We start from the raw sequence: 72,089 nt of genomic DNA, 5'->3' as shown, positions 1-72,089 counted from the left end.
ACAGCAGCCATTTTAAAATTCTCTTTACTGCAGTCATATGTACACCACTATCAAATCCTTTTGAGGAAAAGCTGCAGTTTTAAATTTTTAACTCCTGGTACATTCTGTATCTCACAGCAGTTTTACCAATGAGAGCTCCCTTCCAATCTGGAATCTGAGCACAGATTAATAATGTTCCTTCTCACCCCATATCAGTGACAGTGTGGACAGCTGTTCTGGAATATTCCAGCCTCCTCCGCCTCTCCCTTCACTGCACCTCTGTTGGGGAGTTCCTTATCTTATGAGAGGAAAAAATGATTAGCATTGCCTCCTACCTCTGTCTCTAGATTTCAACTTTTTCCTTTAATTGCTAGATATTATCTAGGACTTTCCATTTTCTGGACAGTGTACTTCCTCCAATTTATTTTTCCTTGTTTTATTTTAAGAAAAGTCTCAGGGAAATGAACAACCTGATGTGGTCATAGTTGATATGCCCACTAGATGGCACTCTTGGGTCACCTTTGTTTTTAATTTCATCAGTACAGAATTTTTACAGGGAAGCAAAAGCAAGAAAGAGCCAAGATCGATTCACAATAAACCTGATTATAAGTGCTGCAGTGTTTCATGTTGTTTCTAAAATCAAGGTGTGTGCTGTACTGTTGAATCTGGGGTAATAATATTGTGATATATTTAATATTGTGATATATATACTGATTTTAAGGTAGGCGAACAGTAGTGAGTAGTTGAACGCCTCTACTGGGTATCCCAGCTATGTTCTGCTGCAAACAAAAGGTACCATGTTCTCAAAGTTTGGGCCTTACTGTACCTGTCACTGGGACAAGTCTTTGGTCACCAGTAGCCTCTATTCTCTCCCAATTCTCATACAATGATCAGTTCTCCATATTTTCACTAGACCCAGTAGTGACCAGCTCTACTCACACAAACCAATTTGTCATTCCATTTTATAACTATTTAAACAGAAAACAGATATATTTTTCTATGACAAGGGATTTGGGGGAAGGTGATTTTAATTTTAAATGTTCAGTGAAATGACATTTAAAAAGTACCAGAACTCAGAGGGAGAAGAAATGGAAGCAAAAAGAAAAACAAAACCTTACTAATAATTATATTCAACCAAATAGAAGACTAAAGACAACTATAGTGTATTAGTCTTGGACTCTCAGACCCAAAGCCAGTTTCCCATTTGGTATCACGGATTGGCCTTGTTCAGAGCAGATCCTGGTGCAAAACAATGAAACTACTAAGGTCAGTTCCTTCATTCTTAAGCATATTTGTACTTCCTAGGGCTCAAATACTCTACTTTTTAAATAAGTGGTAGTGTTTTTTACTTTTCTAATATTACTAGATTACCTAAATTGAGAATTCCTTAGTTAGAGAATGAAAAGGAGTTTTCGCTAACCCCCAAAATATCAGTTGCCAATAGAAAGGCAGCTTGGTATAGAGATTTGGAGTCAAGACAAACCGTTTTCAAATTTCAACTTTGAAAATTAACTGAATAAATGTTGACTATATTACTTAATTGAAGTTTTCTATATCCTCTTCCTGAGACTGTCGTAAAGATGAAATGAAGCTTAAGGCATGAAACCTAACCCACTTAACTCATTCTGTTATCTTAGCAAACACCAGAGAGAAATAGAGAAAAACCCAAAGAATGTCATGATAGAAAACACAAGAGAGAAGGACAAGTAAATTTTCCTGAACGAGATTTTCAAACTGCCAGAGACATGAAACATTAAGACCTGACTCCATTTTTAGAATTAAGATCTTGTTTTTTTATTTGTCCCAGGTAAGAACTGACCAGAAATATTGTGTCTTATCTGAAAAAAACCAGTGTCATGTTGACTTCACGATTTGTTATATGGATCTGATATGTGCTTTTTATTGATTTGTTCTTAAATAAATAAGATTAAAATGGGTGAAGATTGTTTTAGTCAGCTTTTCTGTTGCTGTGACCAAAAGACCTGACAACAACTTAGAGGAGAAAAATTGGCTCATGATTTTAGAATGGTATTTTATAGGAATAGAAAAATAACAATCTCATAATATTATAAAAATGAATTTTTATATTGACAAACATACTTGCATCCAGAAAAATTGTATGTATCAAGAATTAATTTTGCACTAACAACTGCCCCCAAACTGCAACTTGTGCTTGTTAGAATGGGACTTTCATTGATTAATTAATTAATTAATTTAAAATATTTTTAATTGCCACTTTATTTTTGGCTCTTTGCTAAGTGCTAAGTATCCAGTTATGAATATGGTTGAAATATCTACTCTCAAGGAGGTACCTCAATGCTAAGTGTACTTTGTCTAGAAATTTTTAAAACTGTGTATATTAATGTGTTGTTGACTTCCAGTCATATTTCACCTGATTTTACAGTTTTCTGTTTATGTTATGATACCACTTAAGTGAAGGACAAACATAAAATCTCTTTAGTTAATAAAACACATTAAACGGGAAAAAAAGCAACTCACAAAAATAAAACTAACTTTAGGTGATTTAATATAAAGTTTCTTCCCAGAATTAGAAAGTAACACTGTGGAGTAATTTGTCATGTGCAGTGATCTTCAGATGAATTTGGCACAGTAGTCCACCAATTTCTTATGGATCACAGTACAAAATAACTCCTAATTGAAGATATAAGAAAATTTCCAAGACTGCCCAACATGCTTTATGAAGATCCCTGTTATTAAGTGCTAGAATGTCACACTGTGATGACTTACCACGAATGAACACAGAGATATTTTGGTTGAATATTGCTCTGATGCTTGGAACTAATGACTCACTCCAGTGGTACAGCTAGAAATTTATGACCCTAAAACGAAAATGAAGAGTGATTCTAGCTTTTACATCAGCATTCACAGTAGGCTCCCTCTCATCTTCACTCCCAAACAAGCCCCGAAATTGAGATGTGACATGGTTCCTGAGAGATTCAAAATTTTCAGCTGACTAGTTTTAAATGACAAATTGAATTTTACCCTTCACTTGTATCTGAAAGAATTTCCTATTGAATAACACATGGGGAGCCTAATTGAAAATATATTAGAAATAATAGCTTTGATCTCACTGAACGTTTGAGACTATTTGTTCCATTTTATAATTTCAACAAAAACTAATGGTTCAAAAATATCTAAGAGCTAACTTTTGTGATAGATATAAAAAATGTTGCTTTAGTTAAAAACATTTATTATAGTCTATACAGAGTATAGACATATTTCTAGAAAAGTTGCTATTCATCTGTCCCTGTTTCCTTCCAAAGAGCCTGTATAATGTGGCCTGTTATTACCTGGCTCTAAAATATGTTATCTATAGTTTCTATTTCACATAGTGATTAATTTGAAAATTATTGAAGTTTTACTGTATAAACCAGGATGTAATCCTCAAAATAATGCTGATACATTTTCTATCCTCAATTAGAACACGGTCTGTCTGGATTTAGTAAGAGAAACACATCTGTCCTGAGAGGACTTCCTTTGTAAGTGGACAAATGTGTTTTGTAACTGCAGTTTTTCAGTGTTAATTGTTCTGCAAAAGCAATGTAAAAAGAATATATGAAGTCCTCAGAAGACTAAGTTATTGGCATAAAGAAAAAAGCCTATTATAATTTTCTACTGCTTCTTGATACATGTTATTTTCAAGTTACAACAATCTGTTCTCCTAGACTTTCCTGGGGAACTGCCTTGGCTGCACAGGTTCCCCTCAGTGAGGCCAGAGAGGCAAGGTATCACCCTGCTGCTGTTGCTGTTGCTCCCCAACTCCAAGTGGACATTAAAATCACCAATGCCCAGACCCCGTCCAGACTCAGTAATTAAGAATCTCTGAAGATATACCTCTCGAGAATCACTGTTTTGAAATTCCCCAAAGTGATTTTAATATGCATTGATAAGAAACATGGCTATTTTTGTATTTCTTATCTAGAAATGGGTTTGAATCATTAACGCATTCAGTGAGTTAGCTAGCTGTTGTGTGACATCATGCAGGTAACATGGGAAGCAGGTGCATGCTTTGTTATTTTATAAATTACAAAAATTCAACCCTAAATAACTCGTCTTTCCTTCAGATGCTCATAGTTTACCAATATCACCATGGAGGAAGAGGCAAATCTCTGTCCATAGGATGCACTATTGAAACCTTGAGGTCCACCTTGTCTCAACTTTCACAAAATGCAGATATCACATCCATAATAATTATGGCATCTATGTGTTCCCTAACAGTTCACTGTCTCTCAGAGCAGCCTATGACCGTATGGTACAGGCTCAGTCAGCATAAAACTCTCCTTCCTTATATGAAACTGAAATACTTTTCTCCAACATTTTGCTTACACATTCTCATATCAATTTTCTTGACTATATAGACTACTTCTTAATTTTATTGATGAACTTTCAGAGAATTGAAGATAGCCATCAGAATTCATCTCCTCTACACATGAAACATTCTTAAAATTTTCAACTATTCCCTATGGATTCCTGGTGGCTTGAAAATGTGTTTTCAGATTCTTTGGCATTTTACCCACCAATAGGTGAGGATGTTTAGTTGAGTGGATCTGGGAGGGCAACTCCAGTGATGCTGTATGAATTCAAAGTCAGGTATGTAGAACCATGTGTTGAATTCCTTGTTCATTGGAACTTGGTGGTCATGCAGGTGGAGCCATGTGTAGATGCTCCAGCCAACACTCGCAGCTGATCTTCATCTTCCAACCATCCATGCAAAGGCACCCCCAGACCAGCTGAATCGCACTGAGTTTCCATAGTCACCGCCACATCCAAAAGAAGACAAGTTGCTCAAATCCGCACTCACAAAACCATGAGATGTAATAATATGACTATTACTTGAAACTACTAAATTTTGGGATAATGAATTACTAAGCAAGACATACTAACCCAAAGTGGTATATTTGTTGGTCATATACATTGAGATATATACTTCAATTTGTTATGTCTACCTCTTTTTACACACCCACATGGGCACAAAACATCTAAAACTATTTTTTTAAATTTCTGTTTGCACATGGCAATGTGGGATTCAACCTACAACATATTTTCAGACAAAAATATGCAATATGTGCACACCTGCAATCCTAGAGTCTTGGGAGGCTGAGGCAGAAGGATCACAAATTCAAGGCCAGCCTCAGCAACTTAGTGAGATCCTGTCTCAGAAAAAAACAGAAAGAATTGGGCTGGGGATGTGGCTCAAGCGGTAGCGCGCTCGCCTGGCATGCATGCGGCCCGGGTTCGATCCTCAACACCACATACAAACAAAGATGTTGTGTCCGCCAAAAACTAAAAAAATAAATATTAAAAATAAAACAGAAAGAACTGAGGAATCTAGCTCAGTAGTGGAGCAGCACTGGGTTCAATCCACAGTTCTAGAAAAAAATGTGCAGAGAGAATATATCATTTTATATTTGTTGTAATGAACATTGAGATAATAGCAGATGTTTGTGTTTCTTATATCTCGTAGTCTTATTAATCTGCGTATTTCTGATATTCTGTGTCATGGATTTGAAATTACACTTGTAAGAACAGAAAGGCAGGTCACAGGATTTAGTATATTTTTCTGGACCTAATCTAGAAGGGAATTTTAAAATATTAGTTCAATTGGCCCAATTTAGAAAAAAAAAATGAAGTCTCTGTGGATTGAATAATAATGTTCATCAATTTTGCTCTGTTATCTTTACTGTTGATTTGTATGCTATACAAATGTATAAAAGTGGCCATTTATAAAAAATAATAAATTAAAAATAAGTAAGAGAATAGGAAGTCTGAAATTTAGTAAATAGTGTTTAAATATCATTATATCTCTATTTATAAAAATAGAGAAAAAATATTGTTGTTATGGGGAAATGGAATTTTACTTCCTAAACATGTTTTTCCATCAACACAAATGCACACACATTTAAAATACATAGTACAGGAAAAGAAGTAATTTATAGCAATACTTTTTCTAATGGAAAATTAATCTTTGGTATTTTTCTATTTATACCACTAGATGGCGCTCATTGTTAGAAAGTTATCTGCCTTGACCCAAACAACTGAAAAAGAAAGAAAAAAATTATATATGTATATATAGTTTTCCATGATATACTTCGTGGGAGCAAGAAAAAAATAAACTTAAAATATAAATAGAATGTCTAACAATATTTTCTGAAAGACTAACCCATCTGGGAGTGAGAATACACAGTTTTATTTAAACTCTAATAAATGTCAGAAAATATTTCCATTGCTCTTGAATGAAAAATGTAGATAAATCCTCAGAAATATAGTTTGAAAAGTTTTGATCCTTTAGAACATGCATCTCTTACTAGTGTATATATAATACTTTTATGAATATCCAGAGTCCATGCATTCTATTCTTGCAGGAACATACTCTAAAAAATTATAAGTTAACATGACAGACTAAAAAACTAGACTAGGATGCTTTTGAAGATTTCTATTAGAAGCATGAGCAGACAATCAGTATAATTATGAGCAACAGGGTACCAGGTTTTCAAGGACTAAACAATCTTTGGTAGAGATAAACACTTCAAAGATTGTTCACAGTAATCTGCACATAGTTGTTGCATTCATCATGTGACCAGGAGATATAATCAAAACTGGAACATAATAGAATGAGATAATGAATAAAATGGGATGGTGTGGTCAACATGCCAGTATTGAGGAAGGCTACTCTAATTCACAAAATGCCTATAAGTCAGAGAGCTAACTTCATATGCTCAAAGAATGATCCTGAAACCATGCCAAATGTACAGCCTAGCAGAAAAAAAGAGACTTCTTCATTTAACCATTTATTAATTTATTCATATATATTTATGCAATCATTTAATACATATTTGTCAAGAGCCTACTGAGTGGAAGTTTCTATGTGAGCTCATGTAAACTGAAAGGTACAATTCACTATCAATTACACACTAGAAATACGAATATAGTCTGAAGAAGCACAGAGGAGAAATGGACAAAAGGTGCCTAGACTGGCTGTAAGATGCTTCAAATTGAGGTGATATTTAAATAGGTCCTGGAAGTATAGTTAGGGATACCAGAGAGAAGAACTTGCTAAAGAAGAGGGTTGCATTGAATTGGGCATAGTATAAAAAACAAGTGAGATGTAATAAAGTTAGAATTTAAAATAAAATATAAGGCTTAGTTATGTGTGGTCTCCACTGAAATTCTGTCCTGGGCATAATATGTGAAGACTCAATGATGAAAGTTCTGGATTGGAAATTCTTCTGATTTTCTCTCATTAACTTGGAATATAGTTTTCATGGGGCAAGAGGCTTTTCTTGATTGGGACAAGAAACCTTGGATTATCAACTTAGAAGAGAAAAGATTGATTTTGGCTCATGGTTTCAGTCCATGTGTGGCTTGCACATGTTTCTGGTCCTGCTGTAAGGCAGAACATCATGGTGTAAGGGTGTGGTAGAACAAAGCCATTTACCTTATGGAAGCTTGGGAAGCAGAAAGAAAGAAGGGATCACATACAAGACATAATTCTCATGCACAGGCACATCCCCAAGGACTCACTTCCTTCAACTAGGTTATATCTCTTGCAGTTTCTAACACCTCTCAACAGTCCAGCGTATTAACCTACTGATGAGTTCAGAGCCCTCATGATCTAATCACTCTGCAAAAAATCCCACTTCTGAACATGCACTGGTGATGAAGCCTTTAAAACCTGAGTCTTTGGGGGACATTCCAGATCCAAGCCATAAGAGCTAGCACTTGAGATTGGAACAACAATGATTCAGAACAATATTTGACTCTTTTCCTTCATCTCCTAGATGCCCTTCAAATTTTTGTAAATTGTCCTAAATAGGTTCTAGGGCCCAATCTTTATTCAGTATTATCCATTATTCACAGAGGCACTGTAATACACTTCTGCAGTAATCTAGATTGGTCGTGATTCTGATTATTAGTCATCCAAGTACTCTCCTAGGAGGACAAAATATAAACTCTTCCATGATTTCTTTGCTGTATGTTAATTTCTCAAACACAAATATTCTCAAGTGGAGGTAGCTCATTTCTGGAAACTTGATAGTCATCTACAAAACTGCTTTTAACTATCATCCTATATAATTAAGAAAGTATTCTTGGAATTCATGTTTAAGAAAAGTATATGAAAAAAAATACTTTTAACCACTTTACTTCCAACCATCACATTTTTTTAAAGAGAGAAGAAAAACAAATACATTTTTTAAACGATGGTTGTGGATTCACATGAGTCATAATTTCTCTTTTTAAAACTATCTGCTTGGGCAAAACTATATAAATATGGGCAGTAAAGTGAAAGATTTAGTTCCTAGTCTGTGAGACAGGATGATTAACTTTAATAAGAGACTTTAATTGTCATTCTAGCAAGAACCTGAAGAGTTTAGAGTCTCTAATCTGGAAAGTGAAGAATAACAATGAGGAGAAGATGGGTGAAGAGGGGGTCACCCTATAGATCTCCAGGTCACCTACTAAATCTAAAAATCTTGATTCACTTTCTTGAGGATCTTGGAAATACTTTGCAGAAAGAATGTTAACAAATTAACTTTTATATCACTTCTTGTTTTTTTTTTTCCCCAAAAGAATGAAATTGCTTTTTTGTTCTGTACCCAATTTTTAAATCAGCTTATCTGAATAATGATTAAATACTACATCTTCAGAGATATGAGATAATTTGATATTGACATGCATTTGCTAATAGTGCAAAGTAAAAAAAAAATCTGCCACTAGTAGCAGATAGCAGCTATTTGACAACAGAAAGTGCTTATTAGTAGTCACCCTATTTTGCTAAGGTATCAAATTAGTAGTGAACCACTCAGCCATCCAGCTAACAGGAAACATGAAAATTGCGATGTTATTTTCTTGCCTTTTCAACATAATTTGAAGACTTCAAAATTAAATTGAATCTCTGAATTAAAACACATTACACAAATGTATTTAATCGGGACTAAAATATACAGAGGAAGTGAACAAGAAACAAAGAAGCATTTATAATGCATAGCTATTCTATCTTGGCTCTAGCAGCAGAGAATTACTGCTGCCTAGAAATTGGGAAGTGACATTGTTTAAGGAAATGCCAAATAACTTTCCTTAAAGAAGCCAGGCTAGAAAGAAACCATTTACCATGGAAACCCTGCCCAATTCCAGAGACCACATGTGTTTCCATTTCACTGAGGAAACCTATGAGATTCTAATTCTTTGCAAAATGGAAGAAATGTCACATGCCTATCTTCTTTCCTTGTTTTACTTTTAGTAGAACTTGTTGTGGTTATTGTATACTAGGTGTTAACTAGATGATAGAGATCCCCTTGATTTGCAATATTGTGTTGGACATATATGAATAAGAAAAACAAAACAGAATGTCTATTCCATGTCCTGTCCTTCTAAGGAGGTTTCATCCAATCTAAGACACCATAGTTTTATAATATGCCATTAATTTTTGTACCACTGGGAAAGGAAGGTGCTGCCAGTTAAACTATGACAAGCTATGATTCATAAAGCACATGATGATTTCAGGGCAAGTGTCCCTGTTAAGTGTGAAAAAAATGTGAATTATGATGTCTTTTTTAAAGGGTAAGATGAAGTGTAAACACATAGAATTAGATTCGAAGCACAACATTTTCTATGGAATGTTTCACTGAGTAAGTAGATATTATGCAGAACTCCAATAGGTTTTTCTAAGAAATAGCAACTATAAAGACAACAAAATGTTCTGCGCCCAAAGGAGTTTTGAAATTGATGAGTTAAACAACATTGAGCTCCACTGCAGGAGATTATGGAACCTTTAACATTTGAGGTGCAGGCACTGAGACTGTCCAAGAGGTGAAAGGAGTATCCACTAGTTCCCCAAATTTCTTGACAAAAATACCCCGACTCACCCCATGCTTTGTTTTCATAGAATATATTATGGTCTTAGGTCTCACTGGAAAATATTAATGTATTCATAATTTAATGAAAAGTGGGTAAGTCCAAATTTATATGGATTCTTTCTTTAATTTTTAGGTTTTGAAGGGATTTATCAAAGGTAAAATGTACATTAACAGCACCATCTGTCTCCCTTGGTAGTGAGCCTATGCCAACTTTCATGCATGTTTTCAACATTATTGATATGATCTGGGCAATAAGGAAAACCCAAATTCCTGGAACTTTTCAACTAAATAGCAATAATCTTAATTGACTTTTAGCATAATGGTACTATCTTTTCTGTAGCACAATGAATGTTGAAGCAGAAACCTTTCTGCATTTATATCCTGGCTCTACTGTCTACCAGCTGTGCTTGGGACCTTATTTAAAGGCTCTGTGCCTCTTTTTCTTCATCTGTGAAATAGGAATAGGGATATTCCTACCTCATGGGATACTTTGGAGATTTGAGTGTGTGCATGCATATGTATGTGTATGTGTGTGTGTATGTGTGTGTGTGGGGGTAATAATTATTTTTTAAAATAATTAGCACTATGTATGTCACATATTATTATATTTTCTTCCTCTCCATACCTTACATACAGTGCAAAGAAAAAAAATCTGCCTACCTGCATTTTCTCTGTAGATCTTTACCTCTCCTTGCAGTAGGGTTGCATTCCAAGTTTTGGGTTTAGTGTCTGAGACAGGAGTGCTAATAAGCCCACTGAGCCACATACTTTCACAAACGTACTCAATCAAGTCTAGCTTTTACCTGTAATAGATCTCCAATTTCCATATCTGACTCCTTTCTGTTTCTTTGTTGGTTCCAAATTCTGGCATAGAAGAAAGAGATGTATTAATCCCTTAACTAACCCCCAGAAGTTTGTATTTCTTTAAATGAAAACTGCTCACATGAGTCAAACCTAAACTAACTAAATATGTATCATCTGATCTTATTCTAGCAACCCCCAGCCTCTTAAAATAAGGTACAGCCCATTACTCTGCCAAAAGGAAGAGTAAAATAAGAGAGACTATGGATGGCCCCAGTGTTGAAACCTCTACAGAGATTCTAGGTCAGCAGTTGTGGTTGACACAAACTTTCCTAGTATATTCATTCACTCCTGATGAGAACACAGAGGAATCTGCCCATGCCAGGACCACAAAAACCCGTAGTGTGGATCATCTTCCAGTGATTCTAGGATGCTCTCCCCAGTGCCTGCCCTTGAACAACTTAAGTTAAAATCCCCCTCTCTGGGGAGCCAGAAGTTAAGGAAGAAAAATAGCTCTCCTATCTCCCTGTCTTTCCAAAAGTCTAGCTTGGCATAAATGTTGGACCAGAAGAACTATAAAAGCCCCGAGAAATAAAAATATGTCCCTTATTTAGATCTGAAGAAATTCCTCATGGACAATTACCTTGTATCAATTCTTTTTTTCTCTTAAACTTCTAATTCCGGCTCTTCAAAATCTATGAAGAATAAGCAAGAGTTTGAAAATATTCCAGCTTTTTATAATCTGTACAATAGTCTAATATAACTTCTCTTTCTTTACCTTTCCCTCCTCTGCATCTTTTTTTCCTTTCCTACAAGGTAATGTCTGTGAGATGTTAGGTTGTCTAGAAAATTTGGGGGAAACTTCAGTTATTGTTACAAAACCTAATTATGAATCCTTTATAATGACTTTTAAAATACAACAAAAATAGGAACCTAAATTTCTACAAAATGTTAAATTTTGGCTGACTCTTACAGATGCCGTGCTGTATTTTTTTGGGGAAAAAAAATCTGTAACAGGTTATTGAGGATTTTAGTATTGGAAAATTGGTGAAGAAGAAAAAAAATGTTATAAGCTGTTGACATTTGCTTTTGGGGAGTTTGCCCAGGATTTAAGAAAATGAACGAAGCAAGTGAGAAAAATTAACAGGCATCACTTGCCTGATTGAAATATAACTATCTATGCATTACTTCCTAAGACCATACAACAAAATTTAAAAGATGGGTATTTAAAAAGATAAAAGGCATCCTCTCTCTGCAGAATAAAGGATAGTAAAAACATGTTACAGAACTCCACACTGACTGCAGAACAGGAATGGAGTGAGTAATTCTTCTTTTATGAGGGAAAGTGGGCCATTATTGTCAATCAGCTCTTCGGCTATGTCCCAGTTTGGCCTTCTGCCTCCTCTTCTCTCTCCCCACAGTGGGACCTGGATGGGAATTGGAGTATCAGAACACATATTTCTCTGGTAATATAACAGCCTACATCATTTCCTCTAGGGCCAGATTTTTGTCAAAACTCAGAGCAAAGCATTTTTGCCAGCAATTTCTGAGCCGTTGGTCATGTCCTGACGTCTGGCCCACTTCTGTGTGAGAGCTTTTGAGGATGATGTTACAAGAACATATTGCTGGGCTCTTCATGTCTTCTGGTTGTACTATTCTGTTTTAAGCTAAAAGAAAAAAAAAGGGGGGGTTGTAATAAATTCAAAGCATCTTTATTTTTTCCTGTTGGATCACTAAAAAAGCCTGTGTTCCATATTCGAGAGGTTTAAAAACAAAGTTGATAAATGCAACATTAAAAATGATATAATTTGTGCAAATACGTGCTACATATCCCGATTAATGAAATGAGAGGTTCTGTTAGGGTAATTTCAATCCTCAGAAACTATTCATTTTATCTTTAACATCATTTTGATTAGAAAAAAGACATTCTTTATGTAATATTCTGTGTAAGTTAATTAATTTTTTTTCAGTTTCACGGATTGTTGGTTTTATCATTTTAGAAAGCCTTACTGAAAGTCAAGCTGCCATCATGTACAGAATAATTAAATACAAAACTGTCATTTCTCACTTGTGTGCATCAAAATACCAATGACTAGAAATCTGCCAAAGATCTCTCTACTCACACAGCACAATTTTCAGTAGGGTCATCAGGGGAATGACTGAACAGAAACTGAAAAAAATCCTTAAGCTCAAAGAAATGATATATTTTTTTTTCTACAAAAGCCATGAAAGGAGCGTTAAGGAGACAAATTATTGGACATCAGTCTATTATCATTTGGAGAATCTGAAATAAGATAAACTTCTATTTCTTTAAGAGTTAAAAAAAATTCTCATTTTTTCTGGCTGTCCTTCAGGATACCCTCATGTAAGCATAGAGTGCATTTTTTTTTTTATATACTTTTGGTTTACAGAACAGACCACTTGATGACATGAACTATAAATCACAGCACACAATAGCTTTCCCCTCACCCCAGTCAATAACAGAAAAATAGAGACAATGTTTGCCTTTATTTAATTTTGTTTTGGGCTGGTGAAAATCAATCATGACAACAGAGCTAGCTCTACATGGACAAGATCAGATTTGACCCGGGAGCGGTGGTGCATGCCTATAATCCCAGCAGCTTGGGAGGCTGAGGCAGGAGGATAGTGAGTTCAAAACCAGCTTCAGCAACTTAGGAAGACCCTAAGCAACTCACGAGATCCTGTCTCTAAATAATAGAATATAAAAAAGGACTGGGGATGTGGCTTAGTGGTTGAGGTTTTGGGATCAATCTCCAGTACCCAAACAAACAAACAAGAAAGATACAATTGTATTGGAAAATCAGAGGATAAAATTAATGACAAGAACATTTTGTTACTAGGGGATTCCAATTCCTAAATGCCAGTGTATTTAAAAAAAATAATGAGCTGCATGAATACCTAGATTGCCTATATTATGTTAGAATGTTTTTAAATTATGGTGGCTGAGTGGGAAAGGTGGGACATTTCCTGTGGTAATGATAAACTCCCCAGTTGAGGATGAGCTATATGCAACAGAGGTATGCTGCATCTCTGGACTCTTTGTGGACAGTGACAAAAGGATGAAAACCTAATAGTTTAGGAAATAGACAATGAAATACTCTCTAAATAAATAGAAAGTGGAAGGAACTTTGCTTCTCCCTGACCAACTCCCCTATGTTCATAAGTGAACTTAATGTGCTGGGTGTTGAATTTAGTCTATGGTGATTAGGTCATAGAAAGTAGAAGGACTGTGTAATGATACCTGAAGCATATGACATTTTAGGGGGGAAAAAGCAAATATAGTATAAAATAAGAATCTATGTTTGGAGAGACTATGAGATCATGACTTGATTTATGTATTTTGCTATGATTGAATTTTACTAAATTATAGTTTTCAGTGTTCATATGTTAACAGGGACAACTCATTAGGTAATTTGGTGTGTTTAAAATTATTAGTATGACTAATACTGTTATTGCTTTCAAAATTAAACACAAACACTAGGAGATACTCATCTAAATTGACTTAATCATAATTTAATTACTGTATGCCACGGTATACCCATTACAAAATTCAGAAACATATTGGCTAAATAATAGCTTAAAAATACAGTGTGATCATATGAGACATAAGTCATTTATTAGATGTTTGAGAAAATATTTTAGGGGGGAGTCTTAGGTTAGTTGTGAGGGAGAGAAGAAATCTACTTTGAAACTCAGAATCCTTTCCAGATTCTTAGTCTCTTAGTTTAATGATCAACTAATTCAGAACCAATTCTACTATCAGCTTTTAAAATGCAAAAAGAAGGTTATGAGTATACACTCTGACTCTTAAAGCTTCAACAATTGTATGCTTAATGGTCCTCTTTCATGAAATAAAAATAAACAGAAATAGACAATATATTTTTAACCATTGACACTAAATTAAGGAAGAGTTCTGTTGGGAGGTGATTGTTGACTACAGAAGAAAGTGTGCTCCCATCTTTTCAATATCACATGCCAATCAGTAAAAGGTTTGACAGGCACTTTCCTAGTTAGGAAAAAATCAAGTTGTGGGATTAGAGGCAACTTTTAAGAGAACATAGGTTTGAATATATTCAAGGGACTGTTCTACTCAATATGGTTTTTATTGTAAGGTCAGTAATAAAGAGTTTTGTGCTAAGCCCATGCTTTTAATTTAACTCCATAAATGTTTATAGAGTACATAGTATTTCTTAAGTATACTACCAGAGATTGAAATCAGATCCAAATGTCAGTCTGCATATCCTTGAGCCTGTGACCCTTCAATCAGAAAAACAGAGCTTTACAATAAGAATTACAATCCACAGTGCTTCAGTAAAGGGGGGATTCCAGCATGCAATGCCAAGCACATTGCTTCAATGCTCCTTGATGTTCTCTGTACATAATCTAAACTCCTTGCCTTGGAGCACAAGTTATCCAAAGCCTGGTACCCCAGTCTCCATCATTTTTGCCGTCCACTATATAGCTATCTCTCATCATTATTTGTCTCTCTTGCCTTCTCAAATTTTACCTAAAGAATCTTCCCTGGAACTTTCAGATTGGTCAGATCCTTTCATTACATGGTTTATACCTTTGGTCAGCCTGAAAAAATCCTGACTTCAATTTAAGACTTATATTAAGGTGATACAGCCTTTGAAACAAGTTGCTTCATTTTCTACCTTTCCACAACTTGACTTTATCACTACAATTATATTTACGACCCTGGCTTATAATACAAAAATATACAAATCTGTCTTTCTAGAGCAAGGACCCTGCCTTCCTTCTTCATTCGTTCTTCTTCTCTGTTTCTTCCTCCTCCTCCTCCTCCTCCTCTTCTTTTGCACTTTAGAGGTCATCAGGCATATATTGTCAAAATGTTGAATGTTGATTGAAGATGAGGTTAGTTTTCTGGAGGAACTTATAAGCTAGTGGAAAAAACAAGCACAAAAATCAACAGAGAAGAATTTAACACAGAATAAGAGCTCATTTTTATTAAGTCCTTACTTTATGCCAAGTACTGTAATAAAATCTTTTTGGAAATTATCATATTGAAACTTCATGCCAATCTTTGAAGAAGATATTATCATCATTCACATTTTATATGCACCCCTGCACTTCTCACATGACATTAGCATTTCTTTTTACTTGTCTAAATAACTCTTGACTGTAAGCTCCTTGAAGACATGAACTGTCTGCCACTGTTTCAACTCTAGTGTCTGATATGTGCCTAGCACCTAAAAAATAATTAAAACAGTGGTTAATGTATTTGCAAATACATTCATATATTAATCAAAGGATTCTTTTTGCCCCTGACAGCACACACTATGCAATGCTCATGTCGTGCCAGATCCTGTTCTATGTGCTTTACAGGTATTAGCTCATCAAACCCTCACCACACCCTGAGATCCAGCTTCTCTCATTATAAACTCTGTAATGTTTACAGATGAGGAAACTGAGGCATACACAGGAAAAACCTTTTGGCCAAGACCATATAGCTAATTACCTATCTTGGATACTACACTTAAAGATGAACTGAGATAAAATCTAGAGTATGAAATTAGCCTTATGTAATCTAGAAAAATGGCAAGTTAGAAATATTATAAACAATTTTAGGTTCATTGGTGATCACTTTTCGTCTTTATTTCCTGGTGAAACTCTTAGCCCATTTTGATCATCTTTCTTCATTTTGGTTTATCTTCACCTTGTATTGTTGACTTAGCTCTCATTATGGATCCAAAGTTACTACACTTGTTGCATATTGCTTTCTCTCTGCATAGTGTAAATGTTTTATCCCTGCAATTGCTACTTAAAGAGTGGATTTTGGTTACAACTATGCATATGTTAGGACCTGTTTTTCAATTGCCTTTCCAATATCTATCCTTAATACTATCGCACAAATTTAGGTAGGCTAGAAATTGCAAAGAAATGACCTGCTTTCAAGCGCAAATTTGGCTTTTGTGATTATTGGGCTACTGGGCTTTGCATATCTCTCCCTTTTGAAGCAGATGAAAAAAATTCCATATGAATATTAATCATTTTACAAAACTTCTTTGTTCAGCATAGTTGTTTCCTCATCTTTTCCACAAGTGACCCTCTTCAAAAACACCCAACAAACCTATTTTCCCTTTTGTATTCATTCCAGTTGGTTGTAAAGTGGGATTTTTTCCTGTTGACTGTCACAAATCTACTAGCATTGTATGTGTATCAATACTTTCATATACAAATTATAATATTTATATTTTTTGGTGTGTAATCATCTTTTCATTACTGTGACCAAAATTACTGATAAGAACAACTTAGAGAAGGAAAAGTTTATTTTGGGGCTCATAGTTTCAAAGGTTCAGTCTATGATCAGCCAGCTCCATTGCTCTGAGCCTGAGGTAAGGTAGACATATGGCAGAAGGGTGTGGCAGAGGAAATCTACTCAGCTCATGTGGCCAAAAAGCAGAGAATGAGAGAGAGACAAAGGTCAGGAACAGATATATTCTCCATGGTCCTGACTCTAGTGATCTACTTTCTCCCACCATGCCCCAACTACTGAATACACCTACTAGTCCATTCAGATTATTGATCCATCAAATAGATTAATCCATTGATGGGATTATAGCCCTCATTATCTAATTTCATCTGTGAACACTGCTGTTGTCTAACATATGAGCTTTGCAGGAAAACTCCAAATCCAAGCAATAACAGTGGTCATATATATTTTTATTCATATGTATCCACTTATTAAATAGCAATGACCAAGTTTGTTTACTAACAGGAGTGATTTAGAGAGTGGTTTCTTAGTAAGTTGGTCTTGAACAGTAATCAGTTTTCCTATACCCATAAAATATAATATGATCACATAATAGTTCTCAAAATTATGCTATAATAGAGTAATATAATATTTTAAGGAATATTTAAAAACTATTAACATTAAAAATTAAAAGACACTGGACAGATAAGAACATTCACCATTTTTTAAATCTTGGAATTCATTTTGAATCTGTAGTAGCCCAAATGTACTACTATAGTTTCTTAATAATTTTTGTGTGTTTTTTAAAAATTTATTTAATGAATTGCCACAAAGTTATCAGTTTAAAACAACATTCTTGTATTAGTTCATACTTTTCTATGCCAAAGTTTATATATATATATATATATATTTTTTTTTTTTTCTTTGCTCAGGGCTGAAATCAAGGTATCATCAGGTCTGCGCTCTCATCAGGATGAACTGGGAGAGAATCTACTCACAGTTGATTCAGATAGTTGGCAGAATCCAGTTTCTTATGTAGTACTGAGAATCTCTGCTTTTTTTCTTGTGGAGAGTTCCTCATAACCCCTGTGATGTCCTTTCCACACTTCCCATCTTCCAGCCAGTAAGGATACAGTATATTCTCTTTCTGTTTTATTCCTTTCCAATTCTACAACCAGCCAGAGAAAACTCTGCTTTGAAAGAGCTTATGTGATTAGGTTAGGACCACCTGGATAATTTTATCTTAAGTCAGTTGTTCCACATGACATCATTAAATCATGTGAGAAAAGTCCATCTTGTTTACTGTCTTGAGGATTATGCAGGACTTGTACTTGGTGGTGGTGGTGGTGGTGGGTAGGTGGGTGGGTAGAGATTAGTGAACTCTTAGAATGCTGCTTACTGTAATCCCCAGTGAGAGAAGGTCACTTCTCATGTTAATTTTCTTCCCCATACATAACTGAAAATGTTCTTGTGTATCTTTTGAGATACTGCCATGTAGTCATATTCTGACAATTTTTTGTAGCACTAATATTTTAGGATTGTCTAAAGTTGAATAAGGCTTTTCCCTGTTTGGGTGTGCAGTTGTGATTTTTCTTTAATACATGCACATAAGCATGTGAAGCACTAGTTGCAGTTTTAATAATTAGCAGTTATAATCTGCTGATATCTTGGTCACATAGAATATGAATTCCTAGAAACTCAAGAACAGACTACATATATTTAGGTGACACATATCTTTTCTGAATTGTCACAAGATATATCTTAAGATTTGTGTATTAGTTTGCTAAGGCTGCCATAACCAAGTAACACAGAATGGGTTGTTTAAATATCAGAAATTGATTTTTCTCACAATTCTGGTGGTAGATGTCCAAGATCAAGGTGGCAACAGGGTTGTTTTACTGTAAGACCTTTCTCTTTGGCTACTCTCCTGCTATCTCTGTGCATACAAATGCTTGTTGTCTGTTGTCTTGATATCTTTATAAGCACACCAGTCTTGTGGGATGATGGCCTACCTTAATGGTTTCTATTTAACTGGATTATTTTTTTAAAGACCCTTTCTCCAAATACAGTCGCATTCTGACGTTTAGGGATTAGTGCTTCAACATATAAATTTTAGGTGACAAGTTCAGCTCATAACAGAATCTGAGTAAAACATATTATAGACCTCTTCTTCATTTTTTATCAATATAGTACAGCGAGGTCTACAGTTACCAAAGTAGTAAAATAACCTGTCACTTTATAAATTTTCTTTCTATATGGGGCCCATATATGACTATCAAGATAACAAAGTGACATCTAAAATGTGTTTCCCCCAAAATATTTTATTTGGATTGTGTCATTTATCTCTTTATGCCCTTAGAAAACATTCACTCAGATTTATACTGTTTTAATTTTCAGGAAAGATAGGATATATATCTTCCAAAATATAAATTAAATCTATCATTCTAAGAAAACAATTTTTATAGGTACAAAAGTCTCATGCTGAGATGTACAAAAATACAAAATTAGAAGGAAAAGTAAACACTAAAGAGTAAGGAATAAATTGCAAGAACAGCAAAGGGTAGGCTATTATTTCCTTTTGTTATTATACATAATATGAAGCATTGGCTTTTGGTAATAAATGTATCATAAATTGTGGTTATTGCCTGATGAATAGAACTAGGTTAAAAGTAAGAAAATAATCTAGGAAAAATAATAATATAAATTATATTATATTGTGTTTTAACTAGATAGATTATACTCCTTCATTTCAAGTAAAAGGTGCAGATGATGAAGAATTGACTCTTATATCTAGAGTGGTAGAAGAGTGCTTGCCAAAAGTCTCTACCACTGCCAAAAGTCGAAAGGTCAGTTAAGCAATTATTAAATAACTACTATAAATACTCTGCAGTATTTGTTTGTTCTTGCCATTGTAATGAATTATCACTAATTTGGAGGCTTAAAATAACACAGACTTGTTCTCTTGTTGTTTGGGTGCTTCTCTTGCCAAAATTAGACTTCAGGATTGAGATCAAAGTGTCAGAAAGTCCAGTTTCTTCTGGAAGCTCTGGTGCAAAATCTGTTCCTTTCCTCTTTGTCTTACAAAACCATCCACGATTCTTGTTTCCTAACTATATCACTCCATATTCTGCTACTGTGGCCACATTGCTTTCCCTTCACTGCAATCAATTTACCTATCTCTTTTAAAGACACTTCAGATTATAATTACAGCTCACTCAGAGAAACCTGAATATTCTCTCCATCTCAAAATTCATAACTTAATTACTTGAAAAGCCATTTTTTTTTTCCATCCAAGGTAACATTCACAGTTTCCAGAGAGTAATTCCACCATCTTAGGGCCACTTCAACCTATCATACCAGGTAATATTCTGTGTTACTGTTAGAGATGTAGAAACATAAGGTGTAAATTCTCCATAATTTATAACTTGGGAGCCAATAGGAATCCTGTTTATCAAATAAAGGATAATTTAATAATGTAGGACCAGGTCAATAATAAAGAAATTAAATGTTTAAAGAATAAAGAAATCATTCAGAAAAAAATGGAAAAATCCATGAATGAAGGAAAGTTAAAAGTAGGCACATCATGAACAAAACAGTTTATAGAACTGGATTTATGAGACAGAATGAGCATGGAGGCTGGAGGTGTGTATGAATTTGTCTAGGGTACTCTACCCTGGCAGATACATAGCAAAATGTGAATATGTATATGAAAGACAGTAGACGATTGATTAAAATAGGAATGGATATATAATAGAGTATAAAATAGATTACATAAAAATTAAAATGAGCCCAAAAAATTGAATTTGAAGAAAGTTATTATAGATTTTTTAGCATGAAAGGAATATTGGTATACTAATATTTTAATTGGATAAACTCCATTCATCCAGATTTTCAGAATGCCTTTTTTTTTTCAATAGAAGGTCTAATCATAATACCCCCTTCTCCAGGGGTACCTCTTATAGTTATATTTGGGGAAAAGCAGCAGTCAGCTCAGCAGGTGCCAGGATTTCCTATTGTCTCCTGGCTTCTCTATGGATTTGAAGGTCCTCTTAGTCCTAGAATTTCTGGTCTATAAAGGTTTCCACAAGTCACCTCTAACTCAAGGCAATCTGTCATTTGTAATGATTTTTATTCAATTCAAGGGAGTAAATGATAGAATTATGAAACAAGCAAGAAATAACTTTAAAATCAATATAATACCTACCATTTTGTAGAGATCCATGGGCTATTGCTTACCTTGAGAAGTTTCATGCTGGAGATTTCCCTACATAGGACTTGTCTTGGGACCATCACTATCTCACAAAGTTTCCCCTATCTGTCCCTCTGTTTCAGATCACTCACCTCCTACTATCCCTGGTATCTTACAGAAATGCAAAGTGTTTGCCCCTTGTGTTAAGCAGAGCAAACAAGCAAGCATTCCCTTGTTTCACCATTGTCTATCTGTGGTTCTTTATTTTTTCAAACAAAAAAAAAGTTCATTAACTCAAAAATTAAATTACATTGTTGTTCTAAGGGGAATTATCACAATGGTTAATTTGTTTTTTGTGTTGCTTTTCAGTATTCCCTGTAATATAAGAAAAGTAAGATTTTCTGCAAACTGAAATGATGTTAAAGATACTTTAAAAGGGAAATTGTGCATAGTGTAAAGAACACATATTTACAGTTTGGACTTTTGGTTAAACTCTAATTCCTTCATTTTGTAATTGGAAGAAATTCAGCCACCTTGTTCATCCATAAAAGAGGGATAACAGGCTTGTTATGGGGATTTAATGGGATGTTCCAGATTCTGACACGTGACTTTCAGCAAATAGTAGCTCTTTTTATTTTAGGACTAGGGAGCTCTGCTAGTTAGGTCTTGTGATCATTCAGGTATGAGATGAATGGATCCCTGACAAAGGGAGAAAAAAAATGATAGAAGTTGAAAAAACTGGAAATGCAGTTTTGGGGAAGAAATGAGAGAAATTTGTAATAGAGATGATAGAAAGGAAATGAAAAAGTTTTGCATAAAAAAAATGGTAGCATAACAAATCAGTGTGTGTTTTAAGATAAACCCTCTCTATCCTTTGAATTAAGGAAAGGAAGAGATCAGTGAGGCTGTTGATATAAGGTTGTGAAGATATGATTTTCATACCAAAGGAAGGGGAATAAAAGTAAAATTAGTGGAATAGAGAAATAAGACACCTTTGATGTAAATATGCATTTGGCCTGGGAGTGATCATTGGCAAGGTGTGGAGAGAGAAAATAAGGATTTAAATCCAGCTGGAACGATAGACTCATTATGAGGCATGGATGTTAGGCTGCCAATAGGGCAAGTTGGGTAATCATTCACCATGAGGTTGTCAGCAACAGAACTTTTGTTAGCTTTTAAGCTAGAGTGAGTGAGTAGCCTCTCAGTCTTCAGAACTGATTCTTTTAATGTCAGATTTATCATCTCTTCCCCATTTCTTTGTCCAAAGATCATCACCAACTGCTATGTGCATATGACATACTTTCTTCACACTTGCCTCTATTCTCATCAAGAAATCTCTCCCTTCTTCAGTTCTTGATTGTAAACTACTCTAATTAAACTTCAGAAACTCTTGTTGTGGTGAGTCGCATCCAGGACATAAGTGGTAACAGTGAACCAAAGGCAATAAACCTAGAAAAACCATCCTAATATCTTTAAAAATCATATCCCTGGGTACCCTAAAGACATTAGCTATGTGTGAAGTTTAGTGATGAGAATTTCTTAAATGTACTTTACTTTTAAATGTCCTCATCACTAAAGATGACATCTCTTGAAAATCACCTCTCAGTTCAGTGCCTGCTTACCTTACATTAAAGGACAAGTTTGAGAAACGTGGAGAGCAGAAAAGCACAGAGTAGCAATAAGGAAGAGTCCTTACTTAATATTACTGAGAATAACACCTCATTAAAAACAAAAAAGAATAGTTTTCAAATTGATTAGAAATAGGTGAAGAAATTTATTTCTTGTCACATTTTAGAAGATAATGGTAAGCAAGAGATGAGAAGGGCTTGAAGATTATTTGAAATACATGTGGGGTATGTATTTATATATCTACATATTATATATGTTATAGTTTAGAATAACTCCAAAAATGACTAGAACTATACACATAGAAGTCTAAAGCCTGGTTTGTGTTTCTCTCAATATCATAATTATTTTTACTGTGTATTCACATTTTGGGAAAACAATACATTGTATGACCATGAATTTAGGGTTGTTTATGCATTTTCCTGTGACAAATGACTCAAATAAAAGTAAATTTTTATGTTTTACAAAGAATTTCAAACTGATATGTTTTCCCTGAGAATATACTCCTTGGAATGAGATGATCAGTGCATTGGAATTCAGATCTGGATTGTGAGTTCCAGTGTTCATTGGTTTTGTTGAGTGAAATAGTGTCCCTTATCTATAAATGTTAATCTGTTTCAATATTTAGGGCTTCAAATAAAGTTCAGTTAAGCTTAACAGTTGGTTTTTAAATATGGATTATGATTTATTCGCAGCTGAATTAAGAACACTTTATTACATTATTACAAAACAATTGCTGTCTTGTAATAATATTTGTTCCCCAAAGAACTGGAGTTGAAACTTGACTCAGCTTGGAAATGTTCACTAATGATCTCTTGAATCATCTACTCCCCCGTAATCTTTATTCCTGTACATTAAAAAGTATACAGCATGTTGCCAATTTTTCACTAACGATGTGCAAGTGTAATGAGTTATATGATCTTCCAGACTATTTTATGAATGGCCTTCAGTTTGATATTTCACTGTGTAGTCAAGACTCATACACTATAATTGCATGGAGATCTATTTTTTTTTTAATTTTGTAATCTCTCATCTGAATAGCAGACTAAAAGTTCATTTCATGCTGTTGCAACTTGGCTAGTACATTTTTACCAACATGTAAGCACAACTACTTTTTGTAGCTATATATCACACAAGTATTAGGGAGAAATAAAATTATTTTTTAATTAACATGTACTAATGATTCTGAAAAAAACAAGCACTGCTAATTAAAATAGACTCCCTGAACACAGGTATGCATTTTTGCTCTTTTAATTTATCTCATAGTATGTAGTTTTCTAATTTGCACTTCATTCATGTCTTTTGTAGAACTTATTAAATTCTGAAATTGTCTAGTTTGCTTAATGAGTTACTAGTTGTATTCCTCACTAGAATGTAACCTCCATGTACAAAGTGTGGTGAGCCGTTTCTGTGAACTGTGGCCGCCATTACAAGATGGCGCTGGTTTCCCCTGTAGTCTGTGACAAACAACTCCTTATCAGAATGAGTTGGCACGCTGTGACTTGGCACCCTATGAGAAAAGTCCACGTGGCAGTTGTGCATTGGGGCTTTATCTGCTTTATTAAGGCTGGGGCACACGGGAGTAGGGGTAGTGGCAGTAGCAGTAGAAGTAGTAGTAGGAGTAGCAGTAGAAGCTAAAAGACATGTCAATACAAAGGCCTGAATAAACTGCTGAAAGAAGATTCCTGAGTTGCGTCTTCCTTGCGGGCAAGGGGTCGCGACAAGTGGCGCAGAGACCCGGGAACCAGAACTTTCAGTCAGTCAGGGGTGGTGCACCGGTTAATCCCAGGTAAGTGGGATCTGCTATGAAAGCAGGGATAGTCCCAGTAAGTGGGATCCGCGTCCAAAGCGGGGTCAGCTCCTCTACAAAGAAAGAGAGAGCCTCATATTTATTGCAGCTGCACTGTGTACTTTCACTTTTGTTTTCTGTGTTTCTTTTGTTGTGTCATCTCGTTTTTGTTTTTTGTGGTATCTCTTGTTGTTTTTTGTGCGTCTTTTGTTGTTGTGTCATGGGTGTCGCATCTTCAAGTCCGCTCCTCCTGGCCCTAGATGACCTGTTACGTTCCAAGGGCCTGGAAGTGAAACGTAGTACTTTAGAGAGATTTTTACAGAAGACAGATATTGCTGCGCCGTGGTTTGCATTTTCGGGCAGCCTTACTATACCTAGTTGGGACAAATTAGGGAAAGATCTGGATTTCGCTTACAAACAAGGAACTTTAAGGGGCAGTACCATTCCGCTTTGGAAATTAGTGAGGGGGTGTATAATGGATGGTAAATGCCAGAAAGCTGTGAGCGAGGGCCAGGCTGTTCTTGAGCAATTGCATGAAGAAAAATCAGAGGGGTCACATAGCGAGGTAACAGAAAGTCTTAGGAGTAAGAGTGGTAAACAGATAAGGGAGTCTGAAGTTATACAGAGGAGAAGGCTCTATCCGGACTTGACTGAGTTAAAAACTCCCAAGGACACAAGTAGCTCGGAGAGTTCTGAGGAATTGGATCCACCCTAGCCGCTCTCAACCCCGCCTTCTCATCTTCCCCCTCCCTATCAGGCCCACAGAAAAGTCTTATTTGACCTTCTCCAGAATATTCACCATGGCTTATTTTAGGACTTTCAGCAAAAGAATCTCTACAAAAAGGTTTAATGTAGATAAACTTCCTATTTTCATGTTGCCCTGTTTTATTTGGCTACTGTCTGAAAAAATCAGCACTCCAGGTGCTGGACACTCCCTTACTAGTTTTTCACAAAAATATGTAACAAGGCCTCTGGCCTTGAGCTGGGCTTCACAGTGCTGACTACATTTCTAAGATAAGGGAGTTACTAACTGGGCTCCATGGTAACAGCTGGCAGGAGGAAGAATTGGAAAGGGAGATAGAGGAACTGGAGGGTCGATTGTAAAAGTCAAGATTTAAAGCACCTACGGCCCCGATGCAGTCATGCTCCCTCCTTGTAACCCCGATTGGGACAAGGACAACCCCAGAAGGCTGGGGGGTGTTCAGTTGCAGCCTAAGACGGCCCAAACTTCCCAGTAATTGAAAACTTGGATGCCGATGGACAGCCGGCCAGAGTACATGTTCCTTTAGCCTTTAAGGATATTAAACAACTAAAGGAGGCAGTTACTAATTACGGATCCCATGCCCCCTTTACATTCGAGTCTTTCTCTGCCAATCAGCTGACACCTAGTGACTGGCAACAGCTTTGCATGGCTGTGTTGTCCGGAGGGGATTTTTTGTTGTGGAAAAGTGAAAATCAAGAGAGGTGTCGCGAGCTAGCCCGAGTCAATCAGGACACCGGCTTCCCACGGCGTAACCTTGAAATGTTAACAGGCTTGGGATTATATGCTATCATAAATCAACAAATTAATTATAATCCTGGGGTCTATGCTCAGATAGCTACAGCAGCCATTTGGGCTTGGAAGGCTCTACCTATTTCAAATGCTAAAACAAAAATTTCAAAAATTGCTCAAGGACCCTCTGAGCCTTATTCTGACTTCCTTGCCTGATTGATACAGGTAGCAGAAAAAATATTCCCTAACTTGGAACAAGCCATGCCGGTCATTAAGCAATTGGCTCTTAAATATGCAAATTCCTATTGCCAAAATGCTATTAAATCTACCAGAGCAAAGAGTGTTGATGACATGATTCGAGCTTGTAAGGATATTGATGGAGCTCATATTACTGGACAGGTTCTGGCCGCTGCCCTCAAACCAGGAACAGGGGCCCGCCCCAAGGTCTACTGGGCAATCCAGGGGCGGAATGGTGCCCCGGGGAGTGGGCGACTTCGTCACCTCCCACGGACCAACCCCTTTCTATCTGTAGACTCCCTAGGGAAATGCCAGGAAGTACAGGATGTACAACTGCAACCGCAGGTCACAGAGACAGAACAAACTGCTACCGCAGTAAGATCTTGGCCAGGCGCGAAAAAATGCAGACAAACTCAAACAAAATGCAATCGGCTAGGAAAACTTGGGGAACTTTTGCCCTGAAAATGGGCACCAGACTCCATGTTGTTTACATCACCATGGTAACCATGGGGTGCCTGGCCGGCATAGCTGCTTCCTGGTCCCACCTCCCACACTTTTGCGGGCTTCTGATTGGTTCTTCCACAGTCACTCAGACAGGACTTCTAGTCCCGCTTTCCAGCCACTAACCTGTACTGCTGTGTTTCAGGTTTCTACCGGAGCTGCTCAGAGCCTGTATTTTTTTTTTTTACAACAAAATGCCTACCTGTAAATGCTAATGAAAGATATCTTTTTCAGACAAAATTTAATTCCACAGGTTTCTATGTTACAGTCCTAAATTTAAGCTAGTTCTAAGTTAAATAACCTGACTTTTTCTCTATAGTTGTGTTACTAAATAATGTTCTATTGATGAGAGATATCAAATATACTTCTTTATATTTTACTTTTAATTTTGAAGGTTATGAGGATGCATTTGCTCACCACAGGAACAAGCCGGCAAAGTTCCTGTGATGACCAAAAAATCCTTATTTTCATTGCTAACTATAAAAATAAAAATGTATACTCAAGGATCTTATTTCAGTTACATCAAGTGACGTCACATAGAAGAGTGCACTCCTAGCTAAAAATAAATTTAAATGGATCCAAATATTTTAAGACCACGTGGTTACATAAAGTTAATACAATTATAAGTTATGTTCTTATTCTTTATATATATATTTTAGATATTTAGATAACCTATATTTGTTAATCTATAAATTAATTAGCACATGCCTAATTAATTAGCTAATATATATTTGCCTAATTGTTTTTCTTCAACAGAAAACCTATAATTTAAATTTTATATTTACATTTATCAGATACTCTGTTTTTTCAGTTACAGATATTTGAGATAAATGTGTTTACTATAAATTTGCTTTTCAGTAATAATACAATCAAGTAATTTCTAAATCTCAAAGCAGAATTAATCAACACATTTTATCTGGGATTTTGGCTGCTAATCAAAGGATAGATCTGCTTCAAGCTCAAGTTGAGGAATTGTCTGACCTAGTACATTTGGGTTGTATTGATCAACGAGCACATTTATGTATAACCTCTGTCAGATTTTATGATTCCAGAAATGCCTCATGCATCATCGGAGAATATCTATCCGGAACCTGGTCCATGGAAGCAGAAAACTTGATCCAGTCTCAACTAACTCAGATTGCTGTTTTGAATAACACCCGTGTCAAACCAGTGACCTTGAGTCAATTCACCACTTGGATATTTTGGATATCTTCTGCCTTTTCCTTTTTTAAGGAGTGGGTGGGAATAGACATTTTTGGTACTATGTGTTGCTTTGGTATGTTTCTCTGCTTGTGGTTTCTCTGTCGCCTCAAGGCCCGCAGTGCTCACGATAAGGCTATGATCATACAAGCTCTTGCTGCTTTAGAAAACGGCAACTCGCCACAGGTCTGGCTTTCGCATCTTAAACAGTAAACCTTTGACATGGTCGTTGCACCCCAAGTTATTATAACATTGCACTGGGATCGACATGTCCTTCTTTTGTCACTCTTCTAGTGTTGGAACTTCTACCATATCTTTCCTTTGTGCATACCTCTCCTCCCTGCCTTTCTGCACTAGGATCTTTGCTAGCTAATCTTACAGTCCAACTACACCTGCCATTTGATGGTGATGGTCATGGGTCCTGTTTATGGAGGCGGTTACCATAACAATGTCCTGTTGGCCACAACACGCTGAGCTGATCTTGTAGTACCCAGTGACGGGCAACTTCCACGCTTGCACTGCAACCTAAGACAGGGGAGTGGGGCCTCCCCAGAGATGGGTAAGCAGTGCAGGGGCGGTGGACGACCTAAGACAGGGGCTACTTGATTCCCTTTGACATGCAATAAACAAAAGAGGGGAACTTGCTGATAGCAGGCCTTCCCTGGCCCCCGGGGCCCAGCCCCCAATTCCTTGTTCTGCATGTCAAAGTGGCCAGTTCACAAGGCCATGACATATGTGCTCCACGGGAACGTCTTGACCTTTATCTAACAATGGCAGATGTCACAACCAAATTTCTCCCCCTCTCTATTGTCCGTGCCTTTCTCTTAGGGTGTTGCCAACTTAATTTTGTCTGCACTACAAAGACAGCCTCAGCTGTCCCCCTTCGTCCACCATCGTCACGATACAGGATGCGAGGCAAGGCACTGCACTTGAGTGATCCACTTGAGTGGACCTCAAGGGGAGCATGTCCTATTGCATGCGGGTTGGACGTCCACGCCCCGCCCCACGAAAAAAGGCGTCGGCTGATATGGCCTCAGGTTTGGGGAAGGGCCCTCCTTAAGGCTGGGCCATACTATGCAGCCACTTCTGCACAGTGGGATAGGACCTCTACTCTCGCCTGTATTGTCGTAATAAAACAAAAAAGGGGGAACTGTGGTGAGCCGTTTCTGTGAACTGTGGCCGCCATTACAAGATGGCGCTGGTTTCCCCTGTAGTCTGTGACAAACAACTCCTTATCAGAATGAGTTGGCACGCTGTGACTTGGCACCCTATGAGAAAAGTCCACGTGGCAGTTGTGCATTGGGGCTTTATCTGCTTTATTAAGGCTGGGGCACACGGGAGTAGGGGTAGTGGCAGTAGCAGTAGAAGTAGTAGTAGGAGTAGCAGTAGAAGCTAAAAGACATGTCAATACAAAGGCCTGAATAAACTGCTGAAAGAAGATTCCTGAGTTGCGTCTTCCTTGCGGGCAAGGGGTCGCGACAACAAAGGGTGCTTCTCTGTGTTTTTTACTGTTGTATGTTCACTGTCTTAATCATCGTATCTTTGTAGTAAGTTTTTAAATCAGAAAGTGTGACCCCAAATCACAGACTTTAAATAAATATTCTTCGCATCTTCATTTCTAGAATGTTAGATTTTAAAGATATATTTAATTATAACTTCTAATAGTTCTCAAAAAGTTATGGGAATAATTTATTAATAATATTAAACAAAAATGTACTCAATGACTAAGTTATGAATATAGTGAATCAAATTTTTATCAACTTAAAAGCCTATATTTGAATCATCTTCTAAGTCAAATGGAGACTTCAATTGCCATTCAATTAATATTTCTTAAAATTATGCATGACAGTGTGTATAGCTTGTATGTAGGATAAGACACTGACCTTGTTTCCAGGGTTTACTCTAGAAAGAAAGGTAACAAAAAATCAGAGCTATTAATCAAAGTGAATTGCAAATTGTTATGAAAAGGGAGAATACTTGTTAAAATCAGGAAGCCATTGATTGCCTTTGGGAGAATGGCATCTTGACAGTGAATTTAAAGATGCCTTAGGGTGTGCAAGTTATCTATAAGAAACATGGGGAAAAGGAAAGATCAGAAGCTACTTCATGTGTTGGAGCACTGGGTTCAGTTAGAGCCTGTGGCAGATAAGTTTAGTTGAAAGGTTTAAGTAGTATTATAATAACTCTATAATAGAAGGCTGAGAAATTTTGTTTAATTTGTTAGGAGACAAAATCACTGAATGTTTCTAACTGAAGGAGTGAAATGGTAAATTCTGTTTTAGAATGACTGGTATAGATGGATTGACAGTTTTTACAGAATTAAAATGTAACTTGAATTAGAAGAGTAGGTAGGTAGTGACTGAAATTTTGCAGGTGAAATATGATGTATTACTAAAGTAGAATAATAGCTCTGTTATTTGAAAGACATACAGGAGAAAAAAAGTAATTTCTAATATTTAGATAAGGATAAGATCTGTTTTTCTTATCGAGGCAAGAAAATGTACCTTGCCTTATGGTTTGGATGTGGAATGTCTCCCGAAAGCTAGTGTGTTAGGCAACACAGCAATGTTCAGAGGTGAAATGATTGGGTCGTGAAGACTCTGACTTCATCAGTGGGTTACTTCTTTGGATGGATTGATAATTTGAACAGTTTGCTGGGAGGTGGTGAAAACTGTAGGCCTGTGTGGCATGGCTGATGAAAGTAGTTCACTGAGGGGTGTGGCCTTGGGAACTCTCTCTCTCCCTAGCCCCTTTGTTTCTTTCTCTTTGCTTCCTGGCTGGGATGAGTTGAACAACTTTCCTCTGCCAAGCCCTTCTGCCATAATCCCTCACCTCAGGTACAGAGCAATCAAGCTTGCCAACCATGGACTGAGATTTCTGAAACTGTGAGCCCAAAATATATTTTTGTTCTCCTCTAAGTGGTTCTTGTCAGGTATTTTGGTCACAGCAATGAAAAGTCCTTTAACAAACCTTTAGATCTACATTTAACAAATTTTTAAATGCACAGTACGATGTTAAGTACATTGAGGATGTTAGCATATAGGATTTATTAATCTTTTATAACGGAAACTTGGTGAATGATAGGTCTTCTACTAGTTATGCACAGTGATCCCAGTACTGATTTTGATCAATGGAGTCACAAATTGTTCTAAACAGAAATTCCTTAGTCTGAAATCTGCCTTACAAGTAGAAATCATAGCATGAATTTTAGGATAAGGAAGGACACAGAGAGATAATGAACATTTGCCTTATTTAAAATCCTCTTTCTATAAAGCCCCTAGATAAATATATTGACACATAGAAATAGAATTTTGTGCCTCTTATTGCTGTTGTAAAAGACCCAAATTAATTTTTGAAAACAAATATTCTCATTTTATTTCATACGTGTGTCAAACCTAAGGATGTGAAATTAGTGAATTAATTATTCTCATATTGTATCATAATTTGCAAATATACTTATCAGTGACTCATTAGAAATTTTAATGACTATGACAAGATAGATTTGGTAGTATCATTTAAGTAGTATGATGAAATTAGCAGATAGTTCTCTTTCCCTAAAACTTCAAGTTTGTCATCATTTATTCATTTCTCTTATTTTCATAGTGGTTAAACTTAAAATTTATATAATCTGGATGGGCCCATATATATTTTATATGTTTATATTTATATAAAATATATATGGGCCCATCCAGCAGTGATGGGCAGAGATGAGACATATGAATTATTTATATGTATGTATATATATATATATATATATATACATACATATATATCTGTTGTGCATATACATATTTTTTAAATACTCATTTTTCTACTTGTTATGGGTTAGATATGAGAGGTCCCTGAAGAGTTCATGTGTGAGACAATGAAAAAATATTCAGAGGTAATAATTACGTTAAGAAAGTTTTAACCTACTCAGTGAATTAATTTACCTATAGGTATGAACTGGGTGGTAGCTGAAGGCAGGTAGAGTGTGGCTGGAGGAGGTGGGTCATTGGGGTATTTGCATTTGGGGTTTAAATTTTGTCTCTGGTGAGTGGAGCTGTTTCTGCTTCCTGATTTGCATTCCCTGAGCTACTTTCCTTTTCAGTACCCTTCTGCTGTGATATTCTGCCTCACCTTGGGCCCAGAGCAGTAGAGTCAGCAGTCTATGGAATGGGACTTCTGAAACTGTATATGCCAAATCAACTTTTCCTCCTCTAATTGTTTTTGTCCAGTCTTTTGGTCATAGAGACAAAAAGTTGACTAGACAGCAAGTCTTTTCAAATATTTTTATATATCCATTTTTTGGGGGTAAAATAACAGTAGCTTTCTAAATTTTTTAATAGAACTATAATTGGGAGACTCCCCTACTAGGAACTTGGGAAAGCTACTGACATTCTAGCACCTTGCTAGGTCCTGTCAATTTACACTTGTTCCCAGGAAATGAGGAACTAAGCACTCATCACTGTGACATGAAAATCTTGTTTATCTCTGTGAGCCACACTCTTAACAATTTTAACACATGAGCAGGTACTCTTTTTCTTTTTTCTCTTTGCACAAAGCCAATAAGCCCACCAGACCTTTTATACAGTTCAACATAGAAGGTGACACCCAAGTAAGGCAGTTTGGGGGTCTCCATCTCCCACCCCTGTATTCTGATCCAGTGTCTACTAAAGACAGAAGGGGCCAAGTAGGGTGCTCACTCATGGAGAAAGCTGCTGTGGTTGGCCCCTGCAGATGAGAAGGAAAAGGTTTCATTTCCTCACAATTTGAATGCCATCCTTGTCCTCCAATGTATGGTCTTTATCCACTTTCTGTAGATTGTGTTTCAGAGAGAGACCTTAGACCACAGCATTTTTAAATTCTTTGATAAGATTTTTTGTGACTCTTCATGCAGAAAGCCTCCATGTGGTCCTGGAGTAAGGCAGTACTTCTGGACATGTGTAATCTGGTAACTGGCCTTTGGGTTTGGTGTAAATTCTCACTAGTTTCAAATAGTCCCAGCTTTTTTTCTAACACATCACCAAAATTCCCGCAGTGATGAGCAGAGATGGCTACCCACTGAGGCACTTAATAGATGCTACCCAATCCTTCAATGGAGAGCTGATCAACCTTATTTAATACATAAATACAGGGGATATAAAAACACAGTTTCATTCCATCACATCAATGAGGCCATGAGCTGTGGCATCCCTACGCAAAGTCCCAGTATGCTCTTCACAGTTCCAGCACCCAGCTCGCTCTGAGGGAATGTAGCTGTGAGATGAATGCCTCCCTCCTTTGTCATTCTTTTTAAAGCCAATGTTGGGAGGTTTATTATTCAAGTGAATACTAAAGCCTTCCAATTCTTCATTCTTCAATTACTTTTTTATGTCCTAAGGTTTCAAGACATTGAGAACAATCAGGATCAAATTGCATGTTCAGGCCATTGCATTGTCCTGATGGCTTCTATCTTTTCCCTCCCTGGCACCTTCAGTGATACCTGGGAGTTACAGAAGATTTATTTTGGCACCTATCTGATGATATAAGGTACAGTAGTCAGAGTAGTGAACTCATAGGTTGCCACTTCAGAATATACCCCAGCTAGGTTACTCAATAGTGTTGACTTCCCCACAGATGGAAAACCCACAAACCCCCCAAATTTCCAGCATCACCAGTCTTGACCATGTCACAACCTTCTCCTGGACTACCACTACCACCACCTTTTGGAGTAATGAGATCTCTACAAAGCTTAGCAAGGCAAGTCTTGAACATCCCTAGGCAGTATGCTTTTGCTTTGTTGAGAATGCTCCATTTCAGTTTTGATCTCTGTGTTTTTTACTAAGGTGCAGCTCTTGGTGGCAAGTCAGGCAGTGTGGTGTGGGGATGGGTTGGGGTGGCCAGGATCAAGTACTTTTGGTCTCTAATAATTAGCCCCATACCTCAGATGGTTCCAAAATTGAATGAGAAAAAAAATACAGGATGAGTTTAATAAATGATAAAATGTGAGCTAACCCTTCCATCTTTGTATGGAGTGAGGTTAGGTTTAATAAGAATACTTTGATATCAAACACCTTATAAGTAACACACTTGAAAAGACTAATTTTTAAGTGTGTTTAAATTACTAATTTCCTTTAATAAATAACGAGGAGCAAGAGTACCATTTAGCACATATTGAATAGTAAACATTTTTATCACCTCATTAGACAACCTAAGAAACACAATTTATGTCTTTTTTTTGCCATGAAACTGAATGTAAGTAATATTTTTTTCTAAAGGGATTGAAATATTAAATAATAAGTGATAGTCGTGTCTGCTACTAAGATGTCTTAAAAATATTCCAAATAAACAAGAAAGAGTTCTCAATTCTATTGTCATGGGGTAAGTATCAAGGGTCCATCGTGAACAAATTCTTTAGCATCTCTCTGTATCAGTTTATTTAAAATAAAATAAACAATGATAATAACTATTTCATCATGAGAATTAAACTTTTAATGTAAAGTGATATAAGCAATGCCTGACATATTGTAAACCTTTGACTAACTTAATCATCATCATCATTAACCATGGGCATGCTATATCTTAAGGACACCAGGGGCATTTGGCTTTCCCACCTGTAACAGTCCATAAAGACTCGGGAGTCAGGTTGGCAAGAAAATAGGTTCATTCACAGCCAGGTTTGAGGAATATAGAAAATATCTTTTTTTGTGTGTGTCAAATTGGCATCTCCAGGGGCTCAGGGACACCTAAACCTTTTATAAGAGAAGAGGAGGCACAGTGGAACAAAAGGCAGGAAATAATGGAAGAAGATTTAGGCTGTGTGAGAGAATACGTCATCCTTAATTTTCTCTTGTCTGTCCCCAGTGTGAGGAAATGAAAGCAGTTATCAGGAAGTTGCTTTTAATTTCAAAGGGGATCTGTTTCATTATGTGTGATTTTAATAGGAAAGAAAATTATTTACATATGAGATATATTATACATGTATATTCTTCTTTCAACTGTCCCATCCCTTTGACCAAATATTTGAAAGAGGATTCTAATACACAAACAGAAATCACAGCAGGGACTTCAGGATAAAGAAGGGCATGAAAGTGTGATAAGCAACATATCTTTCAATATGCATATTGAAATCCAAAAAAAAAGTAAAATGGCAAAATTATGAGCTGAACAAATATTATGGAATTAGAAACAATATATGCTATGCCACTAGACCTGATAATAGTCTATAAAAGAGTGACTGGTAAAAGAAGAAGAATTAAAATATTCTTTTGGAGCAAAGAATAACACTGGAGGTTGGCAGAGTATTGAAAGCATTTGGAGGGTTGAATTTTGTAGGGTTGAGTGTTCTGTAAATGCTTTGCAACACAGACCGCTGGCTCTCCACACACAAAGGACAGTGATTTTTAGCGTGTTCCTAGTCTCATGATGTGAATGTTCCCATAATAGCCTATTTTGAGCTACCAACATGCTACTACTGAAGTTGGAGTCAGGAATAGATGTACATCACCTGCTCTCCAGAGCCTTCTGTGCAACACCCATGACATCTCTTCTCTGAGAAAGCAAAAGGAGAATAGAGAAGCACAGGGGTTTTGGGGAAATGTGGGGAAAAAGGAAATGGTTTTGGTCAACAGCCACATATCCTTTCCCTTTGCCTAGTCTTAGGAAATCTTTAGAAAGCTCTTTGAATCTCAGCCTTTCTTGTTAGGTAGGTTAGTCAGCCATGAACAGTTGGGTAGAGGGAAGGACAAGAAAGGGCACTAACTTTCAGAGAAGACATAATAGACATATGCATTAAGAAAAATCCATGAGGGGCTGGAGATGTGGCTCAAGCGGTAGCGCGCTCGCCTGGCATGCATGCGGTCTGGGTTCGATCCTCAGCACCACATACCAACAAAGATGTTGTGTCTGCTGAAAACTAAAAAATAAATATTAAAAAATTCCCTCTCTCTCTCTCTCTCTCTCTCTCTCTCTCTCTCTCTCTCTCTTAAAAAAAAAAAAGAAAGAAAGAAAAATCCATGAGTCACAAAACAGACCAGAGGGAGCTTTATCAGGCAAGCAAACATCTAAAGAGTGGGAACTAGGATATCCAACCTTCCCCAACCCATAAATAATTATAATCTCTTGGGGGAGGTAGTACTTATAACCAATGGAACATTATCCAAGCAGAAAAACTTCAGGAAAATGGGGCCTGGTATGTCAGAACCTCCTTGAGTCACAGTTAATTATAATCTCTTAAGGGAACTGCTGGTTCTAGATCATGTTGCTCTCTCTCTTGTGACCAGGTTGCCAGGACCTTCCCTTATCAACAAACCACCCCTGTTATGAGTTCAGCACAACCCTCTCAGGCAATTTACTAAGCAGTATACCAACAGATAATTAACCACTTATTTGGGTACAAGAGAATAGAACAAGGACAAAGAAAGACTAGAGGGAATGGTGTTTCAGAAACAAAGTTAGAAAAGTGTGAGGGAGCCAGAATGAGACCAGATGAGGTAAGAGGAAAGCTGTGTGGATGGTATCCCATGGGATGGTATTTCCATCTCAGTGGAAAAGGAGGAAGGGGTCAATTTGAAGAAATGTTGCTGATGTTCTAGAAAGATAGTATTAAATATTTGTGCATCGAATTGATCAATAGAAAGATCATTGATAATCTTTTGTTGGAATGGTGATTCTAAATATAATTTGGGATGGTCCAAAGGAAAATGGGAAGGGTATTGGTTTTCTATTATTGTGGAATAAATCACCATAAACTTAGTGAATTAAAGCAACATCTATTTATTAGTTCATGGTACTCTAGATAAAATATCTGGCATGGCATGACTATCATGACTATCATGTACCAGCCAGTACATGTTTTAATCTGCAGCTTCTATTAAACTCACAGGGTTGTGGCAAGATTCACTTCATATGGTTTTGGGCTGAAGTCCCTGTTTCCTTGCTGGCTATAAGCTAACAACTTTAATTAACTCCTTGAGGCTACCTGCATTCCTTTCCAAGTGACTTGTCCTTCTTCCAAGCCACAGGTTAAGATAAGAATCTCCTTCTTGTTTGGGGTAGTGGTGCATGTCTATAATCCCAGCTGCTCAGGAGGCTGAGGCAGGAGGATTGCAAGTTCAAAGCTAGCCTCAGCAATTTAGCAAGTCCCTAAGTAATTTAGAGAGACCTGTTTCGAAATAAAAAACAAAGAAGGCTTGGGATGTGGGGATGTGGCTCAGTGGTTAAGTGCCCCTGGGTTCAATCTCTTGTACCAAAAACAAACAAACAAACAAAATTCATGTAAGTATTCTGGCTTACCAGAACTGTCTACCTATTTTAACATTAATTATGCCATATAACAACCTAATTAATATAGAAACAAATCCATCCCATTTGTAGTTCCAGGGATTATGGAAGTTGTACACGCCAGAGGGCCAGGGAAACTTGGGGCCATGTTAGAACTTTACCAACATAAAGTTTGGATACATGGAATATAGCTGCCTTTTGAGAGAAATATTTTGCCTATGAAAAGAATAGAATAATAAGATAATGTAAAATAAACTGGGTCAAAGGAATACATATATTTTTGTTTAGGTACAATGGATTTAATTCTGGGGCACTGAACTACTGAGCCACATCATCCCCAGCCCTATTTTGTATTTTATTTATAGACAGGGTCTCACTGAGTTGCTAAGCTCCTCTCTGTTGCTGGGGATGACTCTGAACTCTTTTTTTAAAATTCTTTTAAATTTTAACTTGTTATATATGACCGCAGATGCATTACAATTCATATTACACATATATAGCACAATTTTTCATATCTCTGATTGTACACAAAGTAGAGTCACATCCTTCATGTCTTCATACAGATACTTAGGGTAATGATGTCCATCTCATTCCACCATATTTCCTACCCCCATAACCTCTCTCTTCCCCTCCTTCCCCTTTGCCCTATCTAGATTTCATCTAACCTTCCCATGCCCCCCAACCACATTATGAATCAGCATCCTTAAATCAGAGAAAACATTCAGCATTTGTTTTTTGGGGGGATTTGCTAACTTCACTTAGCATTGTATTCTCCAACTCCATCCATGTACCTGCAAATGCCATAATTTAATTCTCTTTTAATGCTGAATAATATTCCATTGTCAATATATACCACATTTTTTTAATCCATTCTTACCCTTCAGGATCTAGGTTGATTCCACAGTTTAGCTATTGTGCTGCTATAAACACTGATGTGACTGTGTCCCTGTAGAATGCTGTTTTTAAGTCTTTTGGGTATAGACCGAGGAGTGGGATAGCTGGGTCAAATGGTGGTTCCATTCCAAGTTTTCCAAGGATTCTACATAATGCTTTCCATATTGGCTGTACCAATTTGCAGTCTCACTATCAATGTATGAGTATGTCTTTTTCCCCCACATCCTCACCAACACTTGTTGTTGTTTATATTCTTAACAACTGCCTTTCTGACTGGAGTGCGATGAAATCTTAGAGTAGTTTTGATTTGCATTTCTCTAATTGCTAGGGATGTTGAACACTTTTTCATATATTTGTTGATTGACTGTATATCTTCTTAATCCTCCAGTCTCAACCTCCTGAGCCACTGGGATTATAGGTGTGCCTGTAATTACACAGCACTTGGCCAAAGAAGGATATTTTTAAGATGGAGGAAATTAAACAGTGCATATGATGATGAGAATAATCCAAAAAGAGAGAATCTGATGTTTCTGGAGAGGAGTGAACTGTTATAATTATATCCTCAAGTACGTCCAAAGGATAGGATCTCCGGGATGTGTGAAGGTGTTGGTCTTATTCAGGAGCCTGGAATGAGCATATCTTTTGAAATAAAAGAGGATTCTTAATTGTTTTGCTCAGAAATGGCAGGAATTTTCTTCTGTTGCTTTTCTTCTTCTTCTTTCTCTCAATTAAAATAGAGACTTTTGATGAAAATGAATATGGGAATATGGTGATGAGGGTTTGAGGGGAGTATATAAGGTCTCGAAATGGAGTGTATGAAAGTCAATATATAAGATGATCATGAAGATAATTTTACAAAGTATATTATTTCTATAAATAAGTAAAAACATTTATGCTATTGAAATAAATTTTATATTAAAAATAATACATGGAAGAGGAAGAAAGGGAAGAAAAAGTGTATATACATACCTATGCATTCATTTGACAGAATATTATTTTTTCTTCACAATGTTATTGGCACAATAAAAATAAATAAAATACTGTCCTAGAGTGAAGGGTTAAGGAGGGTCTTGTAAACTTTCACAGAAACAGAAGGACAATTATAAGAAGAGTTATGAAGGATGATAAGACTTAGCCTTCCTAGAAGACTTCAGAGAAAAGTTACATTTGAGATACACAGTTCTTAGAAAAAAAAATCCCTTACTTTTTTTTTTAATAAAAATTAAGTATTAAGGTTATCCATAATTTTGAAGAAAAAATACTTTTGGGAAGAAAATTACAATAGAGTTAATGGAGTAGATTAGGATAGATTAAATCAGAATAAACTATGGGACTGGTCTGTGCACTGATGCTTCATTTGTAGGTTAATCAGTAAATGATCTTCCTCATCTAAACTATATACTGGTCCTAAAATAACATCATTCCTAAGCATGCCCTTGAAGATAACATACAATCCTAGTAATAGAAATTCATTTAACTAATATGAAACAATTAATTTCATGATTATTTTAGTAACACTCAGACTTTTAAACTTTTAGTCTTATTTTACTAAGAATCAAACATTTTAGATTAAGTAAAATATGCAAAAATTATTTTTAAGCAAATTACTTATAAATAAAATGCTAAGTATTAGAAAGTTTACTCTTGTTTTTTTTGTGAACTAGGCTAACTGAAATATGAGCAGAAAATAGTCATTTCTTTCATAATGATTGTTCATGAAAATTGAATAACTATGTGATTAACTTCATTTTAACAATGTAAATTGAGAGGTTGGGTGTAGCTTAGTAGTATAGGCTTGTGTAGCATGTGAGAAGCCCTGGATTTGATCCTCAGAATTGCAAAAATAAAAATAATAAATAAGTAACCATTTAAAAAAGGCTAGTTCATAGTTATTAGACTATACATTTTTACTGTTTTTCGAGATTATATAACTATTTTCTTAATTTTTTTTATTTAGAAAAAGATATTAACAATAAACAGGATTTATATACATTGCCAAGAAGCTATTTTCCTGTTCATTGAGTGCTTCCATAAAAGTAAAGAATCGTTTTAGCACCCTGGAAGTCTTCAACTTTAAACCAGAAAAAAATAAAATAAAATAAAAATATAACAACTCAGGTATGGTGTTGTTTTTTTAGATCTGGGTAATATTACAATATTGAAAAAAATATCAAGTAAATGTCACTGCAAAAATTGGGCTGATGATTCTACAAACAATTCAGAAAAGAACTTCAAGATTACTTTTTCTTATTTTAACAACTGACTTCCTGGAAAACAAGAATAGAAAAAAAGACCACAGATCCCATTCTCATATACTCTTGAACCCCATTAATTAATGCCATTTCAAATAAGAACAATACGTGAGTATTTAACACATACATATATTTTTCACTTAAGGAAAGTGATCCTAATATTTTTTTCTAGAATGAGATTTACTCAAAGAGCATCAGCACAGTACAGAATTAATCAGAGATTTTAGTCATATTTTTTAAAAAGCAGCATAATAAAATCTATAAAAACCACCATTTATTAGAAATAATAACATTTGTACATTTTAACATTTTAATTAAAGTCATTATAATGAATTGAAGTAAAATGTAGTACATGTGATCATGTAATAGTTCAGAAAAAGGAGATCTGAAAATGTCTTAACGCCAGATTAAAAACATATATGCATATATGTTTATGTACTCTTATGTGCATGTGCCATCAAAATTATAGGCTAAAATCATAAAAATGTAAGGGCCAATCAACTTCAAAAATATATGTAAAGCATTATTAATAAGTATTGATGCTATTTTGTGAATGCCCTCTCTCACCCACACCATCACAAACTAAGCCTCAAAAACCAATTAGGTATAAAACCTGAACAAGCAAACAACTTGATATGGGAAATGTTAATAATGAATAAAGAAGTATAAATTAAAATGTTGTATTTAGTTACCAATGTATTATCAAATATTATTTAACACTGTAAAATCCAATGTATGAAGAAGGAGTCCTCAAAAATTACTACTCAAAAACTGGATAAATTTGGAATGTTAAAAATGTTACTACATTTTTACCCAGCACTTCTTTTTAAAGAAATTTTGTGTATATTTAATAAAATATTTTGGGAATAGGACACAGTCTAAAAACAAGTCATTTATGCTTCACAATCAACTTTTATGACTACCCAGAAGGTAATTTTATACAATGTATTTAATAATTTTGTGCATGAAATAAAATCTATTGGTGGGGATTTTTTTACTTATGGAGTCATGTCAACAATCATATTTTGGAGCATTTTGGATTTGCATTTTCATATTGAGTATACTAAATCTGTACATCAATACAATATAGGAAACCCATTAAGAGCTTGTAGCTGATGATCATTTGGGATGACTGAAATCGAGTATAACAATATTGGGCGAACTTAGCCCCTCAGTTATTTGATGTGGCTTACTCTAATAACCACATGCACCCATGTTAGTTATCTACTTTTGCCAGAGCTATATATCAATGTCAAAACGGGGCATCACAGAAGTCCATTCCTATTATAGTGAGTTCAGACATCTTTGTTTCTAGCAGCAAACTCCTATCCTTCTATTTGCCCCTATCTTCTGTCATACAATTTTCTTTGATCTCATGAAAACCATGAGAAAACCTTGATTTGTTTTCCCCCAATAGTTACATCCTGTATTCTTTGTTTTCCCTCATCAGCTTAATTTCATGCATCAGTACCTGACAGCATCATCTCACCTGTTACCTGGCTGTTCTGTCATTGTAATGGAATAGCATAATGTTTCCAAGGATGAATTCAGCTGGTCACAACCTCCATAGAAATATGAGGGAAGGTAAATACTGCTGGAGACATTTGCATTTATCTAGGCCACTTCAAATTCACAGTACCCTACCCCAGAGGGTACTTCAATCCTTCCAGGAAAGCCTTTCTAATTCCCTAGTCAGCTGGCTCCCACTATCTACAGCCCTACTTTCACTTTTGAATTGTAATTCTGTGTGTTTACTGACTACATGATACCTGCTCTTAAGATAAAACTAAGCTCACTGTATTTCCCCATTAAGTCAGGATGAGCAGCTGCTCCTAATATATATTCTGTGGAGAAGACAAACTTCCTTTATCACAGTACATTTTCCTTTACTGGTATTGACTGTTTTCTTGCTTGTCTGGTATGAGCATGAAAAATGTTATAGAACCAAGTCATGTGAAGTAAAATAATTTAGCATGATATCATTTTAATAGCTATATAAGTTGTGATCCCACCAAGCAGGGAAAATATGGGGGGAAAAATTAAAAACAGCAAAACTATAGATGCTCAAATGAGAAAAGAGAATCAAAAGATTATTTAAAAAAATGACATGAAGGACTCTATAAAAGTACAATACTGGATCTTTATAGACATAACAATCACAAATGTTAAAAAGAACCAAAGAAATGCAAATGAAGAAGTCAAGGGCAGCAGTAAAAGTTTTAGTGGGAGTTCAGACTTTTGAATAAAGACTCAAAAAATATTAGATGATATGGCTTACCTTAGGACATGAAGATCATTTTTAATTTTTTTCAGTTTTTTGGTTTATTTATCCAACAAACATTAGATTCTGCTTGTTCCTATTGAGTCAGACAAAATATAAATCCTGTGATATGTCGAGAATTTTTAATGATTTGTATGAAATCTACACACTAACAGAAAACAGTCTAATTTTGATGAATTTGGATGAGAATTATTCACATGGTGTTACATATATTTGAAATCAATATTTATAACAAATATGGAAATTGTAAATTAAATCATATCCTTAGAAATAATGTTATTTTATATTATTTGTAGGTTTAATCTGTATATTTTATTTTATATTTTAAATATAATTAATGCTTAATAAAAATTTGCACAATAGAGACACTAACAGATTTGTTTTGAGTTCCCAATATAAAGTTTTAATTTGGTGAGTGATTTTTTATTTCTAATTTTATATTGGAAGTTGTAACATTTTTACTAGGTCTATAAATGATAAGAAAGTATTTGTTGGATGATTTAAAAGCTAAAACACTAATTTTGTATTAAATTTATAAATAGTTTTTTTGAATATTGGCTTAAAGGGCTACTCCTACATTATTTTCTATAAATCAAAACTTACCCAAAAAGCACAGATATCAATTGCTCCATCTTTTAAGAAGAAGACATGCCTTTCTTATTATTTCCCCTGAAGGCAGTGGGCATCATGAGCCATTATAGAGAACATCCATTAAATATTTCTACAATGAATGATGAAAACAAATTATGTAATTGTTAGAATAAAGTTCAGTAATAACATTTAATTACATAAAAATGCTGGTCAAACAAGCAAATAAGAAGAATGAATAGTATATATTTAAAGAATATATACTTTAACTCTATAAATAGCACATATATGTGCATGCTCTTAAATGGTAACTAACCTTTGTTTCTTTTTTTAAATGAGGAATGCAGTCAGCAAAAACTCTCCTTTCTAAGTTATACAAAGTTTTCTCTCAAGAAGTGGAGGTGTAAATTGCCTTTGAAATAGACTTTTATTTAGGAAGAAAAATCACTTTAAAAATGTCTCTGTAATTTCAGAAATGTAAAGGAAGTACTGTCTATTATTCATGGGGAAAATGGAAAAATCCCCATTTTTCTGTCTTTTTGATTATGTAAATTGCGTGTGGTTGAGTCTAAGATGAATCTCATCAGACATTGTTGCATTTGTTAAACTGAGAAAGAACTTTGATTTTAAATGGATTAATACAACACTATGCCTATAGAATGTGGTTTGTTTTCATTTGTACATAGTGATGAAGATCTTTCAGAGAGGTCTTACAAAATGCCAGATGGACAAAAGACCCAATACATTTGGCCTGACTTTCTAGGTAGCTCAATCTGGAGTTGAGGTCGCGGACCAAATCTCAAGGTAATGTGAGTCTGAGTAACCTGAATGTATTCAGTTGTATACTGTGTTCTAGTATAATTGTTGTGATGAGTCCAGAGCCTAACGTCACAGTCTTGAATATCCACTGAAGGGCATAAGTATTTCCATTTCTAGTCATTCTGGAAAAGGAAAACTCTCAAAGAAACCAGGGTTCAGGAGACACACCATGAACTAGATGGTAGGTGGTAGGGTTGGGGAGGAGAAACTATTTCTTTCTGTGATTCATGCTTAGATCACATTCACTTCCCCAACAATGAGAAGGAGAGGGAGGTAGAAGGAACCATAAATATTCTGATTCAGTAAGTAGGCCTTCAAAGGTAGCCCTCCTCCCATCTGCCTACCATCCTGTGATTCTAACGAAGAGAGCCTGCGAATTAGAAGAGATACTAAACTTAAAGAATAGAAAATTTGTCATGTTAAACTGAACACACAATTAGATAAGAAAAATAACTTAAAATTCATTATCTTGGTCATCTTCATTGTTTTTCTTCATTCTATGCTGAAAAAGTTAAAATCTGCTAGAGTACTATATAATCAAAAAATCATAAGACCACATGCTTCCGTAGGAAATTGTGGTGAATTCATATTCAAAACCACTTGGATTTTTCATGATCAGTCTGGCCTTAGAGAATCAGACTATGACCAAGTGAAATTCATTGCCTTTAGCTGATAGTTTAGGCTGAAATGTGAAACAATTGTCTTTACTGTTTCTCAATCATGGAGTAAGTCATGTCAGTGGTACATGGGCTGAAAAAGACCATCGCCAACATATTTTTTATTATTCACATGCATAGTTCATACTTCAACACTGGTCTGTGAATAGGATATAATGATTCAACTATAGGATACACAAACATTTACAATTTGACCAGCAATAGTTTTCTCTTGGTAACAAGCAGCTAGTTATTATCAATTTCTTTGTATTATCTACTGTGTATAAACAATTTTAAAACAAATAATTAACCTTTTTCTTTTGACCATGTGTCATGGAAATAAAAATATTTCAGTGGTTTTCTTCAAGTTAAATTATTAATTATTTATTTCAAATAAATAATTTTTACTTTTTAAAGAGAGTGGTCATCTACTTAGCTTTATTGCATGAAAATTTGTACTTTTCTCAGGAAAACAAAGGTAGGTCCAGATATATTTGTAACTTTAACCACAGTCATATCTTACTTCAGTACAAGTTTCCCCCCCAAGGGAAAAACTTTATTAAAGGACAGGTCATTATTTATTTATATGATACTCCCACTTATGATCAGGAATGATCAATCTAGAATACAAGTATCTATTACAGAGTGAAGAATAAATTGTATTTTTACTTTGGAATTTTAGGAGAAAACATTAGGTTATGCTGTATTTTGTGCCTTATGAACTCTAAAGTTGAAACTTAATGTAGAGTTTAATCTGAATTTAAAGCCATGGCAAACTAATTACCATCAGTAGGTAAGGAAGGTGTGTGGGAGGAGAGAGAGAAAAAGAGAATGGGGAATGTAATGCTAAAGAGATGGAGAAAGAGGAGAGAAAAGAGGAGGGAGTAAGAAATAGAAGGACCCTGGTTTAGTGGTATAATAGAGTTCATTTGAACTGACTCAAAAGAGCTGATTATTAAATGTTCAGTTATTTTATAAGTTGGCTATTAAACCACACATTACTAAAAATTAAAGTATATAAATACATTGTATTGAAACAAATATATACTACAAATTCATATTCCCCAATTATTTTGCTCTTTTATACAATTATCTGTTCTTTAGATCATTTATGTGTATTGTATCTAAATTGTAGAAATACTGTATGTATTGGTGAACTTCTGGTATAAAATGTAATGGAGTGCTTCTGGGTTTCCAGTCCCAACTCCATGATTGAGATGATAGTTAAAGGCTGCTATGGCAGGAATATTTATAGAAAATGCTACAAAGCATGTTTATTAGCAAATCACTGACCTAGTTTCTGTTTTTCAACTCCCAGAACCACGTCTCATAATTCCTTACCTCACTTCATATGTATAACATTGCTTGCCAAGTACTCAAAAAAGCATCCCTTTTTGTTAGCTGAGTAAACTCTGATTCCTTGCAACTCAAATGCTTGAATAAGATAAACGTAACTCTTTAAAAATGTACACTCTTTAAATGTCAGTATTTTTTCCTCTCTATTTCCTTCATAATGGGTGTTTTTCCTGTTCACATCTATTTTATCACAGAAAAATTATAATTTTTAATTTTAATTTGTTATATATAATAACAGAATGCATTACAATTCATATTATACATATAGAGTACAATTTTTTATATCTCTGGTTGTATACAAAGTAAAGTCACATCCTTCATGACCTCGTACATGTACTCAGGGTAATGATGACCATCTCATTCCACTGTCTTTCCTATCCCTATTCCCCTTCCCTTCCCCTTCCTCCCCTTTCCACCTTTGCCCTATATAGAGTTCACTTAATCCCCCTCCCCTACCACCACAGCATATTATGGATCAGCATCCTTAAATCAAAGAAATCTTTCAGCATTTGGTTTTTGGGGATTGGCTAACTTCACTTAGCATTATCTTCTCCAACTCCATCTATTCACCTGCAAATGCCATGATTTTATTCTCTTTTAATACTGAATAATATTCCATTGTCTATATATACCACATTTTCTTTATCCATTCATCTACTGAAGGGCATCTAGGTTGGTTCCATAGTTTAGCTATTGTGAATTGTGCTGCTATGAACATTAATGTTACTGTGTCCCTGTAGATTGCTGTTTTTAAGTCCTTTGGGTATAGACCAAGGAGTGCGATAGCTGGGTCAAATGGTGGTTCCATTCTAAATTTTCCAAGGATTCTCAATACTGCACAGAAAAATTATTTCTTACAAAATTGGTCAGTTAGGATTCAATTTGCTCTGCCCCCACCCCCCAAGTGGATACTTTTTATTTTTTTATTGTTTGGTACTGGGGCTTGAATCCAGAGACATTTTACATTGAGCTCCCTCTCCAGCCCTTTTTATTTTATTTTTAAATTTTTGACACAGGTGCTCAATAAGTCACTTAGGGCCTCACTAAATTGCTCACTCTGGTATATAACTTGCCAGCCTCTGCTCAGCCTCCCAAGTTGCTGGGATGTCAGATGTGCACAAATGTGCCTAGCAGATCCTCTTTTAGTACAATTAATACTACAGATGACAATGTGAAAATAGTTTATTATTATTTTATTTCTAGATAATCAATGCTGAGCTTCAACTGCCATGAAAGCTTCTTTACTTATTCCTTACATAGGGTTGATTGTTTAATTCTTGCTTCTCATCAGTAATATAACTGAACTTGAATTAAAAATTACTAGTAGCCTATGCGCATAGGCTACTAGTAATTTCTAGGTCATACTAGAGCTTGCAGATGCTCTAGTATGGCCTAGAGCATGCTCAGTCCTCTAGTATTCTCACTCCTCTAGTATGAACAAAGTAATGAAAAGCATCAAGAGTTGTGGATTAGGGGGAGATAGAAAGAACAGCTATGGGAGGTAGTCAAAAATAGTACTTCTTGAAGTCTCTGATTCAATTTGCAATGAGGTAAGTACAAAAGTGGAATCAGCCACTTAAATATTTCTAGAAGGTTATCATAACAATTACATAATTTTTGACTCTATATAATTGTAAAAAATAACCTGAAGAATGAGAAATTATACTCCATTTTTGTATGATGTGTCAAAATGCATTCTACTGTCATGTGTAACTAATTTGAATTTAAAAAGGGACTTTTTCCACTTTTCAAAATTTTGTTTTGCTGATAATTAAATGTTTTTATATTTTACACAAATATTGGTCCATAATGATTTTGAAATTATATTGATTATTTGAAGGTTGTATGAGCAAATATACTGCATATATACTTAATAGTCAGTTTGCAAATCAAAGTTACAGAAATTTATAAAACTGACAGGAAAATGTATATACTTTTAATATTTTAAAGTGTCCAGTGGAGATTTCCAAGTTGGCATTCTAAGTAAAAACACATGATCCTTACCTTCAGCAAATCTGTTTCTCAATTTTCCAGCTCACAGCATGACACTGGCATTCATCCAGCTGCTTAAGCTAAGATCCTACTTTTCCCCAGTCTCCCATATCCACTCCTCTCACCTAAAGCATTTCTTCATTTCTCAAGCTCCCACTGCCACAACCGATTCCAAGGCACCATCACTTTTCACCTTGGAAAATGAGACAGATAAGTGTGTCTCTATGCCTGTATTCCTATATCCAGATCTGGCTTCATAGATATGTGTATTGTCAATAGCTCAACTGGGCTAGGCCATTAGGACAGTTTGATGGAAGAACAAAGACAGTACCCAGAATCAAATTAGGTTTGTTGAAAAATGCTTATGGGGAAGGCTCAGTGCTGACAGACTGAACATATAGTATCTCTATTTCTCATAATGCTTTGTCTTTTGTGATGCTACCTCAGAAAGTCCAGTGGCAACAGGCTGACAAATAGCTCCTCCATCCCTTACTCATGGTGCTTTGTCAGAAAATACCACTTCCATCCCTCATGAGGCCTGATTGCCTGGAGCTGGTTGGAAGACTGGCACTTATTCTCCCCGTGATACCTTCAGTTTGGCACCAGTTACCTCAGGGAGAGGGGTTTTATAAGTGAGGCTACATAAGCAGTGATATCCCTAGTTTAGCTTGCTTCGTCCTCTAGTATGACCAGCATCCCAAGGATCTTGGTGTGCTAGATAACACTATCTTGTCCTAACTCCCAGCATACATGAGAGAAAACCAGTGTCCTTTGAGATAATATTTATCCAGGCATTCCAGTGCAGACTTGCTCTCATTGTTCCCTTGACTGATCTAGATTTTTGGGAATGGAGAGGAGCATTTCAGGGACATAATGTTTTACTGTACTCCTTTTTCCTAAGGGTATTTTAGTTAGAAGAGAAAAATCAGTAGAGGAAAAGTTCATTTGGGAGACTATGGCTGACTCCATTCCTTGAGGCCTGAGGTGTGAGACAGAACATCATGGTTGTGATGTGGGTTGGAGGAAAGTGGCTGAGGACATGAAGCATACCTGGAATCAGAGAGAGAGCTTTCCTCACCAGGACAAAATATAAACCCCAAGGGCACACCCCCAGCGACCCACCTCCTCCAGTCACACCCTGTCTACAGTTAGAGCCCAGTTAATCCCCATCAGGGGATTAATTCACTAATAGGGTTAAGACTCTCGTAACCATGATGTCTCACACAAAATGGCCCCCCAGTTGAATTAGTGCTTTGTTGTCACCATTGTGAAATTCTTGAACAAAAGATCTTATATTTTCATTCTGCTTTATGCTCAGCAGACTAAAAATAATTTTCTTTTTCCAGGGCCTCACACATGCTAGGTGAGTGCTCTACCACTGAGCTATATCTGTAACCTGAGTCAAATTCACTTTTAAGCTATATATTGAGTCAGGCATTCTCTCCTACTTAAAACTCTTTATTTTCCATCTCCCTGTTAAAATAAAATTTGCACTCCTAAGTTTTGTCTTAGAGACCCTACTTTATTTGGCTCCCACCTCTGTCCTGATGTTTACCTTCTCATTTTTGCCATTTTGACCTTCTTTATGCTCTCTCTACACATTGAACTCTTTTCTTAGGTGCTATGGATTGACATGTGTTCCACCCACATTTATCTGGTGAAATCCTAATACACAATGTATTTGTATATGGAGATGGGGTGTTTTGGATATAGAGTTAAAAGAGGCCACAAGGGTGGAGTCCTGATCTGATAGGATTACTGACCTTACAAGAATGGAGGAGAGAGCAAAGGCTATGTGAGCACAGAACAGGAAGGCAGCAGCGTTTACCAGCCAGGAAAGAGACCTCATGAAACCCCTATCCTGGCAGCACCCAGATCTCAGATTTCCTGCCTCCCAAACTGAGAGAAAATGAATTTCTCTTGATGAAGCCATTCATTCTTTCATAATGTATTATGGCAGCCCAAGCTAAGATACAAAGTCTTGTTCATGCTTCCTAAATCTTAGTTTGGGAAATCATTCTTAGAGCTCATTTATTTTTCTAAAATAATTTCTCTTATTTCTTAAACAATTCACATCTTATCTCCAGTATCACCCCCTCATTGTGGCATTGTCAAAAGAGCACTCTTAATCTCTTTTATGGGATGTTCTATAGTATGTATATTTGCTAATTACATACATTTTTACTCAATTTTATTCTGTCTTAGCCATCCCATTTCATCTTGACTTCACCTAATGTCGTATTTCTGAGGACAATAATGTCATTTGCTAGTGTGCAATGGTAACCTCTGTGCTTAGAACAGTGCACAGAATGTGGTAATTTCTCACTAATTACTTCTTGAACAATGAAGGGAAGGATTAAAGCATGTTATATTAGTTTTAGAGATAAAGAATGAACTTGACTTAGTGTCCAATGTTTGTGAATATTCATTCCATAAAAAATGTCATAAAATTGTTCATATAGTCAAAATATTAAGATACCTTTTGTTCTATCTAATCTAGAGATACTATTTATCAACAAAGAATGTAGTTTTAAAATTATAATTCTGATCTCATTCATTTATCCAAGAGTATCAGAAGCTTTATTTATTTTACTCTGAACAGAGAGTCATTGCTCTCCCCTCCTTCTTTTATTATGTGTGAACATCTGGGAGCAATATAAATCAGAGATAATACACAAGTGTTTATGCTTTGAGTATTTCCCATGATGAGTAATCTATTGTTACTTTTATGAACACACTTGTGCAATGACAAAATGTGATTAAAATACAGCAATGTTCCAAGAATATGTCATTCATAACATACTCTCTCATGTCATCAGCACATTTTCACTGAGCTGGCCACACCTCAGAAAGGGTGTAGGCTAGAATATGTTCTAATGTTCTGCGATCAGAGCACTATCTTTGAAAATAAAAACCAGTGTTTTCCAACTGATATGTCACAAAAATCAGTGGAATGCCTGAACAGGAAAATCGGTTGTGGCCAACTAATCCTAAGCATTCCCTTTCTAGCAGATGTTCACTCCAGTCTTTGCCTCCATCTTTACTTGGCATTCTCTGTGTTTCTGTGTGTCCTTTGCTTTTCTCATAAAACCGGTTTTTGGATTTGGGGCTTACCCTAATCCAAAATAACCTCCTTTCATTTTAATTTTCCAGAAGTTCCTTGTGGACATGAAATTTTGGAGGACACTATTCAATTTAATATATTCCCTGCATAGCCTAGTCCCTCTTATGAAGCATCTATTTTTTTTTCTCATTCCTTCTGTCAGTGGGGCAAAAGGAAGTCAACTACCTCTTTAATTCAAGTATTGCTTGTAATTGTTATCATTGTGTTACATCAGGCCAATGGCTTCTCTTTTTATTCCTCTGTCTTTCACTTTTAATACTATCCTTTCACATTTTGGCCAGCCATTGACATTTAATATATTCTTTCAGTTTCACCAGTTCTGAGTACCTTGTCCAGAATTTTCTTTCATCCTTCTTTTCTGTCACTAACAACAGACTGTCCATATCAGTATTAATTAACTCTTTGATGCTCTGACTTCATGTTGTTCCAGGAGGAATCCAAGAATCTCTATTTCCTCCATACCTCAATGATTTTACATGCAGGCTCTGCATTACACACTAAATGGAGCTTCTTCCAGGACCAAAACCTCCAAATTCTGACTTGAATCTTCAATCTGGTTACCTTTGATGTCTCTTCATTCCTATGGTTTTTATTCACAGTATGGCATCTAATTCTTGTTTTTACTCCAATACACCAGCTTGCATATTTGTTTATTGACTCCTTTACTTTCTTATTTTGGAATCTGTAACCAGGCACTTGAGGAAACTTTTGTCTTTCCTGTATATAAGAGTTTGGCTAAAGCATTTAACTTACTAAAGCTATCATGGAGGTAAAAAGATTGAATTATGAAATACAAAGTCAAATTTAATTGAATTCAACTTCCAACCATTTCCTCTCTAATTCTTCTAACTCTTGCTGGTCTTTTTACTCTTGTGCAAATAAAGGGATCAAATTGTTGTACACAGCTTTTGTATTTCTAAAAATAAATGTATTTCTGAAATTATTTCTACTTCTATTATGTAGGAGACTGCTTTTTTAAAGAATGAAAATAGTGATCTTAGAAAAAGGTACTAGTACCATTAAAGCTTCCCAAGTCTGTGTTTTTTTTTTTTAAGTCTGTGTGTTTATGGCATTTATAGTCTATATATCAGAGATATATAAGAGAGTGATTAATAAGATAAGTCAACTCTTTGGGTTTCTTATGACTTCTTCCAGCATACTTCATTCTGAGTCCTAATTTTGCCTATCATAAGCAATTAACTTAATCTTATAATTTAACTGATTTCTTTTGTGTTAACACTTTTTGAATTATATATCACAATATATAATAAAGTACAGTAAAATTTTCTAATGCTGAAGTGGATTCTCAACTCCTTCAACTCTTTTGCTCTTTCACAAATTTGCAGAATGAACTGACTTTTGATTATATTCAGGTTAACATTCAACACTGCTCTATATAATAATACTCCATGCATTAAAGTGTTTTTTAGCAATAATACTTGTAGCTATAACAAAAACAATAATGACAACAAAAATAACTTTACTAAGACATCATTCAAACATGTACTAAGAGTTTTACATATCATTAAACAAGCACAAAAAAGGACACTGTGGAATGGTCAGTATTTTTCCAGTTATACAAACAAGGAAATATGTACAAGGAAGTTAATTGCTCCAGATCATTAATGAATTAAAAACTCATATTTGAACCCTAGTTTGCCTGATTACAAAGTCCTGTGTCTTGAAGTCACAGTCCTTGTATACTGCAATCACAGAACCTCACCATAATTTAAATCTACACTGAATTTTAATAACAACGGTGTTAAATTATAATCAGTAGGTCTTGGAAAATTCTGTACTTGAGCCCCTGAGGGATGCATGCTTATCTTCTGCTTTGGAAGCCAAGTGCTTAGGAATTTGATCTCATGCTTTTTGTCTTCAAAGGAAGATAAACATAGCCTGGTTCATGACTGAGATGGGATCTTCTTGGTTCATGTTAGAATTTTCAATTAAAACTATGATTTTAAACAGATTAAATTAACTCTTCTAAGATCATCAATAATCTCAATTGTGAAATCTAATTATCAAATATAATATTTACTTATAGAGTTTTTGTGCAAATAGCTAACAGTAACATAGTGAAGGCACTATAGCATATTCCTCTTCTGTGTCTCCATGTTAATAATAACAGAGAAAAGATCCATTTTTTCTTTAAAACATTTTCCCCCATCTATACTGTGAACCACTTATTAAGAGGTATTCTGTCTTAATTGTCTCATAAACCTCAAGTTGTAACATAAAATAAATATTGCTGCTCAGTAGAAATAAATTTTAGGGGAAGAGGTAAAAAAGGTGTAACAATCTGATCATTACTAGTGGACTTTATAAGACACATTTATTTATTGTTGGAGAAATGCCAGTGTTTGCTCCATTAAACTCCAAACTTCTAAGCAAAATCTGGAGAGGAGAACTTTGTTAACTGAATAGAAACCTATTTATTTCAGAAAGTGGTCCTTATAAACGAATGCTAATTTTTTTAGTTCAACAGAGGAAGGCTCAGGAAGAAACATGATTAAAGAACAATTAGTTGTGAATTCGACTACAATACAAGTTTTATAATTATCATTGTGAATAGATTTAGCTTGAAAACATGTTCTATTTTTCTCCAAATCCTGTTACCAGGGATGATTTGTCTTAAAATTTCATATTTACTTTTGGCCACCTGAAAGTTCATATAAAAACTCCCCTCCATCTTCCTTTGTACTCAATTTATAAAACATGAAAATTATTTTTCTTTCAAACGAATAAAAATTTTCCCCAGAAATATCTCAAATATTTTGTTTAGATTTTGTGCCTGGTAACATTTAATTGAAAATTCTTTTTTTCCACAACTAGAAATGTTAAAACATTCTTTGTCAGAATATTCTTTCATGGAATTTGATTATCAGAATATATTGAACTTTTAAAAGATTTTTAATAAAATATTTCTTTTATGAGAAGTAATTTTGAGTATAATTTAACACCCACTTACCTCTCAAAAAAGAATCAAAGGCATTTAGGATCATCATTAAAATACTCATCTTAAAATATGACTAATTAGTTTAACATTGTGTTTCAGGTTTTCCTTTAAATGACTCTGGGAAAGACTTTAATTGTTCATTTTTCATCCAAGTGAACTGTGAAAACAATGTAAGACTGGCAGTGGATATAATAAAATCATTTAGTTGTTAATTTGACCTGACTGCTGATAAGGAAGAGGAAGTACATTTTTATTGTTGTATTTTTCTTTATCACCAGGACTACAGTTATATTTTTAAAAAAATTCCTTGAAAAGATACAAAGCTTTTATTGCTTAGCTTTTTGAAAGATAATTTAATTGTGGTCTTGAACCTTATGAAATTGTCAGATACTAAGTACCAAGATCTTTTCAGGGAAGGGTTGAAACCAGGGTCATTGAACCACCTTTCTCCCTCTCCAGAATAAGGGGTGGATCCTAGGAGCCTTTCCCTAGAGGGGCTCTGACTGGCCTTAGACTTGGCTTCCCAGAATACCTGCTTTCTTGTCAAATCGTAACCTCGTCATTATCTGTTGGTTGCTTCTCAGATTCTCTTAAAAGACTCTGTCTCTTGAGAACAAACTTTCAGATTATGGAATGTTCTATTCTTTTATAAATTGCAACCCTGGGCCTGATGATTATTCTTCTATAAGAGTGCATAGTAAAATTAGACCTTTATACTCAGCTCCTTCTTCCCTGATCACAAAGCCAAATCCCCGCAAAATATAAAATACATGAAAGAGACCCATGGTGATAGGCAGATCCACCCTTGTCTCCACACAACTTGAATTGTTCTCAGTCTGCCCATAGCGCCTGCTGGCTCAGATCTGGGAAGCCCAGGGTCTCCTAATATTTATTTTAGACACATAGATGAAATCTACTCTCCTCCTCCAGGGAATGTTCTTAAAAAAAACAAAGTTGACAGCTACAAAAGTAAAAAATAAAAAATAAAAATAAGAGAGAGAGAGAGAGAGAGAGAGAGAGAGAGAGAGAGATGAAATTCTCATATGGATTAGATTTAATGGAAATATTAGATTCCTCTATTATGACAAAAATAATTAATTCATGGGTTCTAATAATTTTAACTATATAAGGTAACATTGAATGAAGTAGGTCTTTATTCTTGTTATGTTTTCAGCAAATAAAAATACTTAATGACATGTAAGTTTTCATACCTTATGCAAATAAAATCAATCTTTTGTGAATCATATAAGGTGGGAATACATATACACAAGCACATTTAATTGTAAGCTCAATACAGTGGTAAGTAGGGAAAATTTGTTAAACCTCTATTGTCATTCCCTTTATCTGCAAAATGGAATCATAGCTACTTAGGAGAAATAGCACATGTAATTCAGTTATTACTCTGCTAGCACATTGTAAAGGCTTTGTCAATGTTTACTAATACTATTACAAACAAGTACAAAAGATATTGAGCAAAATGAAAGCTGAAGAATGAGAGATCTTAGTCAAGAAAAGCTTCTGAAGGGGAAAGGGTAGCTGAGACTAAAAACTCTGTAATTGCCAAATATATAAGTAACACTGGGATGCCATTGACTGGAGATTGTGACCTTTTTCCATCATGCTTCCACACAGAAAGGTGCAATTCTATCCTGGATCAGTACACCATAGAGAAAGGAAAGCAATCCAGAGCTATTAACCTCTGAAGATTGAAATTAATTATAAGAAAATTCTAGTTTCCTGATTAAAAAAAAAATAAGGAATTGTTTTCTACTTAGCCTTTTAGGTGGGAAATTGATTGCTTAAGTTTGAAGTTGTAAGACTGGATTAATATATGATGGAGTATGGGGAACACTAATAGAAACAAAAGGGTTAACAAATTTTACAGGGAAGGTTTTTTATATCAGTACATTAATTTTGCATATTACTTAATTTTTATTGAAATTCCTTATAATAATAAAAGAAACAATATATGCTTATCTTGGTGGGAATATAGAATTTCCTGATTATGAGTATTTTAAAAAATACCATTTCTGGTTTCAGATATTTTTCTTGTTGTGCATTGAAGGTAACAAATTCCATGTAACTAGAAATTTTAATGCCATTTGGATCACTTATATAAAGTGCTACAAAAAATTCTAAAATTGAGTAGTAGAATGATTGGTTATAATAACTTATCATTGAGTCAAAATTATACTCTGTTCATAGATTAAGCTTGATGGGATTTTATGATCTAGCAGATGGATAATTATCCTCAATTGTCTATGTATAATACATTATCTCTTCAAAATTTGTGCTCATAATTAATGACATAAAATTTCCATTTCAATAATTGATGTCTTGAATCACAGTTATCAGTTGTTATCATTGCAGGGGTCAGATGTTCAGCTTTTGTTTGGGAATTTACACACACTAGGAATTTCAGGTTCATGGGGACCAGGTTATATTCTCAGAATCAGTTCATGAAGTCATGTTTTTGATCACATATTTCATTTGCAGTTTTAATATTGAAATATACTATATCTTTTCTAACATTTACTTTTAGATTTTTCATTTTAAGTGATTTTACAATGACTAAGACACTTAAATGAGAAATGTAAAGATTTTCTATTTCTACCAAAAGGAAGGTAATAAAACTCTTTGTACTGAGAGTCTGTGCTGATTTAACCACTTGTCCTAAATGATACAGGCAGCTATGACTCAAGACAGAAAAACGGTTGTCACAATCCATCTCCCCTCAGTCTCTGAACTCCTCTTCTTGACTTTTGAAATTCCTTCCACACATTTATCAGTTCAGTATTATCTAGTTCATTCATGCAAGTTAATTGTATCTCCCTGTGTAGATTTTAGCTTCTTAAAAACAAGTTTTTTATTTTTCTTATATTCATTCTTATTTCTATTATTTTCATTTTATGTACATGTTTTCTCTCTTTCTGCATTCACAATAAAATGGCAAAGCATTTAACATTTTTAAAATTTAACCCATATTTGGTTAGATTATTATTTATTCTGATTGCCTGGATATGTGTTTTTTTATTATAATGATTTCTCTTCTGGCAAAATGATAATAGATTGAACACATAAATAATCAGAGGATATTGCTGATTAATTTATGATATTTCCTGTTATTTATATTTAACCTGTAGGTAGTATATTTTGAATGCTGTTCAATTTCATCAAATTCTATTTGTTTTATTGCTATCTTATATGCTAAAATAATTGAAAATAAATGCTTTCATAAAATCATAATGCTAGAATAGAACTCAACAGTTTTATATATAAATACACATTAAAAGATAGTATATGTAAATATGTTTATGTAGATTTATAAAAGTATCTGTCATATTTGACAAACAATATCATGTTTTATAGTTTTTTTAGAACTCTAGTAAAAACATATCAAATTTAAAGCCTATTCCACTGGAAATTCTTACATTTCTTTAAAAAGACTGAATCAATTCAATAAGTAGGACCTGTAGATGTGATGGTAGACTATTTGAGATATATCAATACAAGGCTAAACTATCTGGTTCCTGAAAAAAAAAAAAAAAAACTTTTGAAATGAAGACAATAGAACACATGTGAAAATAATTTCATTGTACTTTCCCTTGACAACTGAGTTTTATCCATGTAAATTTACTGTAAGATACCTTGTAAAATCTGTCTTGCAACACAGTTCATTGCTTCATGAATGTCCTGTGATACTGAAAAAGTTACCAGATTTCTCAAATATCAAGTTTTTAATCTACAAAACGGAAGTAATAAAGATCAACTGACATCATTTTTCGTAATGATGACCACCAAATGATTCCAGTTCTCTTTCATGTTTGATGTTAGAATTGCACTTTCCAATTCCCTTTGTGTTAGGTGGGACTTGTATTTTGCTTTGGTTAGTAGCAGATAAGTAGAAATGATGTGTGACACTTCCATTTGAAAGCCTGAAGAGCTGTACGTGAATTGCCACAGTCTCTTTCCCTCTGCTATGGAGACAACCAGCATTCCAGATGGTGTCTCCTCCATCAACCTGGATCTAAGGGTCAGAACAATGGGAAGACAGCCCCAACCAAATAGCAATGAATGTGAGAGAGGGAGAAACGAATTTTTGTTGGTTTAAATCACCCATAAGTAGGAGTTCCTACTTAATGTGACCTAAGCTGTGGTCTATTTTAGAAAATGATCCATGTGCTGCTGAGAAGAAAGTATACTCAGTTATTAATGAATTATTCTGTATATTTCCATTAAGTCTAAACCTTTAATTGTATTTTTTGTTCTATCCCTTCTTTGTTTAATTTTTGTTTGCATGATCTATACAGTGATAAGAGAGACACATTAAACTCACCCACTGTTATTGTGTTGTGGTCTGTTTGATTCTCAAAATTGAAAAGTATTTGTCTGATGTACATAGATGCTCCATTTTTAGGGGCCTAAATATTTATGACTATTATGTCTTGTTGATGTACAATTCCCTTTAGCAATATGTAATGTCTTCTTTGTCACTTCTGATTAATTTTGGCTTAAAGTCCAATTTATCTGATATGAGGATAGAAATCCCTGCTTGTTGATATGATCCATGTGAATGATATGGGTTTTTTTCCTGTCCTTTTACCTTCAGTCTGTGGATATCTTTGCCTACCAGGTGAATTTCTTAGAGACAACATATTGTTGGGTCTTGTTCTTTAATCCAATCCTCCAGTCCATGTCTTTTCCTTGATGAGTTTAGGCCATTTACATTCCATGTTATTATTGAGAATTTTTCATTCCCTTTTATTTGGATTTATTTCTGGTTTTTAATTTGAATTAGTTTCTCCTTTGATTGGCTATTCTTCTAGTGTAGTTCCTACTTTTGCTGGTTTTCAATTTTTTCTTCAAGAAATATTTATTAAATATGTTTTATAGTGCATGCTTCTAGTTATGAGTTCCGTTAACTTTTGTTTATTGTGGAAGGCTTTTATTTCATCATCAAATCAGAAGCTTAATTTTTCCAGGTATGATATTCATGGTTGGCATTCATTTTCTTTCAAAGCTTGGTACATATTATTCTAAGACCTCCTAGTTTTTAGGGTCTGGGTTGAAATATCAGCTCAGATCTGGATTTGTTTCCTTTTAAATGTGTCTGGTAATTTTTCTCTAGAATCCTTTAAAATTTTATCTTTATTCTGCATGTTGGGCATTTTCATAATAATATTCCTTGGTGTAAGTCTGTTGTAATTTTGTATATTTGGAGTCTTGTAAGTCTCCTCTATTCGATTTTCAATTTCAATATTAAGATTTGGGAAATTTTCTGATATTATTTCATTGAAAAATTTGTGTATTTCTTTGGTTTGTATTTCTGAACCTTCATCTATCCTAACAAATTTTACCTTTGGTCTTTTCATGTTATCCCATATTTCTTGAAAGTTCTGTTCATGGTCTCTTAACATCTTTTCTCCATGGTCAACTTTATTTTCATGATTATATGTTTTGTCTTTGTTGCCTGAAAGTCTATCCTCCAAGAAGTCTAGTCTGCTGGACCACTTGAGTTCATTGAGTTTGAATTTGATTTACTGATTCCTTAATTTTGAGAATTTCCAATTGTTTTTTCCTCAGGATTTCTATCTTCTTATTGAAGTGATCTTTCACTTCTTGGATTTTTCTCTCTGATTTCACTACTTACATCATCTTTTACTTCACAAATCAGCACAATGCAGAGCCTGGATGCTTCCAATCCATGCTGAGAGTCCGTATGTACTCTTGGAGTCTCTCCTGGGTTCTGCTCATGCGGCCAGGAGCCAGTCATTCCCCCCTCCACCACCTTTGGCTCCTGTATTTCTAGACTTCTTGGGCTCAGTACTGAAGCACACATTCACTCACTGCCTTACTCCCTCCACCTCCCATCAAGTTCCTGATCCTTCCCAGCTAGTCCTGTGAACTGCTAGACTAAAAGGGTGGGAGATACCAGGAATATCTTGGGTCTGAGTGTTTCAAACTCTCAAAGTATAAACTCTTCTAGTTTCAAACTATAAACACTTTTCTTTCAAATTCTCCTGGGTACAACAGTCTGCATGCCTGAATTTCACCTGGTTTTCAAGTTGGCCCCTAGGCCATGTGGTGGTCATCTGCCAGGTTAAGTTATCAGACCCAGCTGGAATTACAATACCTACACCTGCTGGCCATTGTAGCTCTGCAGGAGGTAATGGCAGATGGCTATCTTGGCTCTGTGTGGGCTCTTTGGAGATGTGCAGTTCTTTTCAACAGGAGAACATAGTGCAGCTTACCCACTGGATTTGTTCAATAATGTCTTCCATCACCAATGTCTCTGTTTTAAGATACTCCACAGTGACCCCTGAAATGTGGGTTTTCTCAGTCCTCCTCTTTGATTTGCCTGCTGTGGATCTGCATCAGAGGCCACCAGCACCCGTGGTGAGTTTTTTTCTTCCTTTTTAAATTTTGTAATTTTATTCTATCCACATTTCTGAGGCCCTAGGCTGTTCTGAGAGTCTGTCATTAAATCCTAGTAAGGTTTCTCTTTTCACCCACCTCAAAGAGAAGCTGTTTGTCAGCTTTCCTGATCTCACACCATTGGTGCAGCTTGGAAAGTAAACTCCTCTCTTCCACCATCTTTCTAGATTGTCTAAAATCAATATTTCATATGAGAACTGTAGAAGGCATTAAGAAAAGTAACTTAGGAAAACTAAACAAAAAAAAACATAGAATTAATTGTAACAGCTTAAATTTAGCAAATAATTTCATCAGAGTTATAAATACAAATAACTAAACCATGAAAGTTTTCCTCCTTAATCACCAATATGTATCTAATAAGAGTTTGTAAAAGTAAAAATATAAACATCAGCACTGAGATGAGAGGTGTTATCTTTCATATTAATTATGATAGCAGTTAGATATTAACTAAAATAGATAAATCAAGAAAAAGAAATATTAGTTAATTATCTGGAATTATATATTAAACAGCAGAATTAATAAAAAAAAATCCTGAAATGTTTAGAAGAGGTTATTTAGGAAAAGGAAAAAAACAACAAAAAAAAGAAATTGGAAATAATGGCTTTTCACCATAAACTCTTCTATATTATTAAGTGCACGTATTGTTTTGATCCACATGCCTACTTGATATCTCTATTTGAATATCTCAAATGCACTGCAAAGAAAAAATCAAGTCCAACCCTGAGTTCACAGACTTATTGTTTTCTAATTGTCTCCTGTGTCAGCCAATGACACTGATGTGTATATTTGGTCACACTCTTCTCTGTGGCTCATGTACCTTGTCCTATTTCTTACTAAGCCTTACCAGTTTTCCTTGTGTGATTATTCCTTGAATATCTGCACTTTTCTTTTTCTTCATGGTTGCTTTTATGCTACACTGTCTCTTTCCCATAGTACTGAATTAGCTGCTTAATGGAGTGCCCTAAAATCATTCTGAGCTCTCTTATTAGAGTCTGAGTGATCTTTTCAAATTGCAAATGTGGTCATGTTTCCTATCCCCTCATTAAACACAGGAATGAGTTTAATTTTGTTCTTGGACATAGAACAACTCTTCCTTTGAAGGCTTAGGAGCCCCTGGGTAGTGATGCCAGAGAGCTATATCCTACATCACTCTCTAACCCACTTTTTGTGCTCATATCTACTTTAGCTTTTTTAAAGTTACATTTATTCACAGAACCTGCGTATGAGCTTCCTTTACTGCATAGTGTAACTACCCTTTCCCATAATCCACCCCTACCCTGTTCATTCTTAATTATTCTTCAGATCTCAGCTAATGGGAAGGTGAATATATTCATGTGAATTAAAATCTCTCTCTTTTTACTGTTTCCCCACCAAAGATCGAGCTTCTCCTAACACTGAGGTGAATGAGAAAGTGATGTATTGATTTCTGTTCATGGTCACAATTCCAGGGGCTAATATAGTGCCTGATGAATTGCACAGAATGAAAATTATTTGTCATGAATTAATATTTGACCCTCTGTTCCATTATTTAAGCAAGAATGCAAACTTTCTAATCTTTCTATCAGTATTCTTCCATTATAAGTTCCTCTGGTATAAACTGTACTTCTTATGCTTTTTCTCTGTTTCTGGTTCTATTTCTATTTCAAGTTGCTCTCACACAACTTGAGGGAATGCTGAGAGAGCTGATTTAAGTGTGAATATGCTATTACCTGGATGCCTTTAGCTATCAATTCTTGAGAATTGATAGACTCCTGAGGATTTTAAAAGGAGAAATAATGCTTTCCACATTTAGTGCTAATCATAGCTTTACCTTTTTCTTCAACTGTTCTTATATATGCTTTTTTTCTCGTTATCCTTTGCAAGTAAATATTTACTTCCCCAAGATATATTTCACCAATTAAACTGATTTTTAGTATTCACATTTTCAAGGTAATTATGGGTCCATGGAAAAAAATTCAGGTTCACTTGGAGACTGTACTTGGTATCACTGTTAAAAGTAGTATATCATGTTCTACAAAGTAAGAATCTACTATTTTCTGAATTCTGAAATAAAGCACAAGGCTAAAGACAGAGTAGGCAATGGATGATGATTTGCTTAATGAAAGAAAATGATACCTTGTCTGAAGTGGAAAATCAACTATGTGCCAGCTTTGTGATGCTTATGAGTTTGCGGTTTTAGTTCTTCTTTTTTTTAATGTTGTGGTTCAGGAAATTCTTGGCATATAAATAAGAGGTGTAGGAAGTATTTCTGAGTTTATACAATACAGGTAGTCTCTGTGTTTTCAGATGGGAAAAAAAGTACTTCAATAAAAAAAAAAAGATTCTTTTAATTGACCAAGATGGTAGTATAAATTTTAAGTATTTTTATTTGAAAAAATATTTTTCCTGGCAGCTGCATATTGTGGCCCCATATTAAGATTAATTCAGACAAAAAAAAAAGGAGTCTTGATGTTTTCTATCTGTTTCATATTGGCAATCAATCTTGCCGAGACCAACTAATAAAAAGATTAATTTTGATTAGGTAAAATTGTCCCCAGGAGAACTTCAGAAATGAAAAAAAATAAATTATGTCAAAGCTTTTTCCTTCAATTTCAAATTGAATGAATTGCCAAGGAAATGACAAGGTTTCCTTGGTTTGGCAGGTATGACATTTTGACATGAATATATGAAAAAGATCAAAAAGATAGAGGTAAATTTCTACTTTTTCCTGACTTCATAAAAGTGCAGTAGAGTTTGACAAAGCTCTTTTCTTTCACTAACTCCCACATTCTATAACTTTGAGCTGAGAATTCACAATAAATGTCAAGGAGGATGCAACTTGGAACTTAGTTTTCCTTACATGAATGATCCAAGGAGACATTCTCTAAACTAAAGGAAAATGCTACTACCCAACTATAAAATAAGAAAGTATTGCATTTGGTGGATTGTTCCAGAATGATTGCTAGAACCATTTATATGTATTTCTTTAATTTTCAGGAGATCCTAGTACTTATTCACAGATATATTTTATTCTTTCAAATGCTATTAAAAGTTACATTTTTAAGACAAATGCTCAATGATGTGCATATAAATTAATCTTCTTTATGTGTTTTTTAGAAAAAAAATCTTAGGCTAAAACAATCAAAGATTAATGTCTAAATCTCTACTGCACAGAAACATATCATATTTCACTGGTGAATAAATGTAATTAACTTTATGTCTGATCTAATAAAATTTTCCTATCTTGGTTAAAAATGAAATACAAGAATATTAAAATGCTGTTTTTCTTGGTTAAGATCAAAATTATAAGTGAGATGAATGTAGGCATCAGCAATATGATGCCAACTTATTTAATGTTAAATACATTAGATTGTGGAGAAATTTTATTCATCTAGAAGCATCAAAATCTGTGTGTAACATTTGACAAGTTTTAAAAATTTGAAACAATCATGGCATTTATCTTTCCTTTATAAAAAGCTATATTTTTATTTCTGGTACATAAACATAATTTTAATTCTTCAATTAATATAACAGATAAACATTTATGGATCACCTACTACATCTTAGATATTGTGCTAAGCTTTTTCAGAAGGGAATTAAGCATCATCTCTGATAATTGAGAGTTCTTTCCAGAAGAAACACACTTAATATTATTCGCCATACAGTGTAAGACATGCTTGAATAGTGGCATGTATAAAGAGAATTGTGGTGGAGTATAGAGGGGATATTAATCATATTGTGCTTGATACATGTGAGAAAGAAATCTCACAGAAACACAGATCAACCGTGATGCCATTGCAGGAAGGCGCTCACAAGCCAAGGGATATGGGAATCTTTTAGAAGCTGGAAAATGCAAGGAAAGGATTCTCAGACATCCTCTGGAAGAACCAGACCAACCAACACTTGGAATGGAACCACCATTTGACCCAGTTGGCCCTCTCCTAGATCTATTCCCAAAGGATTTAAAAACAGCATACTACAGTGACAAAGCAACAACCATGTTTATAGCAGTTCAACTCACAATAGCCAAACTATGGAAACAAATTAGGTGTCCTTCAACAAATGAATGAATTAAGAAAATGTGATGTTATACACACACACACACACACACACACACACACACACACACACACTCACAGTGGAATATTACTCAGCTGTAAAGAAAAACGAAATTATGACATTTGCTGGTAAATGGGTAGAACTGGAGAATATCATGCTAAGTTTAAAAAAAATAAAACAATGGCTGAATGTTGTTTCTGATTTGTGGATGCTAACCCAAAACAAGGGAGGTTGGGGAGGGGAATAATAGAACCACTGGATTAGACAAAGGGAAATGGAGGGAGGGAGGGGGGAGCAGAATAAGAAAGATAGTAGAATTAATCAGTCATAACTTTCCTATGCTCGTATTTGGATACATGACCAAGGTAACTCCACATCATGTACAACCACAAGAATGAGATCCTAAATAGAATAAGTTATACTCTATGTATGTATATTCTGCCCAAATACATTCTACTGTCATGTATAACTAAAAAGAACAAATTAAAAAACAAAAACCACATATCTGAGGGTAAACTTCTGCTAACACCAAATGAAAGATGAGGGAGTATTTACTCTTCAGTGACTGTGAACGCAGATCTTCTGGGGGATTTCTTTAATGAGCATGGTTCTGGACATTAATAATGTGGCTTTGTTGGATTATTTTGTGGTGCCTGTGATATTACTTGTACTACAATACATGTTGGCAACCATTTCAAATAAAACAACATTTTTTTTTTTTGGTGGGGGGCGGTACTGGGGATTGAACTCCAGGGCACTTGAGTATTGTTTTATTTTTTTACTTAGAGACAGGGTCTCATTGAGTTCTTAGTGCTTCACTGTTGCTGAGGCTGGCTTTGAACTCCAGATCCTCTTGCCTTAGTCTCCTAAACCACTGGGATTACAGGCATGTGCCACTGCGCCCAGCTAAGAAAGCAACATTTTTATTACATATTGGATCTTAATTCTATTGTATACAGAATAGAATGTGTGTAATAGTAGTCAAATTGAGCCTTATTAAGTTTAAATATTGAACAGTCTTTTCCAACTTACTTTTAATCTTTCAAGGAAAATAAAGATCACCTTGTAATTAGAGTTTGTGCTACTACTCTTTTCATTTCTCCTTACCTTCCCAAATATGTTTAATGCTAATATATTTTTATCAATTCTTATTATTACATAAATTGGGCTGTTTTATTTCTAAGGCTTTGAAATTATTCCTCACCGTAGCTTACTGCAGACCATTTTCAGGTCATGCAAATCTCGAGTCATATGTCCCTGTCCTCTGATCACGGACATGTTTGAGTAGGGTACACTTTTGTTCTGAAATGAGTGTTCTGTTTGATAATCTGAATGGCTTCATGTGTTGGTTACTTTTTAATCTCCTTTCCCATATAACTTGTGCCTTGATTTAATTATCTCTTTAAAAATTTGTTTCCCATCTTCATCATGCTTCCTTCAACATATCCAGGATTATCATTCAACCTTGGTGAATATACCTAGCTAACCTTTACTTTTTAATCATAAAAGTGGCAAAGATGGATGTTTAAAATAGGAAATAAGAAATTTTTTTAGAAGCAAATTTTGTAAGTGTACCTTTAGGAAACTTTTCCTTCAAACAGAAACATGGCAAGAAAAGAGATCCAGGGATGCCATGTAATAATGGACAATTAAAAATACAATAAGATCTATGAAAGATGAATCTGGCACGGTCACTCTGACCTGGGATTGGGCATTATGCTGTACATCTCAGTGATGAGTAAAGTCTATACCTACTCACACAATGCAGAGAAGACACTAAGTAATCCTGTAATGTCACTAGTCATATGGTAAATTGAAGTTGTCATCAGCTGTAATTATAAATGTTGGGAAACATGGCGGTTAACTTGGTAAATGAGAGACTGAATTTTTAAAGATACTAATTGGGCATTATGTAAAATTGTGGATGTGTAACCGACGTGATTCTGCAATCTGCATTTGGGGTAAAATTGGGAGTTCATAACCCACTTCAATCTAATGTATGAAATATGATATGTCAAGAGCTTTGTAATGTTGTGAACAACCAATAAAAAAAAAAAAAGAAAAAAAAAGTCAGTGGCGAGTTTCCTAGTAAAAGACAATTTAGAATGTAGGAAATTGAATGCAGAATTAATGCACAGAATGAAAAGTAGCTGAAGAAGAAAACTTTCCTCCTTCACTTAAAAAAGCATGTCATGTATTAATTGAAGAATTGGTATAGAACCTGAGTCTTAGTCAAATAGCCATTACCTATCTTATATCCTAGAAGTTATAAAAGAGGACGTAATATGGCATTAATAGAAAACAAACATATATGACTCTTAGTGTTTAGAAAAACTTAGCAAATCATTTTGAGATAGAATTTGCAATAATAAGGACACTAAGGATATATCTATTCTAAACATATTGAAATTATATATATATATATATATATATATATATATATATATATATATATGAGTCATGGAAGAAAGCAGAATTCACTTGAGATGGTAGAGAGGAAGACTTTGGTAAGAGGACCATGTACAATAGTGTGAATTGTTAGAATGAAGAACATAAACCAGAATAAAGAGACACTCAGTGACAACAGTGGGAAGCCACTGCTCTCTCCAGAGGTAATACAACTATGAAGTCTCAGCCAGTTGATGAGAACTACAATCAAGAGATAAGGCTACTGCTCAGGAATGTGATTATCCATGCAGGGAAGACTTATCCCCAGCTTTATTTCCCCTGCCCTCCAGTCTCCTATTGGGGTACTTTGGCCAGAACCATCTGGAAGTTGATCAGCAGACAAGCAGAAAAACCCAGTGCACGTAAAAAAGTCCTTAGAATCTGGGAGCAGAGAACAGATCCCAGGTGAACACGGGTCTGAGGAAACACCTAACATATAAGGTATTTAACCCTTTGGTAAATTTGTGTGGTTGATTAAATTATTGATGCTCATTTTTAACTTTTCTAGAGTAGTGTTAAGTAAGTCCCCATTCAAGTTCACCTTCCCTCCTTCTGACTTTGAACTTGGCCATGTGATTCACTTCTGCTAATATTAGCAGATGTAATACAAAATATCCTGCACAGTTTGGGTTGCCCTCTTATACCTTTGCTGTTGCCAAAAGAAAGCCAACCAACCAACCAACAGAAACCCATCAGATAACTCTCCATCTTCAACTTGGGCCCTTCCCTTCCCAATTCCCTTGGAAAAAAGTTTACATGGATCAGTAAATTCATATAGCTAACCCGGAGACCCACAGCTGAAGCAGTTTTCCCAGTAGACCTGTGAGCTTGAAAATAAATGACTAATTGTTTCTTTTTAAGTCACTGAATTTTTCAGTGATTGTTACAATGCAGTGCTGGCCATCGGTCTGATGTAGCATTCATAATGTCTTACATACATTATCCCCTTGAAACTCTGAGTTACTAAAACAACACTCCAGATACATCAAGAGAACTTCCTGAACCTCAGAGAACCCACTTATAGTGATCCTCTGGTCACTATAATTAGCACTATTCTGGTGTTCACTCTTACGTAGTAACTCTGATTACATTAAAACTCTAATTACATTAAATCTATTACAAAATCAGTTCTCTGATAAAAAATTGTTTTGAATGATTTATTGAAGAATCACTCTGTGTCTTTTTCTACTTGTATTCTTTCTTTTATTAGTATATATATATATATATATATATATATATATATATATATATACCAGAATTCATTTCAGATGATAGAAAGGAAAAGACTTACACATGTAAAAGACTATTTAATATCCTGGGGGGGCTATAGTGGTAGAATAGATCCCTAGAACCCCTGCATAATGAATGTACAACAACATTTTAGTAATGAGAATTCATTTACATGTGTCTCCCCTACCATACCCTCCTGTTTTCCTGCTTAGTAAAAATTATATCATACTGAACACAGTATTTGGGTAGTTTTCAGAAAAAGCATGAGTTGCAGATTCATCTATAGGTTTCCTGTTGCTATATTTTTATTTTATTGTATGGTATTCAGTGTTGCTTCTCTACTGTGCTTTATTCAATAGTTTCCTTGTTGATGGACATTCTACTTGTTTTGAGCTCTATCTTTTTGTTTGAGAATAATCATAGAGCAAGAAGGAAGTATAATGAAACCTCCTGGTTAATATCATCCTGTCCCAATATAAATGAGCACGGTTAGGAATCTTAGGAAATATGAATTATGCTAATGGTTCTTGAGCTTACCTGTTATAGAGTTTTATTGCTATATCCTCTCAGATTATAATAAATTTAATAAGATTGCATTAATAAGATCAGAAGTCTGGCCCTTAAGTGATTACCCATGTTTTTGACAGAAGACACATTAGCATTTATTTAACACTTACTAGGTATCTAGTTCATGAAACTTACTCTGCTATAAGTGTGATAAGGAACTCTTAATGGGTATAAAATAAACATTAATATCTATTCAATTGAGTAAGTTATTTTCAGTTTATATCTCAAGAAGGGGAAATGATCCTTTTCACAAAAGCAGCTTTAAAATACCCCTAACCTTTGCCAAAGTGCTAAAAAAAAACATAGAATGGAGAATATATATAATTTATAGAAAGCTTAAACTTAGTTTAAAAACTCATAATGAACTGCTACAAAATTTATTTCTATTAACCAGCAAGACAGGAGAACAGGTTGGGGAAGGAAACACTCCCATAGAAATTAACTGATAGAAATTCAGAAGCAAAAGACAACTTTCTATCAGAAATAGCTTTCCTACCCAGGAAGCTTAGGGCTATAAAAGGTGGGACTTTTCTAAAGAGATCCACTTATATTCATAATTAAGAAAAATGCATACTATACAAAATGCAGTTTTTCAATGATAAAAATGATATGAAATTATGGTCCCTTCCTATGTCCCTTATCCTTTATAGTATATTATATATAGTGCATATGGTTTAATTCCAAATACTAATCTCACTAACAAGAAATATTCTAGTCCCCTTCATTGATCCCCAAGCTAAAAAACAAAAATTCTGTAGATATCAAAAGATAAAGGCACATGGATTATTGGGTGACTTTATTCTGATTATTCAAATTTCTGTTTTGGTGCAAACTTAGGTTATCATTCCTGTCTGTGTCATAATCCTGTCCAATGTGGTACAAAAGAACAATATCACATAGCCATTCAAAACCCTGGTTTCTTTCTTTTTTTCCCCACAATTGCTGCCTAAGTGCCTCTTCCAATTATTAACCACATCTGTGAGAAATAAAAAGTCCAGACTCTTTGCCCCCAAAGCTTTATAGCTTGGATGACCACTATGCTAATTAAAATAAAGTACCTTACAAAAAAAAGGACTTTGTACTTTAATCCCATCTAGCTATCTCTAAACTTTATGTCATTGGTCACAAGGTAGATAGAGCGAGAGATTATGAATGGGTAGAAGCATAAGGACAAACATTAGAAGAAAACCAACTCTGGTACAGGCTATATTGTTCTTACACAGTCAGCATGGTCTTTGCTTCCAGAATTGTGCATTACATTATATGATATCCATTGCCAAGGACAATTAAATGTCTTAAATATATAAAGAGTTATTATAAAAAGGATGCTGTTAAGCAGCCATCCATCTGCAGATGGGCTTAAATTTTATCTGATGGGATTTAGGATGCTCATGATCATTGCTATTAATATTGACAGAACATTCCTAGAGTATGGATTAGTGAGCAATAACAGTTTGAGAACATACTGATGTGGGATTAGAAGCACTGGCACTAGAACAGGTTTCCAAGGGAGACTGTAGATCTCTTTTCCTGGAGACTTATGATAGACGCCTTGGAGTCTGGTATAGTGAAAATCCATCCTATCTCAAGCAGAACGGATGATCTAATGTTTAGAAGTTCGTTCCAAGCCCATTATAGAGAACCAAACACAAGACAATGCATTAACAAAGCGTCCTATCAAATGACTTGTTTGTGCCCTGCTTAAGGTCTCTGTTCCCTGCAGCAACAGATGAATTTGAGCAACAGTTATTTGAATAGAATAAATTATCTCACAATAAGTTAGAGTACATTTTGCATGTAGTTAACTGGATAGACATCATCCTTATTATTTAATCATAATTTAAGCAAGATATTTTTAAAAAGAAAAACAGATCTAGTAGTAAAATAAATTATTGTTATAATGTCTTCCTATTGAGTATTGAGGAATAAGAGTGTTGATTTTTCAAGATAAATTCTATGATGGCGGAGGGCGGGGGGCAGGGAGGTTGCAGGGGTTCCTGGCATGTATTAAGAGTAAGATATCAGATGACTTTCATAGTAAAGCTTTCCCTTCCTTGGGCTCAATTTAATACCAGGGTCTGGTTCTACTCTCTCTTAGTGCCACATTCCAAGCACTATAGAAACTTTTAGCAATAGTCCTCTTAAAGAAGCACTCAAAATCCAAACTGTGCTCTCCCACTGCTTCTACCTTGACTTACATCTTTCATTATTGCTCTCCTTTTGAGCCCATTGATTCAATGGTCGTTTTGTCACCTTGAAACACATGATATCTCCCAGAAAATACATAACATGCTGACTTTACTTCTGCTGAGGTGTGCTGTATTGCACTCCTCTGCAAGCTCTTCAACAAGGCATAATGCTAAGTAATCACCTTTGCTTTCACTGTTTTAAACAAACCCTTGCCCCTGGGATCAACACTTTCAAATTCACTTTTTGGTTTGTAGCAGCCCATTGAATACATTTGAAGCACAAAAACATGCTGTTGCAAAGGAAAAGTGAAGCTTTTAAAGTTTGCAAAGCAGCAGGGGAATTCACTTCTCTAATGGAGAAAATTCAAATTTGCAGTCCCAAGCTGGCAACCCAAGGTGTAACAATTCCTGCAATCTGTTGTGAGGCCTGCAGGTGTAACAAACCTGCCACAGGAAACCGAACAACTGCTTCTCCTATGTACTACAGAGTTAATGGTTTATCTTCCTTCATCCCAGTTGTTTGATACAAATCATTTTCAGGGACCAATTTAGAAAGATATGCTGTATTCCAATAACATTTCTGCTCTATTTCTTTTCCATTGTGTATCTCCTGATATTCATGACCATTAACAGGAAAACCAAATATCATATCTGTGCACTTAATAAAACTGCATCACATCAAGAAGTTTCAAATCAAGTCTCAGGTCTCAAAAGGACACCACAGGTACCATTTGTTTTGAGTCATTGTTATTATATTATATCTACCTCTCATTTAAGCTACCACAGGTGATAGTAGGACAGCACTTGTATGATAGGGTACTTAGGACCACAGGACCAAGAAACTAATAACTTGGTCAATTGTGTTCTCAGCTTCTAAATTTCTTACACGCTCAATGTTTTTATCTGTAAAATAAGCCCAAAATGGGGTTAGTACAAGAAATAAATGAAATTATGGCTTCTATCTAGCTAAAGAGCTGCTCATCAAACATTTGTCAAGGGCCAATTTACCCTATATATTGGATAAAGGAGTATAATAATAAAGAAGAGAAAGGGTTGATCCAAAGTGAGAATCATTATATATATTAATCATAAGA

At 35.1% G+C, this 72,089-nt stretch overlaps 1 pseudogene; it reads right to left on the bottom strand.

The window, feature by feature from the left end:
• Nucleotides 1-32,660: 32,660 nt before the first annotated feature.
• On the bottom strand, nt 32,661-59,861 carry LOC113184630 (developmentally-regulated GTP-binding protein 1 pseudogene; annotated as a pseudogene).
• Nucleotides 59,862-72,089: the final 12,228 nt, after the last annotated feature.

This window comes from Urocitellus parryii, chromosome 5 (genome assembly GCF_045843805.1).
Source record: "Urocitellus parryii isolate mUroPar1 chromosome 5, mUroPar1.hap1, whole genome shotgun sequence".
Lineage (NCBI taxonomy): Eukaryota > Metazoa > Chordata > Mammalia > Rodentia > Sciuridae > Urocitellus > Urocitellus parryii.
This window is presented reverse-complemented; position numbering and strand designations above follow the sequence as displayed.